Source organism: Aythya fuligula, chromosome 4, assembly GCF_009819795.1.
Source record: "Aythya fuligula isolate bAytFul2 chromosome 4, bAytFul2.pri, whole genome shotgun sequence".
In the NCBI taxonomy this organism is placed as follows: domain Eukaryota; kingdom Metazoa; phylum Chordata; class Aves; order Anseriformes; family Anatidae; genus Aythya; species Aythya fuligula.
The window spans coordinates 2,651,881-2,712,828 of NC_045562.1; the positions used below are offsets into that span (position 1 = coordinate 2,651,881).

At 40.7% G+C, this 60,948-nt stretch overlaps 1 protein-coding gene across 1 annotated transcript; it reads left to right on the top strand.

Moving 5' to 3' along the window:
• The first annotated feature begins 21,474 nt into the window (after positions 1–21,474).
• On the top strand, positions 21,475–60,589 carry ARSJ (arylsulfatase family member J). The gene is made up of 2 exons (XM_032185928.1): positions 21,475–21,851; positions 57,993–60,589. The coding sequence occupies exons 1-2, from the start codon at positions 21,475–21,477 to the stop codon at positions 59,392–59,394; spliced, it is 1,779 nt and encodes a 592-aa protein (XP_032041819.1). The 3' UTR covers positions 59,395–60,589.
• The last annotated feature ends 359 nt before the right edge of the window (positions 60,590–60,948 follow it).

A 60,948-nucleotide genomic window follows, 5' to 3' on the forward strand; every position in this document is an offset into this window, starting at 1 on the left:
CAATGAACAAGGAGCTCTCAGGAGCAGGAGTAGATTTGTGATCTCTCTCCTACAGAGAAAAAGGGGTTGTTGATGCTACCTAGGAGGAGAGACTTTTTGAAAGCTTGGTGATGGAGCTGTTCAGTATGAAGGCCTTTGCAGAGTGAAGTAAGAAGGAAATTTGAAGTCTATGGGAAGAAATTATGTCAGGAGGGCTAACCCTACAAAGTACATGGGAGTTATTGCAGTTGAAAGGAGAATTTGCTGTTTCTGGATGGTGCCCAATGAACCTTCCAGCTTCCCTCTCTACTTGTTTCTGGAGATCTCATCGCTCCTGTTCTAATTGAGGCTCCCTTTCCAGCAGTTACCTCGGTCCCCTTCCTTATGTGTGCTTTGAAGCTTTAACTTGGGCCCAATCATGGTTTTAAATGTACAGAACTGGCAGGACTGTACAGAACTCAGCCTTTTTTCCAAAAAGATCTGATTGCTGGTACGTTTGTTAAAAGCAAAGGGCAATTGGGTCTTAAGTGCCCGAGACCCCCTTTCCCAAATGGAAGAGGGTTTCCAAACCCACAGCTCCGGACGTATCTTGCCAGCTCAGAGCGATACAAGGACTTTATGGTTGTTCCAGAGCAGTATGGCAACCCTAATAAAATTAAAAAAGGAATGAGCCTTCTTCAAAAAAATCTCTTGCAGGTCAGTGATTCCCATAGCGTAGCCCACCCATGACAAATTGCAAGTTTGTAAGGCTCATTGGAACCCGCTGGGTCTCATGCAGTGTATTAAATATCCATAAAAGAGTGACACGGTGGGGGGAATGCCTGACATATATGAATTCAGTCTATTCCACTTGCTTTTGCTTCCCCTTGAAAATGGAAAGCAATTACTTGCGTTTCTAGCAGAATCCCCAAACAGTTTTTAACAAATGTCAGTACCAGCCAGTACCACTAATTCTCCTCTGGAGGCCCAGAAAACTTTGCAATTCTGTATTCATTTACTAATTCATCTGGCAAAGTAAAAAGCTCTCATTGTTTCCATAAAATGAACTGTATCAGCTCAGAAATTCCTTTCCTTTATAATTGATCTGCTTTTTCTCCCTACATAGCCATTAAGCCTGTTTTTTACCTTTGCCTTAGTACTTCCTTAGCATCTGAGCATTCTTATGGTTCTTTTCTCTCATTAGCCATAAATTTTCCATAAATTCTGTCTGGGTCCCAAGCTATTCTCTTAGTCTATGAATATAACTTCCCACTAGAGAAACTTTGCCATTTTTTTCTTCTTCTTTTTGGTTTGCACACCTGTTCTTCTCTCATGTTTGAGCATCAGGATGTGTGCCAAGTTGGCTCTTTTTTCACGATGCTGCCAATTACTTCCAATCATTATTTCAGTCTTAAAATATTTAGAGACTGGGAAACACCTAGGATTGCTCCCACATGTGGTTGGGTTTTGTTTTGATTTGATTTGATTTTTTTTTTTATGGTATCTGTGATGAACAAAATGGTTCACTCAGGCTAATAGCAACACTTCCTAGCTCGTACAGTTTTAATATCTCATGGCTCACCACCGAACAAGAAGTCTGTATCAGAGCTCAGAAGCAAGCTCCTAAATCCCAACCCAGTCCTTCAGTTGCATCCTCTCTTACAGTAGCATTGGCTGGAGAAATTGTAAAAGGAGAAGAGAAAGAGGGAAAAACAGGACTGCTTTTTAAAGGACATTACTCCCTTTTCCTTTTTTTTTTTTTTTTTTTTTTTTTTTTTTTTACATTCCTTTCTTTCTCACCTTTGCCAAATATGGTCTCCAAGCCCTTGTTTGGGAAAGCAGAAAGAGATCATGCTGAAATGATCTAGGCCTGCCAGAAAAGAATGAAGCCAGCGACTATCCGGTATTTACTTCTGACTGTGTTATACAACTTAACATCTGTAACAAAGCAGAGGAAAGTATGATGTGATCTGTTTTAATTAGGCAGCACCGGCTGGACCTTTTCTCCTATTAGTTGTTTTCCTTTTTATTTATTTATTTATTTATTTTTTTCTGAGAGATCTTTGTTGCTTAATGAGAGCATTGTGGCTGGCATTTATTTTTGTGATTCAGATGTGGATTCTGCAATTCTCTTTTACCTCATCCTCTTCTATATTGTAAAATGTCCAAGGACTCGACCCATTTCTAACCCATCAGCAATTAGGTGGGAACCCTAAGATTCATGGTCTTTGCTTCTGCCAACAGCTGCATGCATCTTTTACCTGCTTCACACAAGTGGTGGGACTCTTTATGGTAGCGATTTTGAGCACATGTGTACACCTTCATAGGACATGGGGAACAGTTGGTGTAGGACAAAGGAAATCACACAGAACATAGGCTCCATTTCATGATGCTCCCAGCTCCCATTAGGAGCCAGCAGGGAGAGAGTGCTCCCACATGCCTTGCGGCAGCTCTTGTACACTGTGAAAATCCTTACCATGCCAACAGACTTATCCTAGGGTTACTGATGTACCGAATTACATGACCTTGCTAGCTTCCTGAAAATCAGAAACATGTTTTCTGATTACATCAGTATTTCTGCATTCCCACTCTTTGTAAAAGGGGCACTGAAGAGGTTGCATTTGTGTATTATATTGCATGTAAGTTGTAACAGGTTTCTTCTGTACCTGCAAGAATTTCCACAGAATTGCATGTATAGCATTCACAGCCTATGTTAATGATGATTATAAAGTTATTCTTCATTGGATTAGACATATCCATAGTACCTTTGCCAGTTCAAATATGCTGAAACAGTAAAGCCAATTCTCCTGACATTACTCGCTGCAGTAATTCCCAAATAATCAGTTTGCCATACTAACTAATGGATCTGCGATGTATCTCAGTCATAAACCACATAATGCATCATAAGAACATAAAACACTGTTGCTTGAGAAATGCAAAAGCACAAATCAAACTGTCCAAGTTCAGCAAGGAGTCAGCTGCAAATGTATCTTTTTTTTCATATCATGCTATCAAGTTTTAATTCAATTTTCTAGGAAAATCTAGTTCTTAAAAGCTTTAATTGGTAATCTAGATGGACTCTCTTTAGTGCAGCCTCATTATTTAGCCATATAGAATTCAGCTAAAAAATATATATATATTAGCAAAATCATGATGTTTTGTATATAATCGTACTTATCATAGAGTTTTTGCTTCTCCAGAGATATCATTAAAAAAAAGCTACCTGGCTGTTGTTAACTACATTGTTTTGCCAACAGATTTCTATCAGACCTTGCTTAAGTAAATTTCCTAGTTTTTCATTTCAAAGTGCTTATTTGTTTCTAATAAGCAGTTATTTATATGCATACTTGTTTTATTTTCCTCTCTTTACAAAAAGGAATATCTATGCTTAAAAGCAGGAACGTGGGTGGTTTTTTTCCCCCAGTTTTACCTTTTGGCTGACTTTCTTCTATCCTGGCATAAAAAAACTTCCCAGGGTGTCGTTCAGCCTGTATGGGGTTGTACATAGTGCTCACAGTGTTCAGTGAGTCTTACGTGCATAGGAAATTAACTGTTGGAAAATAAATCATCCTGAACTGATTCCAAAAGCATTTAGCAAGTGTGTATGTGTGTGTGTTTGTGCTTGTTATTTGCCTATGTGAATTTAGTTTTCATATCCACAAACTGGTGCTCAATTACCATAGAAACAGCAATGTTCGTACGTATACTAAAATCACTTCAGTACATGATATTAGAGCAATTTGCATCAGTGTTCAATTACATTTTCTTTTTGAAGAATTGCTATAACAAAAGAAATACATCCTTAAGCAAATCTCTGATCAGTGCAATAACAAAAAAGCAGACAGATTGCTAGAAGCACAATGTGTCATGCAGTAATTTCCAAAGAGCTAACCATATTAACAGAGAAAATACTGGTACCAGTTTTACTTTAACTAGTGAAGTTTTACTGAGTTCTACTGTCCCTTCCTGCTGCCCTTAACTTCATCTGATTACAGAACCGTCTACAGTTTGAAACTGGGTTTATGGGTCACCCTTCTTACAGGTGAACAGCTGGCATAAACAAACAAAAAACCACTACATTTAAAGTGCAAAATATGGGGAAAATATCATAAATATAAAACATATTTGGCAGAGTCCTCACGGGACTCTCCAAAAGGCAAAATAATGTGGATCTGTGAGACTACCTTAACAGTTCTGAAGGCAAGCAGAGTAACATCAGTCTCGGTCAAATCCCACTGGGAAAGTCATCTTCCTAGCTGATTGGCTAGAGCCAATGATAAGCTGGGCTGTGGTGATGGTAGTAGGCATTTTTCCCCAAACTTAGGAATTCCTACAGCTGTTTCTGTGCATCAGGAAGACAGACTGTTCATAAAATTGTCCAAAATGCTGTTGCCTGACAAAACCTTCATCAAATCCATCACTCTGTATCCATAATACACAGCTTTACACATCACAGCTATTTTAGATTTGTTCTTCTTAATTGTATTGGGCAAATTACAGGTTCCCAGGAGCCTAATTAGTGATTAATGGCTCTCTACAAAGCGTAAAAGTGACTCAAAGAGAATTTGTGGCATGAAATCTTCGAGGTCCCATCACGTCTAATTTCCAAACCTATCTAGGATTGTTTTCTTGCTAAACTAGTCCAACTCGCCATGTCGGCACAACCTGTTTGATGTAAACTGACTACGTAGGAGAAAAAGCAGAGATGATGTCTCTACTGCAGACAATTAGAAATGGGTTACACCAGGGTATCTTGGCAGTTTTCAGATGTCAGTATACATCTAAACAGTCTTGGAACAATCTTAATCAAATTAAGGTCATTTTAACTTGGCCTACAAGTGACCTCACAGGGAATTTAGCTAATCTCTTTTAACATTCCCACTGCAACGACCTCTTATTGAATTTTCTCGTGTATCCCTAAGCAGGCAGCCCTCTGTGTGATATATTGGAATTCCACAGTTCAATGATCTGTGGAAACCATTGGCAACAAGCAGGTGAATAGAAAGCCTTGTAGTTCAGAAATCATTGGACTTACACATGCAAACCTTCAGCAACTCAATGTTAAGTGATATAAGAGTCTCCACTGACCGTGCATTACATGTTACCATGAGTTAGACCCAACGTTGCACACTTAAATGTTTTTACCCACAATATTTTACCCAAGGGAGTCTTTTTCTGAGTATTATGTTGTACATTGGAAACAGGAGACTTGGTTCAAGGCTCCAGATCAAAGTTTGATCAGTACAATACCTTCCACTTGAAAATTAATATGTCCACAGCATTAGTCATACAATATGGAAAGTAACTCAAATTTCCTATTTCATGCCACTGAGCATATTCAAGTTACGGTTTCCAAGGAATTAAGGCCTGCAATGAAGGGTTATTTGTTTGGTGTATTTGAAATGAGCCATCTAAGAATAGAAGTGAGGGTTTAGTACATATTGTTAATAAGTCTGAGGGGTCTGCTCTAACCAAGAGATTAGTCTGGTTCTTTGTAAACCAAGACATTGAAATGAATGTCTCCAGCAGGATGGTTGAAACTAGACAAGAGAGCGATAGGACAATGGCACTAGTTGCAAGACATACTGTTCTGGAAGAGACCTAGGTTTTCAGATCCAGGTTTCTGCTATAACAAGCAATTGCATTTTCTAGTCACATTTATGCAGTTGCCAAGTCAATCTTAAATCTGTAGCAGTCAGCACAGTATGCAAATGCAGGGCTCTTTGCTTTTCAGTAAGCAAGTTGTGTGTTTTGCCTAAGTACAGACCGTGATTTTAACAGATGACTTTGAATATCCAAATAAATATTTTTAAGTTGTAATTTAAAACAGGTTTTGATCTATGCATTCTGCTAGTAAAATCAAAATATATTTTGGGGCAAGTATATATTCAATTATCGACGTTTATGCATTACCTTGTTTAGCTCAGTGACAGGTCACCTGGCAAATCATACAGCATTTCTTCTGTTTATTCCTTGATTTTTCCAAACCTAAGATCTTGCTTCTGTGTAAAAGAGATGTTTTTATCTGTTTTTATCATTAATACTGGCTTTGGATCCAATTCTTTGGATTTTGCTTCTGATAAGCATTTCTATTAAGAAAACTCCACAGACGGGAATGCAAACAGAAGGTGAAATACAGCTAAATGCTGTGCTCCTAGCTCTTACAATTTTATCACAAGCTGAAAACTTGCTTATGGACTCAAAGCCAATTGTGAGAGAAGGAAAAATGAATAGAGGTTATTCATGGTAAAATAATATTTTTTTTCTAAAAAATAAAAAATTTAAAAAATGCATTTAAAAAATAACTCAAAAATCAGACAGCAGATAGGACCCAAAACACATTAGATAAATATCTTTTAAAATTCTATTGAAATTAGATGTCTGACCCATGATCTGAAGGCAAAGAGCTTTGGTGATATTATAAATGTCCATGAATACATATATTATTGTTTACATTGGAGATAATATTAGATGGAATTTCCCATAGCCTTGGAGAGCTTGTAGATTACTATCTCTTTCTCTAAAACCAAGAGGGATACAGTTTTAATGTGATTATAAGTGTACATTTCTACTTGTGAGACAAAAAGGCTCCATGTTCCTTCCCGATTCTTGATATTTCTTGATATTTCACACAATTCTATTGCCCAAAATACAATTTATGTTTTTAATTTGTGAAGGTTCTGTAGTGGAAGCTTAGCCAGCACCTGCCATTCCTATGTCCACACATCTCAGTTTTTGTGGTAGTATGAGTTACTGGTCTTACAGAGTAGACGAAAGAACCTGTGGAATAATAAGCATCAAAAATCAGTGGAAGCCACTGTTGTTATCTGTATCTTTTTGTATATATTCATGTGTGAATACATATAGCGTGTCTATTGTGTGTGTACCTACATAAACATTGACCTACCATCAGCTGGAATATATTTAAGGCTTAAGAATAAATTTTAACAAAAATATGTAGTTAAGGCATATTCCCAGGGAAGAAATGTAACTTGCGGATGAAATAGCTTATGACTTTTTTTGGTTGATACTGAAACTGCTGATCCTGAGGAAATGACAGTTCCTCAGGTCTTTTCCTCTGTTGCATGCGGTGATGGTTTCCATTTCACAGCATTTATGAGGCCTGTCACTGGGGAACTGAGAAAATAAACAAAAAGGCAAAATTCACTGCAAGTTGCGGCAGTGGTTTTAACAACTTCAGGATCACGACACTACGGTGGTTTGTGTTATTCCGAGGGCTTTATCCACAGCTCACCAGAGAGGGGACCATTTCCACAGACCTCAGTGGGTTCTGCTTCAGACTTTTTCTAGACTAGGCTAACCAACCATTCCTTAGCCCAAAGATGTTCCTAGTATCTGTAGGATCGTGTAACAGTGTCTTCAGTTGCACACTGCAAAGAAAACAATTACATCTGGGAAGCTACCTGCAGCTGTCCGTGTGCCTGCATCTGCTCACACAAAGATGTTGGCACAAAATTTCAACTCATCTCCAATCTGTGGCACAAAGCCAAATATTTGTTGTGAACTCTAAGGGAATGGCAAGGCAATAAGAGATATCTGTTCTATCTTGTGAGGATTTCTACAGAGCAACCATTTCTTTTTCTGTTAGAAACATACACAGACTTCTAACAACAACGTGTGCTTTGAATGCTCTGCCCATTACTTTTCTGCACAGGATAGATATTTGCTACCCTACATAACATGCAGCACCGCAAAACTCATTAGGTAGCATAAAAGTATTACTGTTCAGTGTATGAAAAGATTTGTCCCTGGTGGAGCTAAGCTTAATGACACTGTCAGTAGCACAGAGCTGGCAATGAAGTATCTGCATGGGTAATTCATCCCAAATGGGAAGGCAAGGAGACATGAGGTTTTCATTTCAATTACTCCCTATCTGTGGTGGAGGAAATGCTAACCCACCTGGGAGAGCAACTTGATTTTATTGCAGGACTGTGTCTATCTAAAGTCCTCTCCCAGGAGCCGGCCTGTGTATAAATGAGTCTTGTGCAGTGCTGCTTGCTCGGAGGATGAAGGAAGGAGCGGTTAACGGGGGCAGATAAGAGCTGATCTGTGATGAGGTTACAGGGCAAGGTAACAGACCCTATTGACAAATCTTAACTCTGTTTTTATAGTAAAGGAAATCTTTCTTTCAGCGTGATCTTCCTGAAACAGGATTTAAGCTTCCTCTTTCCCCTCCCAGTGTTTGCTCACTTGTGGAGACATTTCCAAATGCTTGAGTGTAATTGGAAAGACAGCCTGGTGGGGCTCATTGCACATGCTTGGCAGGAATTGGGAGTGGGGGAGCTGCCTGGAAGAGAGAACCTATGAGAGTGGTTTCATCCATGAGCATGGGACAATGCTGGGTTTAGACATCCAAGCAGCGCTGTGTGTACTATTACCAGTGCTGAATACTGAAGAAGTGTTCTTAGGAAGTTCTTAGGTTATGACATATCCAGTTTGGGAAAGCAGAGGATGGCAGGGTGGTATGTTTTCATCAATTCTGGCAATCATCCAGGCCCAGCTGAAATCCTGTTTAATATCTGGAGCTGATGGTAACTTTCAGAATGCCCGTGAATTCCCAGAGGATGTTATAGAAACCCCCGACCTGCGAAATTTAAGCTTATTGTTATTACTTGCACTGTAATAGTGCCTTGAGACTCTAATTTGCATGACATGCTCCTATACAGCATTTAGGTTGGAACTTATTGCCCTCTGTAGAATCTACAAGGTCACATTTTATGCTTTTTAATTATGAGTGGATCTTAATCAGCGATTTTTAATTGTCCTAGTGTTGAGAACACCGCTTCCTCCAGACCTTACCTTTCTGCGTGATCTTAGAGTGAATTTTCTAAATATGAACAGGTTTAAAATATAATATGATTAATGAATTCTTTTTCTGTGTTATCTTTTGGTTCCTAAGCAACACTTATTTCTACCAAATTAGTTATTTCTTGATGTTCTGTGACATAAAATATACAGGAGTTCTGCTGAATGCCTTAGTCAATTTGTAGTGTTGTATACTGGTTTTGAGAATTCCAGACTTGGATCTAAATCAATCCAAAAGTGGTTAGATGTCACTTACATGTACAGCTGCTGTAATTAATGTTGGAGTATTGGTGGTTTCATCCTAACTCCTGGCGGAAAAGGTGCCTGCATAAAAAAGGGCTCACACAACCATTATTCACAACAAGTGATTTACTCAGCAACACCAGGCCAGATAAAAGAGTAATTTTGGAAATGACTTTTCTGCACAGCTAGGCATCATTTCCCACCAGGCAATATATTAGGGTCTCACAAGGCCTCATATCTGCACTGCAACTTTAATGAAGTTTATCCATGGCATATGTATCTCCAGTTATACTAACGTATGTGTCCTACACAGTCGGTTGAATAATCGTAAGAAAGATAGGTAGCAGTGTCTCACCCTAGTGGAAGAACTGGCCAGAAAAGAAAACCCTTTATGTACACTGTATGTAAACCAGTTCAAATGCTGCAAGCAGTGACCAGGTCAAACAAGCATACCAGGTTGTAGGTTTGGTGCAGATCAGATTGTGAAGGCACATTCTCCAGTTCAGGTCTTATACACGTTACTTCGGTGGTATTACAGAAGAGGTTTCAAGTGGCATTGCTGTTGTCCCAGCTACAGCATTTCCATGGATAGATGAAGAGGTTGTGCCTACTACAGAGCACTCCTGCTGCTTTCTAAGGAGTGACAGAACCCACTTTATAAAAATGTGAATAACAATCTGAAGAAATTCACACCACAAAACAGCATACATTTTCAAATCCACAATAACTAACATTTCCCTTGACATGTACTATGCTAGCCTGTGCTTAGATAATTTACCAAATTTTCACAGAATGTTATTTTATTTAAATATTGAAGAGAGATCTGTAGCACATTTCCCCTTAAAAGCCATGATATTTTTTCTTCTGTCATGTTCTGTCTCTTACGGTGTTTTTTGCATATACATGTATAAGCAGACAGTGAATACAAATAGTTGATTCATGGGTGGGGCAGCATCAAATTCAGAAAAGCAATAACATAGAGAAGTGTATGAGTGACACTGATTGACAACTGGAATAGTGCACCAGGCTTGTAATGGATACTCTAGTTTTTAAATTAAGTCTGAGCCCCTTTCTAAAGCATGCACTCAGATGGTTGTAAGGGCATAAAGTCAGGAAAGTTCTATAGTCTGTTACATGAGCTCCTACACAGAAGATCATGGTGGGGTCTTCTAGCTTTAGAGTCTACAAATAACTTTGTTAAGTCAAACTGTGTGCTTTGAAAATCCCACTGCTTAAACTCACGGTAAGCAAATATGAAAATTCTTACGGTATGTACTTGGATATAGTCAAGGAGTATCACTAGAATGTACTATATCTCTTTTGCTATCAAATAAACAGTATTTGCATCTCAGCAATATAACAAGGGGATGTGTTCAGAAAAAAAAAAAAAGATTAACTTTTTTTTTTTTTTTTTTTTTTTATTAGCAGACTGTTTAATAGAACTTAGAATATGGAATGATTTCGGTATGAGGAGAGACTAAATAAACTTGGACTTTTCAATAGTCTCCTCTTCAAGACTGGAAAAGTATCATTGTTTATTTATATAATCCTGAATCTTGTGGGAAAGATGTACACTGAACTGTCATTCATTCTTTCAAGCAATATAAGAAAAAGGGATGCCTTGCAGTCCAGCAGGTGGTGGTTTTAAAGTAAATAATAGAAGGGGATATTTCTCACAGCACATTAACCAAACCATGACATGGATGCCAAGAGTGGCTGTAAGACCAAGTCTATGAGCAGGTTTGATTCCAAACTATGTTATTTCCAATTTGGTCATTGGTTGTGATGCAACTTCTAGCTCAGGAAATCCCCAAACTGCTGGTTGCTAGAACAAACCCACTTCCTAGGCAAGAGGCATTTCGTACTGACTCTGGGTAGAGGAGGAATATGAAAAGAATATGAAGAAAGGAATATGAAGAAAATTCCTTGTTTTGTATTATACTTTTTATGTATTTTGTATATATTATATTTTGTATATATTTTGTATATTTTAGCTTCATTGTTTTTTCCAGCACATACAGAAGGAATGCAGTTAGCAGTTTTCTGATAGGACCGGTTAGTTCTGCTTTCAAATTTAGCCCTATTGTTTGCTGTGTGAATAGCTCCAATTGCTGAAATATGTAGGTGACATTTATGATTTATTTCCTAACACTTTCCAACAGTACTGACATTCTAGCAGCTAATAATTCTGAACTAGAAACCAGATGAACTAAGTGGCCTGCTTAAAGCCACAGCAGTAAGGTGTTGGGGTATCTGTTTTCTGCAGTTGTTGGGTTTTCTATCCTTTTTTTTTTTCCCCTAAAAAATATTAACAACCCAAAAGCATTTTCCTGTAAAATCTATGATCTTCTTATGATTTCTGTATTGACTTTGCTCCCTAAATTTATAGTTAGAGATGTCAGTATAATCATGTTGAAATAAGCAAGCAAAATCCCAGAAAAAATGCATCAATTGCCCATTTATCTTAATTTCATTCAGTGGCTTAATGTAGGCCCCCACAACCCTGCTGAGACACAACTCATTGGCAAGAATGTGGCGAGCTGATTGCTCTACCTACAGCTGATGAAAAGCGATAAGAAGTGACAAGAAAGTTAAGCATTGCACACAACTTCCTTGCTTTTTCTTATCCATTACCAGTAATTTAATTATATCAAACAGAAGTGTCAATACTGAGCCAAAACCAAAACAAACAAATAGACCAAAAAAAACAAAACAAACAAACAGAAAAAACCCTGCAGCTTAGGGAAAAAATATGAAAAATCTGAATGAGAAGTATATTGTTGGTTTTAGCTCTCTACGTTTGTACACTCAACTCATGGTCAAAATTCCGGATAGATGTTTTCATTTGAGAAATCGTTGTGGACCATGATCAATCTTGTGTATCCCAAAGATGATACTCTGAAGGACTGCAGGACCTAGTGAGTTTAGATAACATCGTCCTGATGATCCATATGAATCCTAAGCTGGGACACTGCTGCCAGGAGTGAAAGAGGTGTCTGTTTGCTTGCTTGCTTTTTCTCCACTTGTAATAACTCTACTAAAAGAACTGAGAATTGGATGAAAGGAAGCACTTGGTTAAGTATTGCTCATGCAAATAGTACGTTGTAAGAGCAGGAGCCCAGAAACCGTTCTATCATGCTTTGGTAGCATACTGAAGTTTTTTTTTTCTTAATCTTCCATGCCATGTACATAAAATAAAAATACTTCAATAATATTGTTTAGAAGACATTCTCCCCATGTATACTCACCCTACTATAAGTATGGAAACAGGTGTACTGATTTAAAAAAAAATAATAAAAAAAAATATATATATATATATATGCCAAATTGACTCTAAATTTTTTAGATTTGCATGGGAAACAACCAGTCTACTGATCTGCAGAGCAATTTGGCAGACCAAAAACCCCATAAGAGCAACTGGAGTGTCAGTATTATGAAATAGGAAGGCAGGTGATTTCGGACTGGTGTGAAGCTGTTATGAGAATGCAAGCCTAAAGAAAAGAAGAGTTATTATTGCTTTAAGCTTTTCAAAGTGGCATACTTTACATTCCAGGCAGGTATTACTGGTTGACAATATATTCTGTTAGCATAAAATGAATGTAAACAGAGGCAACTGCTTATGCTTTGGTCTGCTGTTTAATTTTGTTTTGTCAGTCAATTCATTTTCCAGTCTTATCCTCCTAGAATCAAGGAATTCAGCATGAATCAACCCAACTACTTTGGGCTTTTTTTTTTTTTTTTTTTTTTCCCAGTACAAAATGAGGCCCAGCACAACCCTGATAGTTCCAACAGGATCTTTAAAATCTAGTCTTCCACATTATTTTGTCGCAGTTAGGGAGTGTGCAGGGGGGAACACACCAAAAATTAAATGAATGAAATACAAACTTTCAAGCACACATATATGTAATACCAGTATCTCAGTTCCTTGCTCTGTTGTATGGAGCTTCAGGATCTCCCAAGACATCTGCATAACTGTCACTAGACCTTGTCAGGACACTAAGTAATCCTCAGCCATGTCTATTAATGACGACTGTCTTGGACACATTCATGACAATTTAGTGCATGTTACCTTTCTTATGGTATTTTGAGAAGACTGCCCATTTCTCGGTATAAAATTGCACTCTGCAATCCCTTCCGGTAAAGTGCCCTTCTCATGAAATATTTATTTGCAGATCCTGAACCTCCAGCCATCCCTAGCTTTTTTATTTGACCTTGTGATTAGTTTTTAAGCATCTACACTTCTTCAGTGACACCAGAATAAGTTTCTAACAGTGTATGTTTCAGTTCAGGTCCAATTGTTTTAATTTTCCACTGAATAAGATGTCAGTGCTGGGCAATTTGTGTTGCACTGGGGCTTTTGTGAGATACAGCGCTATTATATTCAATCAGATTTTTATTAGAAATGCTCTTTTGGGGTTTAGTAAGGCGTAAGAAGGATAATTATGTAGGGGTAGTGGGAGTGGTAAAGGCATAAGAGAAATAAAACTTAAATATGTGCATGTTTTGTTCTAAGCCAACTTTTCCAGTAGGTGATCTGTAACCAGGAGCCATCTATAAGTTTATGAGCTTTGCTTGAATATTAGAATTCAATTGACCAACCCCATCATTCTGCATCACTTATGAAACTTTAAAAGCATTTTCTGTGAAATATGGTTTTCACTGCCATTTCCCTGTTCTAGTTGTGCTAAAAAATTACAGCCTCTGGCTTCGCACATTCTGACCACGGTGCACCTTCCTGGGCTTCAGCAATACAAAGCACAATGTGTTCCTTTCCTCCGATAACATTCCTTTTGTGAATGCCCCTCCTGTGACTTGTTTGACTGGTTCATCAATTTGAGCTAACTGGGAAAGAGGGAAAGAACACCCTAGTTCTGTGAGTTTGGGGGGCACCCAGGTACAGGAAGGAAGGAAAGTGGGGAGAGCCATTCCCACAGCAGCAGCTGGTGGATAAGCGATACTTGCACGCTGGTGTGTCAATCGGTGTGCACAAAATTCCAGGCTCACCACAGTAAATGCTGCCCCGTGGGCATATCAAAGACTGCAGAGATGAAGCTGGAGAAGAAAGAGAAAGGAAAAAGAAGAAACCAAAGACGCAAGGTTATACCAGCACTGTGCAAACAAAATGATCCAGTTGGTTCAATAAGCGTCACTCTGCCTAGTATGAAAGAACAGCAGAAGAAAACATACTGCAATAGCATGCACTTGTAAATCAGAAATTGCGACGAATATTGGCCAAATTGGATACTGTTTCAGTGACAGACTTATCTTTGATCTTTTTTTACCTTTATCTTTGATAAATCTTCCATTTTCCCTCCAGGTGAGAACAGGCTATAGGAACCACTCAACATGTGTATGCACATATATTTGTTAAAACTCTGTTGTAACCTCCCTTGTGGTTACAACAAGGGAGTTTAACAAAGGAGACACAGCTGGTCGAACTATGGGACCTGAAAATTTATATGACCTCAAGCTTGTATTTTATATAGTAGTGAGTCATCCAAATGCAATTTCTAGTATCTAACAACTATTTAAAACATCCCGAGCCTTACAAGCACTTCATTAGCATTCTTCCTTCTGCACCCCATGCACAGTTCCAAGTTAAAAGCATCCCTCCCCCTTAAAGCTCGCCATAGAAAGGGACAGCTTTTTTGCAGCTGTGCACCCATAACCTTGAAATCAGATACTTCACGCGAGGCCAAAAGCAATACTTAGAATTATGTTTTGCTACAGTTGTACGCTTCTGACCTACCTGTATTTTTAGCTTTACTGTTCTCTGGAAACAAAAAAAGAAGAAAAAAAAAAAAAAAAAAGACTGTTTTGTGAATGGCAGGCAGTTGGTAAAGTAGTTGCAGCAGGTTATCCCATTACTCCCCATAAACTATAAAATATTTAATTTACAAAGAGGAAGATTTCCACTTCAAAACTGTAGTTATTCTGAAATGATCCTCCTATTTGAATTGTCTAGATTTATGTTGCCTAGTCCCAGTTCTCTTGTTCTGGCCTTTTTAATTGCTCAAATATTAAGACAAGTTTTAAACAAGACAGGTGACCTTGTGTATAAAAACGCGTGCTCTGGGAACAAATGAGACTGCTCCTGCTGTAGTATTTGTGGCAAGGAAACCATACTGAAGACTACAGCTGCTCTCTGAGAAAGAGATTTTAACAATAGCGGGCCAAAGCTTCAAAGCAGTAACATACTGATGGCTATGGCAGCCTTGTAATGTGCACCGTGACCTATTCAAATCATTTGCTCTTCAGAAACTCGCTAAACCCAGAAAAATGTCCACGCCCCTCACTCGCTAACATCCAGACTAGCATTTAAAAATAATCAAAATTATTAAAAGAGAGTTTAAGTCCACATTTGTATCTGAGACTAAGGGGGGGGGGGGGGGACAGGGACACCTTAACTGAGGACTGGCACTGTTGCAGCAGAAGCCCCTCAACATCACTTGCACCCAGTGGTAAACTGAAGCCTTTCCCTGTCCAAGGACACTTCCCATGGACTTCAGCATGATGATGACAGTATGCAAGGCCAAAGCAGCGAGATGCCAGATTAATCTTTCAAATATAGTCTCAGGAAGTCTGAAGGAAGCCCCATGGCAGGTAACAGGCATTACCGCAAAGCTCCGGAGGTGACAAAAGGCAAGTCGTGTTACTTAGGGCCATCGTGAAGAGAAAACAGGCCAAAAAGCTAGAACACGAGAGAAGGATGCAGTCTGCTGGGAAGGGGGTTGTGTCACAAGGAAAACCTCTGGATTTAAAGGTGCTAAAAGGCCTGGAGCTAGAATGTGATGATGTTTTGATGCAGCCAGGGCTCCAAGGCAGCTACAACTCTGCTGCCAAAGCCGGCCCCTTCCCTGCAGCCCCTCTGCAGATGAGAGAGAAGGGAAGGTGGATGTAGGGACAGCACAGTGACATGGCACCGGGGCATGTCACTCCCCCCCAAGGGGCCAGGATCTGTGAGGGCTCCCCAAGGGATCCAGCAGGGCAGGATCTTGCCACCATGCCCTGTTGCATCACCCCAGCCAGGGAACAGGGCAGGGCAGGGTCAACCTCGGGCCCAGGCGCTGCTGTGGGGATGGGGACAGGAGAGGGCAAGATGCTGGCCCGCAGGTGGAAGTCGGGAGCAGGTCCAGTGAGGGGAACTGGGGTCAGATATGGACCCAGAATGGCCAGACGGGCCAACAGCAGGGCCAGCAGATGAGATCAGGCCAGCATGTCTTCAGGCCCAGACCAGCAGGCTTCATGGCCACACACAGCTGTGACAGACCACCAAACTGGGTCCGTAAAGCTCACTTGCTTTTCAGTCCCTAGGGGTGCCTGGGGTGGGACTCGGAAAAACATGCTCCTCCACTGCCTGTCCTAAAATAAAGTATTTAGGGACAGAAAAACTACATTTTGCTCTTGCAACCAAGAAGCCCTTGCTGTGAAAGGATGGTGTAAATGCATAAATGCAACAAATGCTGCTCCTTTGCAGACCAGGCTTTGTAACTGGTAAGAAAATGTATGTACCAAGGAGTGGTGCATAGCCCCTTCCAGCTGAGAGGCCCTGCATCATCTCTAATGTCTTTGAGAACTGTGTGACACTTTTCCGTGAGGACTTTTCCTGGCATCTGCTATTAAACTATCCCTTTTCCTAAAGAAGTACTCTAGGCTATGTATCATCCGGTTGCTGTTTCCAGAAGCAGTTGTTTCAGTAGGACTGTAGGAATTTAAGGAGTTTGGTTCTGTTTCATTTGGTATAACAAGCCCTGCGTAACTAGGAAATAGGGATCTCCAGAAAGGCAACTACCAGCTCTCAAGTGTTGTTTCAGTCATTACGGGGACTGCTGTGAGAGATATATCTAAGGTCAGGTCCTAAATTTCCAGAGAAACTGCATTGGGATCAGCTGAGTAACTGCACATTTACATCACTGAAGGCAGCTGAGATCAGAATCTGGACCTCTGCCTATGAAATGCAGCAGGGAATTGAGGAAAATCTGTGTTAAATATAGACAAAGTTAACAGCAAAGATCTGGTTATGTCATCATAAACCAGGGAGTGAGCCATGGTGGAATCTGATAATTCACAAGTAGCACATCTGTGAATTAATTACCAGGTTCCACCAATGAAGGCAAAGGGGATGATCTAAGTGTCGTGACTCACCAGGTTTTTACTCATGTTTATAATATGCTGTTTCCAGCGATGAGCCCTGGAAAAATCACAGCATCCACCTGGGAAGCAGCACGCAGTGAAGTCCTGCTTTTCTCCTTTTATCTTAGCCAGGTATGCTGAGGATGTTGTGTACCAAAAAAAAAATGAATTATCAGGAAAAAACAGGGTAAAAGGAAATGCATGGTTACAGTTCCTGCTCTGGCAAATAGGAGGAATATTGTCTGCGCGTAGGCCAAAGTCTGCTTTGCTCTTACTATAGTTGTAGTTGTTAAGCTAAAAATAACAGTTCAGAAAGCTGTTCTTTAAACAGACAAAGTTTTCTGGCCTCAAGCATAACCAGGAAGAGCAGTGGAATGCACATCCTGAACTGCAGCCTGTCTTGTTACTGACAGCTTTGGCTGGAAGGTAAGAAGAAATACGTAGCCTCTGACGGGTAAGGATTGCTCTTCTAAGGTTGAACCAAGTGTTCAAAGAGCAGTTAGAACATTATCTAAATAGGAGCATCAGCACTTGGATCTATTTTTTCCTACAAACTGTCCACCCAAAACCTGATTTGCCATTATTCCTTCATCTCTCGAGATCTGAGCAAGATTCTCTCTGATGATGTGTTCGGGCCTGAGGACTGAGGGATGGCATCCTTCAGGCTCCGCATGATGCTCTCACTGGAGTTACGTGCCGGCTGCCTCCTGTACCAGCTGGCAGACAGGGCTAGGTATGGCAGGGAAAGAGAATACAACGTGGATTATCTTCTCTTCTGGAGAACATCTTTATCTGTGTTGTCCAAGGCATATCTCATTTTAAGATAGACTTTCTTCAAAAAACACTTAGGTGCCCTGTTCCCTGCACGTGACCTGGTCCTCCAGCAAGCAGCTCCGTAGCACGGAGAGAGAGGAGGGAAAGGGAGGGAGCTGTGACTCACAGATGTCCCTCTGAGTCACAGCCCCATGGGGACATTATGCAGAGCCCTCACCCGGACTAATCCTTTGCTGTCCCCACTAGTGCCACCTCCGCTCTCTGTTGTGATTGCCTTTGAAGGAAGAGTCTCCTTTAATTTTCAGCTGCAGTTAACTTTATAAAGCCGCTATCTTTTTTGGCTTATACTCGTGTGTCAAATATATATGGTTCGGAAAGGTTAGATGGCAGTCTGATCTGAAAGAAGCAGAAAAGGGCATGCTTAACAGCCCCGACCTTGACTGAAGATAATGGCAGACGAGCCTTCAGCTAAAGTCATCCTCCCTGTGCATGTTTAATTGACTTAATTTTATGGTCTCAATACACACAGAGACTGCATAACAAGTGCTAAAAATATATCATTTCCTAATGGTATAATAAATTCAGTTTTAACTGCTGTATATTTGGATTAATGTATTCACTGCACTCAAGTTTAAATATCTGTGAAGCTTCTGTATTTTTTCCCTAAGGGAAAAACACTTCCTACAGCTTTCACAACTCGCCTGTTCCTTTCACTGAGCATCCTGAATGGACTGTATAAACCGTGCTTGCAGCTCCTGAGTGTCTACAAACATTTTCTTAAGTGGAATATTAATAGCACGTTATCTTCCAAGGCTTCTTTACTTCAAGGTCAGCAGAGTATTTTGCTGGCATAACCCCGCTTTTGTTTTTGCAAAAAGAGGGGGTGAGTTGTCAGGCTGTTAAAGAAAAGAAGGCCAAGCTTAGGGATGTCTGACGGAGGCTGTCCTCGTGTGTTTTCATCTGCACTTGGGTGATGACTAACAGGGTTTGGTATGGCTAACAGGCACTTCCATAAGGCAGGACTGGAAAATTGAAGCTGTCTTCTCATACCCATGTCTTTAGGGAGATAAACTCTGTTGCATCTGCATAATGATTTTTTTTTCCCCTACCATAGAAACAATCTGAATTCCAAACTCTTTTATTTGCTTCTGTAGTTCTGCCCACTGATGCTAAGCTTCTCAGGAGTGGTCCTCCTTAGACAGCTGCCTGCCAATATTTTATTTTGGATGAGTCAGAAATGCTTGATTCTATGAGGAAATCGTGTATGGATAGTTACAAATAATTATATGGATGGCATAGTGTATGGATTATATAATATCTTGTTAATAACTGTGCTGCAATAATTTCAAAAACACAAAAATTAAAAATTAATGCAAAGTATCTTTAATTAAGAGAAAATATGAACACTTTTTATCAGACATGTAGTGTGATGCTCATACATCTATCATCATCCATGGTGCTATTATGGCTTTTATAAAGAGGACGTTGTATTTTGTTTGCCATTTGGCAGTGGACCGGTTAAAGTCAAAACAACATTGCTAATCCAATTTGTGTTTTACCATTTATAGTTTTAGGTTTCTATATGCATTCTTTTGGTCTTGCATATGTGGGGAAAAGCAGGAGTTTAAAAAAAAAAAAAAAGAGAATTCTTTTAAAGGGAATTTCCTTGGAGTATAATGAAGGTTTTAAGCTTTCTTCAGTTTAAGGTTTTGGGGGCTATTTTTTTGGAGCTTGAGTTAACATGCTGTAAAGTTATTTTGATTTCAGAAGAAAGCATTTCACCTCAGGACTTACACTTAGTAAGCTTTACAATGCAGATGTAGATTTATCAATACCCCTTCCCAGTGTAGACAAGACCTTGAACAGCACATTAAGATCACCACTTTTACTTCCACGTTCTCCCTGCTGCAGAGTTGTTGAGTGCAGCAGGATGCTCAGCTCCTTCTGAATAACTCTTTTGCACCAGGAATGTTAGAGTGGGGACATTTCTGCTCACATTAGGTTGCACAAAACCGGTTAGATTCACCCCCAATTAGAGTTCCTTAAGACAGACTTCTTTTTCCTCTCCAGAACAAGGGCAACAAGTACAGTTACGAACTGCACTTCATTTGTGGAGACATCTAGGCAGGCAAAATCCAGACACTTGCATTAGACGATGTTATTAAAGGTAATTAAAGAATATACATCAACGTTCGACACCTCATTACAATGTCATGCTGCCCCTTAGGATATGGTAATGCTGATTTAGGTATTCTTCATTTGAGAAGCTATTTCAGCTGTTGCCCAAGTAAGCACTGCACTCATATTCCAAAATACGAGTTTTGGGATGCTCCTTCGCTCTGCAGGACTGTTTGAGGAGACATTGCTTTGAGCTGCGGGAAGCAGTAAACTTTTAAGGGCATACCAAACTTTCCCTGCCAGAATCTGTCGGTTTTGAGAAATGAAAGGTGGAAGCGTTTCTCTGGGAGGAAGAGCAGCCAGCTTGTGTGCCAGCGGGGACGAGCCAGAGCTCCTCAGGTGTGGCAGTGACGGGCTTTGGTCTAAGCGGCTGCTAAAGAGTTAAAGCTTCATAAAATCCAGTTTGAGTAAAAGTTGTTCCTGTCACGATGACTCATGTTAGACAGGTCAGACCTGCACATTTACTTCAGTTTAGCGTAATCATGCATGAATGTAGTTTCTGCTTGCTTCAGTGTCTTTCGGGACTAGGGTGAAGTTGTATTTTGCAACTGCAGCACATTCATACTTCAACCCAAATTAAAAAAAAAAAAAAAAAAAAAAAAAGAAAGAAAAAGAAAAAAGAAAAGATAGGACTTCGAGAAGGCACATTCCTCGCATTTGCCACAGCCTCACCAGAACTGGAGGGCTTGGGATTTGGGACCGGTTTGCGGCTGAAAACAAACCCGGTACCTTCATACCTTCCAGATGTTTGTGGCGATTGCAGAAACGCTTTAAACAATTTTTTTATTTTATTTTTTTTCCTTTGGGGGTGGGGGGCAAAGCGGCAGCTTTGGGAAGCAGCAGGGGGCTGGGGGGCGATGGCGGCGGCGGGGAGAGGGGAGAAGGGAGGAGGGGAGGCAGGACGAAGCCGCCGAGGGGGCCGGCCGGGGGAAGGCCGGGCAGGCGATGGGGTTTGCGGGGGGGACCAGGGGAGAGGCGGGCAGGGGAGGGAGCGGCCCGGCAGCGCCGGAGGGGGCGGGCGGAGGGCGCCGGGAGGCCGCGGGGCCCGGCCCGGCCCGGCCCGGCTCGGCTCGGCCCGACATGGGCACCGGGACGGGGCCGGAGGCGGGCCGAGGGTGCTGTGACCCCCGGCGCGGCCCTGCCCACCCGGCCGCCGCCGGCAGCGGGCAGGGCGGCCGCACTTGGCGAAGTTGGCGACGGCCGCGCTGAGCCCGGCTCCCCTCCGCTGCCCCGCCTCGGAGAGAGGCTGCTGGGTTTTCTTTTCTTTTCTTTTTTTTTTTTCTTTTTTTTTTGGATTTTTTTTTTTTAATTATTATTATTATTTTTCGCTTCCGTCCCTCGCTCTTGCTTCAGCCAAGGTGAATGGCCCGCGGTGGGCGCGGCGGTGCCGGGCGGCTGTGCAGGGGGAAGATGCTGGCCGTGGGGGTGCTGGCCGGGCTGTCGGTGCTCAGCCTGCTCACCTACGGCTACCTGGCCTGGGACAGCCTCGGACTCGGCCCCGGAGGGACGGAGGCGGCGGGGAGCCGGCCGGGAGAGGAGCCGGGGGCCGGAGCCCCCAGCTCGCAGCCCCACATCGTCTTCATCCTGGCTGACGATCAGGGCTTCAGAGACGTAGGGTACCACGGATCCGAGATCAGGACGCCCACTCTGGACAAGCTAGCTGCCGAAGGGGTTAAGCTGGAGAACTATTATGTTCAGCCTATGTGCACACCATCCAGAAGCCAATTTATCACTGGAAAGTAAGTTTACTACTTCGTCGTTCAGCTCACCGGCTCAGCTGCCGACCCTCGTGAGCAGAGCGTTGGGGTCGCACCCGGTCAGGTACTCCTCTGCTCTACCCCGTGGGCAGAAAGGTGCCTTCCCGATTCACTTAAAAACCTCCAGCAAAGCGGACTTTCTGATGTGTTTGAAGTAGCGAAATAGAAACTGGCACTCTGAGAGCCAATAAGAGTTCAGCGCTGTGAGCTACCCCTGCAGAGTGTTACAGGACATTTACATTTACTGCATTGCTAACATACGTGCTCGTGGTCAAGTAATGTTGCTCTTACCGGGAAGCGATCATCTTGGGCTTTTCTGTGCGATTGCAGCGTGACTTACAGGAGGGGTCCGTGTTAGGGAAGGCGTTATGCTTTCTCCTGCACATCGCAGCCTGCACGCTGGGTCACTGGGCATGCTGAACCTTGCCTTAACACAAGTTCCCTCTGGGGGCTTTATTGAATTCATGGCACGGTTCCTTATCCCCTCAGGTGTGGATGAGGGCAAGGAATCCAAATTCTTCCTTGGGATCCTCTGAGCTGCCCTGTCACTCTTGTCATGATGCGGTTGCTGCTCTGCAGACAATTAGAAACTTTTCTCTTAAGCCACTGAATTAGATGCCTCACCAAAGTGGTAAAGGCAGCGGGTGGGTATTGTGTGGTTTGCTTTCTCAGGTAAATTGTGTGTTACTGTGGTCTGTTAAGCAGACAACCAGTTGTTACCTAACCTAAGGGACTTTTTACATGTGGATGTTAATCAGAATTAAGGAGGGGGGACAATAACACGTGTTTGAGCTGTAGGAATGGTTCCCAAATAACTCCAAATGTGGACACGTTTGCTCTGGAAGAAGAATGCCTTGTTTCTGTTTAGCTTAACTCACTTTGACAGGAACAGGGAACTCTTAAAAGAACAAAAACAAAATGAGAGGAAAAAAGTTATTTAGTTTATTTTCTCATTTCTTTAAATATAAACAGGAACAAAGCAATGTTAATACTGCTGGTAAAAGAAACACATGTTTAAATAAAACAAGCAACTGGCCTGGTGTCTTGCATCTCCATATGGTAGAGTTGGAGATAATTCCTGGTCTCGGTCTAGTTCCCAGACTTGCTGAACCAGGGAGATTTGCACTGAGGGCTGACACGTTATCTAGAGAAAGACTTCCCATGCTTGTTTTTTTTTTTACCACCATTATGTGGACCGTACCTTAGAAGAGACATTGTTCTGAGACACCTATTCGCTCATTCACAAGAACATACTTACCCTGCAGCAACTAAAATAACATCTTACGGGGGAAATTAATGTCAGGATACTGTTTAATGCATCTTGGTTGTCTTTAAAGCCATGCAGCAGTTGGGAGCGAGGACCAGCGCCAGCAGCATGTAGTCAGCCAGTTTTCTGAGGACCGCGGTTTGGGAACCAGTGCGTTAGGAAGGGAATGTCATGCTGCACAGCAGTGACTCACTCGGCGGTCGGAGGAATGGGACGATCGGGTTCCAGGGCAGCCAGGGTACTGTGTTGGCTCTTAGAGGCTGCAGAGGTTGTCTAAGGGCTACAAAGAATAAAAGCAGAGTATGGAATAACAGTAATTCAGTATAATTATTTTAATCCTTCATTAAATAGAATTTAGTGTGTAAATATATGTTAACAGTCGGTAGGAACCCGTCTCTTTTCATCAGCTCGTCAGGCGGAAATAATTCTGAAAATCTGCCTGCTTTGGTTTTGGAACCTTTTATAGGAAAAAAGAAATTTGCTTATACTTCATTTTTATTTTCTTCGTCTGCTGATCTGAAACCCTGAGAACATTTTTTTTTCATCTTGTTCTACTTTGGGGAAAAAGGAGCAGCAGAGAGAAAGGACAGCCTTGCACGACTGAGAAATAAGGGAGGAAATGGTGAGGGGTTAATAGGTTTGGGCAGAGCAGTAAAAAGGCAGGTCCAGGAGGATGCTGTTATCTCTTCTTGCTGAAGATAAATGCTGGCGATAGCAACTCTGAATGCTTTCTTAGTAGAGGTACCTTAATTAAAATGCCAGGACCCAGAAATTTGTAATCCAGGAGAAGTAGTGTTATTTCTTAAATTCCAGAATGTGTTAGTTCAAGGCTGAAGTCCACTGGAGGCCCACCTGGATGCTGCAGGCCTCCCAATACACATACCGTGCCTGGCGTGTTCCAAACGTTACCCGACTGATCTGTAAAAAACAGAGGGACTTGTGTAAACCGGAGCCATTGGGGAGCACTGACGCACCTTGCCAAGTGGAAGTTAGGCTTCAGGCAAAGAGACTTGAGTGCTCCAAATTCTTAGTAGGTCTCCAGCAGTCCCTCTAAGGCTTTTGCTAGTAAAGAGACCCTTCTTCTGGTAGCTTTCCTAAGCTAGTGAGCGAGCATGGGAAGAAGGTTAAAGAAGCAGAGTTAGCTCTTTATTTTTTCCTTTCGTGCCACAGCACAGCACCGCAGCTTGAGAGTCTGTCTTGCTGCCCATTTCTGCTTCTCTCTGTTTCCTCACATGCAGGGCTTGAGGCCTTGGCCTACTTTAATGTCTTGCTTCCCACCACCCCCATCAAAAGCTTTTAGGCTATCAGCAGGACTAACTCACACAGCTTTTTATTTTGGGCCGTATGTAGGGGCATGGGGAGGGGGTTGCAGCTGAGCCGTGTCTTGGGAGCAGAGCAGAAAGGCGCGAGCCAGCGGGCCGAGTGCCACGTGTGATGTGCGCTCCCAGCAGGCTGCGCCGGGGCCAAGGCAGGGAGGTGAGGGAGGGAGGCTCTCGGGAAGCAGCTCAGCCCTTGCTCAGCAGCTGCAGCATGACCTGGGCGAGAGGCTGCTCCAGCGTGTGCCACTCCTTGTCCCTGAGCCCTGCTGCTGGCTCGAGAATTTGGTGGCCAGCGTGTCCTGAGCACTTCTCGCTGTTGTCGCTCAGTGCTGGTGTGCGCACGGCAGTGGGCTGCGAATGCTCCAGAGGTTACAGACCAGCTGATAAACCGAAGGCAAGGCTGGCTGTGTTTTCCTCTCAAGGCTGTGAGCGAACGTAAGTCCTCCAGACCAGTTCAGTTACATGATACATTGTTCTTTTTCATTTCCTCCTCAGAAGTAATAGACATGGCTCAGTAGAGACAGTGATTCCAGCAGGATCTCTCAGGATGCCTAGCTTTAAACAAGTGCTGAGATGCACTGAGTGCGCTGAGTTAGGCGTGAAGAAATCTGTGTGTGTGTGCATACATCAGCTCTGATGGAGTGTCAATATGATCCACAGGGACAGGAGTCAGGTACAGAAGACAGCTAAACTAAAAGACTTATTTTTAACTCATCCTTGTCTTTCAAAAGAAATGAAGAAGAAATGCATGTCCATTAACATTATTTATTGGAATTTACATAGAAGAACACAAAAGGTAATGACTCAGACTTCAAGTCTACCAAGCTCAGTTCTGGTTCACAAGTGGCCACAGTCGGATGGGAGGAAAAAGGTGCAAGCATGCACAAGGATATTTGGTCTGTGCCCAGCAGGCTGCTGGTGAAGCACATCTTGAGTTAGCTGCTGTGTCTCTGTGCTTAATGGCCTTGGAGACTTTTCACTGCTGTAGTCTGTGTTTAGCCGTAGAGTTTAAGATGATCTTGATTTATTGAGCACTAAAGGATTATATAACATAGAAAGAAAATTTAAGATCACGAGTGAAGTTTTTTGTATGCATGTGTGACAGGGAGTTGACTGAGATGGGATAGAAAGCATAAGATCAATCTCTTGCGATCAGATGTGGTATTGCTTATTTAGATAATTTGTTAAGTTATATTATCACAAACAGTCATCTCCTTTTTAAATGAAAGATTACGAAAACATAGTCAGTGTGGACAGTTTCTCAGAGCTTTTAAAGAAATTTTGAAAGATTATAACCAAAAGGAGAAGTTCTCTTTTGAGTATGTGAGACAGAAAGACCATAAGCTTAAGTGAACATCTGTTGAGGTAGCTGACCCAGTTCTATGGAGGGTATTATACAATGTAGTTGTATGCATGGAATGCTACTTAATTTAGCAAAGGAATTTGAAAAACAAGACATGAGAAAAGAAGGAATCTAGTCATAATATGCCATACGTTATTTTTTTTTAGCATTATATAGGCAGCAGACAACTACTTTGTCTTCCAGGTTCCTGGTTTTCTGGTGACCATCAGGCTTGTAATCTTAGGACCATTGTATGCACTGGAATCCTTTTGGGCCAAAGGAAGGCTCCTGAGATACCCAAGAGTGTTGTTAGAAACTGATGCACAGCCAGGGTTACAGATCACTAAGGAATCTTAACTCCCTTTTACTCCCTTCCATGAGTATTTATGAATCATGGAAGCCCTACGCTGGTTTCAAGAATGAGCTCGGCAGGATGGATGGAATGTGGGGATGGAAGATGTTGAGATCTGTGGAAGGCCTGGAGAAATAAATCCTTTTTCCCCTTGGGATAAAGTGAAATATTGAGAATTTGCACATCCAAAGCCAACACAAATAGATTGCAATAATTTTATGTGAGTTAGAGAACTATATAAATATTACACATTTATATATAGTTTGTTAGTGTGCATACTCTTGTAGGCATGCCTGTGTAGCTATACGTAGTTCACCATTGAAAAAGACGATGTCTCTGCAAACTAAGTTATTTTGACAAACAGAAATAGAATAGAGGAAAGTTTAAAACATTTTGACTCAAAAGCAGTACAGCTGTCTTGCAGCAGACAGAAATACTGTGTCCTGAAGGTTCAGTTTCTGGTAAGCCTTCTCTTCCCTTGCCTCCTGGGTGCACAGGGGTCTTCTCAGCTGTTTGGTTGCTCTGAGAAGGATCCCGTACAATGATGGGTGACTGGGAAGTTCTCTTCTGTGCTCTGGGGTGAAATGGAAGGTCTCAGAGACCTGCGTTCTGACCCCTTTGGCGGGGTAAACCCTAAACCAGCAGGGCATTGCTGACTTGTCAAGCAGAGGAAGGACCAGGTACTTTCATCCTTGGGCCCATGGCCGTGGCACGGTGGCGTGGTCCCACCACAGAGTTCCTGGTGGTTTCTACCTCCTGTGTTTACGAGGGAGAGCCTGGCAGCAGCCCACTGGGGAGGTTGGTCCCTCTGGTGGTCCACCACCTCTCCTCCAGAGAAGGCCAAGGCCTCTTGTGGTGGGGAAGAAGGGTTCTTGCAGGCCACCTTCCCTCCACCTCCCAACACATGCATTTAGCTGACAGTCTGGTTGTGCAGAGAGAAATCTGATGTTATAAGCACATTCAGAAGAAGTTTGTTGTTCTAGAGGAAAAAATACTGGGAGTAGCACTCCATTATGTTTGTAGCTAACAAGGTATGAAGGATTGCAGTCCTTAGGACCAGTCCTAAGCATCAAGAGACGGCCTGATACTGAGTCTTCTCTGAAGTAAGGAGATTTGGCAGTCTTTGGTCCTCAGTTTAATTATGATTAGTGTTTTCATTAGAAATCTAGATGATAAAATAAAATGTGCTGATTAAATACGTGGCTAAGAAGGAAATGCCAACATTAAGAGACTGCAATAATACTGAAAATCATCTTGACAAATGAGAGAAATAATCTGAAAAAAAAAAAAAAGTGGAATTCAGGAGTGATAAATGTAAGATGCTGTGTTGGAGCAGGAGTAATAACTTCAAAAGCAGAGGATGGTCAACAACTGTGCTGATAGCGGTACTTTAGAAGAGTGGTTGGGATTATGGGGAATTATGCAATGAATATGAAGTCAGAAATGCTGTGCGGTTACAAAAAAGGCAGGCATCATATCAGTTTGTATAAACAGGGGAGTCTGGTGGATCTGTGAAGCAGCCCTTCTGCTCCATAGCTCGTGCCCAAACTTGGGCATTGCTCTCCTAGAGCAGCGTGTGTAGTTGGATCGAGGCCATGGACGTGTGATCAGATACATCAAAAAGATAACTGTGGAGAAGAGATCAGAAGTGGAGTTGTTTAGTCTAAAGAAGGGAAGAATGAGAAGGGGTGGGATAAGTCTTCAGTGATTTAAGATCAAGACTTGAAGGCAAAGAGAAAGGAGATAATGTGTTTTCAGTGTCATGGTGGATGGTAAAAAAAATAAGGGGCTTTCCTGAGGAAGAACAAAATTTCAGGTTAGATAATAAAGGAAACTTTCAAATGGTAATTATCGTGAAACCCTGAATAGCTTGCTTTGGGAAATTGCTGAGTTTCTTCATTGGCAGTCATTAAGAACAGACAAGACAAATATGTCAGGAATGACATAATGTAGTTGTATTTGTCTTGAGGAAAGGGTTGAACTGGAAGGCTTCTCTTCCAGCTCATATTCTTCTGTGGCTCCTTTGAAGAACATATTAACTGCAGAAGGCGTTCTGAAGGAAAGTGTTCATAAAATACTTTTAAGCATTTACACTACAAATTATTTCAGTGTCTGTTCAAAGAGAAAGTAGTCTTTGTGAAAGTTTTGGTTCATTTTTCTCCCAGAAATTCCTTTTTTCCCTATTCTCTTTTTCTCCAAAAAAAATTCAAGACTTTTTCCCCCTAGACCTTCATAACTCTCTCGGTATGCAGTTATTTATTTCTGTTAACTTCTTATAGGACCATTTGTGGGACTGCTGCCAAAGATGTTGAGGTATCTTTTTCCATGTTCTTGTTTTACATCTTGTGCTTAGGATGACATTGTCCATATATATGCAGCATACACAGAGACTGAATAAATAATTAAATGTGAGGACTTCCTTTTCTTGTTTCATTCTGCCTCTGTGCTCTCCTGAGATATTTCTGCAGAAAATTAGATCCAGTTTGTGAAATGCTCTGTAGTCTGAAACTGTAAGTTAAACTATAAGCTTGTTCATATCAGTTTAATTACTAATGTACTATAAAAAGGAACAGTTGGAGGAAAGAGTTGGAAAGGAAACTGCTTACAAACAGTAAAGATAAAAAAAAAAAGAAAAAAAAAACATGGAGGGAGTAACAAAGTTTAGTACAGGTTGTGGTAACTTCACCTTGCATCACTTTCTGGCAACATCTCTTACATTTCTTTTCAGAGTAATGCTTGCTAGTTTTGTTCTGCTGTGTATAAGACAAACGTAGCGTTCATTATCTGACATGCATCATTAACTAGATAATGGCAATAGAGCAACGTTTTTCATTGTCCAATATATGCATAGTGCAGCAAGTTAAAGAAACATAGTTGGAAATAAATCTACAAAACCTTTGATTGTCAGTTAACAGAACTCTGAGGAGGTTGAATTGAAGTTTTAACCTTTTTTTTTTTTTTTTTTTTTTTTTTTTTTTTTTTTTTTTTACTGGAAAAGGGAGATAGTTAAAGGAAAATTTAGGCTTACAATAATTAGGGATTTTTGCTCATTCAGCATTGTTCCTGATAGTTTGTTTTGTAATTGATGGTGCATATTGTTGCCATTAATAATAAGTTGATTGAATGTCAGTGGTGGACTGCTGTTATATCAGCTCTCACTTCTGAATGTTACATTTCCTTTATGAGACCGGTTAAATAAATCAATATGGGAAACTGAGCTGGATTTCTTGGAATAAAGCTGCGTCATAAAAAAATGGGTTTACTTTTGTGTTAAAGGTTTAGACTTCATCGTAATACCCAAATAATATTTCCAAGATTACCACTACCAGGTGGGACTGAAAATTTCAACAAATTAAATTCCAATTTTTAATTAAAATGCTTTCTGTTTGATAGAAAGCTTTGTCAGATTTATGAGCTAAAGAAGAGAAATATCTGCCTACTTTTAGACTTTGTGACACCTTCCTAGTGGTAATGTCAGACCCAGAGGGTTGCTTTTGTAATTGTGTGTATCTTAGCTCTGTTTTTTAGTTTTTCCGCACTTCTGGATTTTAATCAATTTTCTATTTCGTTTGTTGTATCAGGGCCTCTGAACACATTAAAACAATATTGTTTTAAGGTAGTGGAGATATTTAATCTTATAAACTGTTTGATCATTTTTGACTCTGTTTCAAATGTGCCTCTAATTTTTGTTCTCATGATATGTCTAGCAAAGCAGTCCTCATAAAACCGAGCACATTCTTGTAGCAATATCTCATATCCTTAGAGTAATATTTCATTAATATGTGCACAAGCACATAAAATACATACAGAAATGCGATCAATGAAAAATACAAACATTTGTTTTGTGTTACCACATGTCAAGAAAGATGAGTAGTTGAAAACTAAGCCATCAGATTTATGGAACTTGTGGTTACCTTTTGAGTTCTTTTTTTTTCCATTTGACAAATTAATATAGTAATCTAGTTCATACCTTGGGGAGTTGATTTTTTTTTTCATGTGCTGTAGCAATTGGTGTGAATTCATTTTTGTATGAGAAGTTTATAATTTGTTGTGGAATCAGGTAATTTCCAGAAGAAGCTAAAATATGGTGTTTCATAGTGGATACAGCTTGACCCAAGCAATTGGCTCGTAATTGCATGATACATCTCACGGCTTTTTTCATCTTTTACTCCAGACTAGTACAGTTTCTTGTGGTGTGGGTAGGTAGCACTTCTCATTAACCCCTCATTGTAATTCTGTGAGACTTGCCAATGCTCCCCTGTAGTTTTTGCCTCAATTTGTATTGCTCCACAGTCAGGTTTTCTGCCATGGGGTGAGTTTGCTTAGTTTTAGAATGCATGTTTAAGAATGAATGAGGTTATTTGACCAACCTTACATTATTAGGTTAATATAAATAGTACAAGATAAACATTGTGTCTGTAGGAGATCCTGTGTGGGATGTGTTTGTTTTCTCTGTCAGTAGTCTTTTTATAATGGCTACCTAATTCATTAGTTTTCATACTGGAAACCCAGAAGATCTATTTGGTGACCTCAGCTTGTCTCTGTAAATCTAAATTGGTAGACTGAAATGCAATTTGAACAGTTAAGAAAGAAATCAAGATAACGCTAATGGTTAACAAAGTTGAGATATTAATATAGAAGATGTTTAAACCATTGAGGTTTGACTAAAATGGCTTTTGACTTTTTGTGGTCTGTGATGAAGTAGAAAAGTTTTAAATAGGGAACTTTATTGTACCTGCTGGTGCGTAATAGGAAAGAAGTGAAATATGTTTCATGATTCTAGTTCAACTGCACTTGTAACACGTTAATGAACTGTGTCAGCTATCACCTGCGCATTGATTCAGGCTGTTGTCACCACGCTATCAAGCACTAGGTTTTGGGGGGTGTGTGAAAAAAGCACTGCTAGAGTTAGTAAACAAATCTGGCATAATTAAATGCTTTTTAATATGAGATTGTGTTCCCAAATGCATACATGAAGAGACTATATTAGATAATAAGCATGAACGTAGACGTTATTAGTATCAACAGTGTGCTGTAGCCAAACCTATGTCTAATTTTTCTTACACTTGAACACCTGATTAAATAAGACTTCCTTCCGTGCATGGCATCATTCTCACTGTTGTGGCATGTGAAATTTGTGGTGGTTGCTCATGATCCTCAGATCAAGTGCATCTCACACCTGCATAGGGGTGTCAAAGGAAGGGGGGAGGCTGCTGAGCTGATGGCACCAGCAAGTGTGGCCTGGGGGATCCTCGCCTGCAGAGGAGGGGGAAATGGGAAAAAGTGATCAGAGTTCATCACAGTTGTCATCTGAGGCACCAAAAGTGCATTCCCACCCCATGTAGTGGAGGAAAAAGCAACGCAGTACCTGGTTTAAAAGGCATATAGTAAGAAAGAGAAATGTATTTGGTTGTTAAGGTTTACAAGGTAAATATAGAAGTGTTCGTTCCAATATTTGGAAGCTTTGAAAGACATTAAAAGCAGTACAAAAGAAGGTCCCACAAATCTTGACTTGTTTAAAGTCACAAACCTCCGCAGATACCAGAGAATCAGAGCCGAACTCCCTTCTGCCTCAGTTTACTTACGGCACTATGTGAAAGACAGTCTTTGCAATGCATCTTGTTAGGTTATGAGTTTCCAGCTTCTTTTGTATGCTTTGCATCTTTGGATTATCATTTTGTACAGAGATGAAGATGGTAAGGTACTTCAAAATGTGATTAATTAATGCCATCAGGTTCTGTTCCTCAAGCATGAGTTGCATTATGGCACAGCGTGATGGCATGTGGGCAGTTTTCATGCTGTTTAGTGGAAAATAGAAATTTTTCGTTTTCAAACATACAAATATTGAAAATAATACTTCTTCTAATATTTAAAAATAGTGAATGTTTCATACTAAAGTTTGGGTGGAGCAAATGACCTCCACAAGTTACTTCGAATCTAAAGGATTTTGTGGCTCTGATGTACCACAGCAAACATCCCCTGGGGGTAGTGTGGAGGGAGAGAAAGAAAAAGGACCTACTTCAGTGTTACTTCTACCTTTAAGTGCTCCTGGTGAAAAAAAAAAATTGTCTGGAGTGTTTGGTCTGTGGCTCTCATAACCAGCCTGAGCCCTCTCTGTCCTGAGTCAGCACTATCACAGCCCTGTTAAAGTTTTGTTTAAGAACGCAGCATACTGGTAAGAATATAATAGCACTAAATTTAGCATTATGTTTGAAAGTCTGAACAGTTGCCCGTACTTTTACCAGACCTATGCAGGAAGTATATACATTACAAAACCCAGAGGCTTGCATGTGTCAGGTATATGCTTCATTGGAGCTGCTTCACGATTTGTGAGATTTATTTCTGTCATCTTTCTTCTTAACCCCGTTGTTGCTGTTACAATATGGAATGCATTTCAAAGGGAACACGAAGGGAACATTTTGTTCGTTCTTAATTTTGCAACTGAACAGTTGTGGGCCTTTTACATTGCAGAACATACAAGGCCTTGTTTGAGATGAAAAAGAACGGGCCTCTGTGATAAACTTGTGACTATTTGGCCATCTTGGTCATACGATGTGTATATGCTGTAAATGATGCGGTCTGATGGAAAGATTAAGAGCTTAGGTAATACAGTTTGGCACTGTTATAGCCTTGTTGAGTCTTTACTGTGTCACAAATTACATTTTACAACCTTTGGCAGTGATATGTTTCCGACAGTGAAACGCCTTGTAGCATCTCTCAGGGTTTTAAGGTTCGCAGTTGTTTTCAATATTTTGTATGTTTTTGCCATCTGAGACAATTACCTGGCTCATGTTTGGGGTTTCCATTGTCAGCAGCCTCTGTTTCGTTGTTCTCTGTCTCAGTTTGAAGTGTGGGCACTGCTTTATCTGGTGGTGGTGAGGCTGTGTGGGGCCAAGCTGGTCGCAGGCCCAGCAGCGGCTCTTCAGCCTCCACATGGAGGAGTCCCGTCTTGCCATAGATGCTCGCAGTAGAAATGCTTCCACTGACTTTGGACTCAGATCTTTCTGCACAGTACGTTGTATTTCTAACATGCAAAACGTTGGCTGTTTTCAGCCCAGAAAATGTAGCTCAAGTAGCGTGTTAATGGCTTCTGTACTAACCCCAAGGCTCTTATCCGCGTTGTCAGTAGAAGGCAAGTGGCTTCCTTTAGCATCCTTTTGATGCTCTGCCTGCTGCTGTTAAATGTGACCTTGAAGTGTACCAGAGCTTAAATGGTCTGAATTCATGCCAACTGTTGTCTCCTGCACTGCTTTTGTTAACTAGGCATAATCTTTGGCAATAAGTTGATTTAAAGGTTTTGTTTGTTGAGATGTGGCTTTTCTGTGCAAGTCCTTATAGTGCTTTTGACTCTGAAAAGCTGTCATATGAAGATGGCACTTTATTATTCAACAAGTATTCTCTGTGTAACTGAGTCACATCTACTCACTTCAGTAGCAGAAATACATGGTTTGCTACCATTAACCATGGTGAGTCAGTGTAGCTAAGGCAAAATTAAGTTTGTGGGTTATTTTGTTTTGTTTTTCTTTACGTCCAAGTCTGAGGCATCTTAAAAACAAACAAACAAACAAAAACACAAAAACAAACAAACAAAAAAAACAGAGTAGGGCATTTCTGTGTGAAATAATTCCACATCATAGGGTGTTTTATTATTATTATGGCATTGTGGGTTCTTAGAAAGCTATTGATCTTCATAATGAATGTATTTAGGGTCAGAACCGGATACAGGAGGAAAAGACATAAGCCATTTGTCAGGATGAGTCTTACTTGGTGGCTTTGGGTCTGTTGCCTGCGTTTGTGTGTTGGGAAGCCCTCCCTGTGAGGTGAGGGTGTCGCTCATGTAAGGGGAAAAAAAAAGTGCACAGTTCCTCTTGCAGCCCTGCTAACTAGGAGAAAGCTGCTAACTGGTTTGTGTTTTTCTCAGGGTGTGTGTGTGTTTAAGCAAATAAGGTGAGAGTAGCATAGGCATGATGGTAGGGATGCTTGTGGGTGAAGGGATATTTTTTCTGATTAACAGTGAATGTAGCTAGGTTCATGGCAATTGTAAATTAAGAACAAGTATCTGCATTGGAATCATCGATTTAAACCATTATATGGTACATACAAGTGGGGAAAAATAAAAAAGAAAAAAAAAACATTTTGAATGTTTTCAAATTCAGGTTTTCATGCCAAGCATTAATTTTTGTATTCATAATGCACAGCTTAGTGTGAGAAAAACAGTGATAGTTGAAGATAATACGGCTGCCACTATGAAAAGCATTTTTTTTTTGTTCAAGTTCACCCCACAGGGAGTAATCAAGCCATTGCAAATACTTTGGGCATCTTACATGTAAATAAAAACACCGAAGTTGGGATGCTGTGTAGCCCGATATATCTGTATAGTCAGTGGAGTTAAATGGACATCTCTGAGGAGGTGATTAAAAACACCTTAGTTAAATACTTAAAGTATATGACTGCTCCCCCAGTGTGTAGACGTGCTGAATTAATTCTCTGAGCTTTGCCATGCACGCTTTCTGATAGCTAGAGAAAGAAGTAACAAATGAAAAGCCGTATTACAAAGTTAGGCTGGATAAAATGCTTTCAAGAAGGGCAATAGCAAGTTTATTTACTGGGGCTAGAGGAGAAGTTGAATAGTGGTTAGAGCATACTATAAGGATTACCACATCTGTTCTGGTCTAAATCTTCTCTTGAATTGCCTTTTTGCCAACAAGCAGACAGCACAACTTGTCCAAACTTCAATTTGCACATCTGCATCAGTGAACCTTCCTAGGACATTGCTGTTACAGGTTTGGAGTGGGGGAGATTTCTAAAATTTAGTCAACTTTTGTTAACTTGGCCCAGTTGCCAGTTCCTGCTGCAATATGCCGTTTTTCTAGGGGAAAAGCACATCCGTAGTAGTACTGGCTCCCTGCAACATTTTCCTCCCATCCTCCAGGATGCCTCTTTGACCTTTTTCACACTATCCCCTCAAAATATTTGAAAAGGAAGAAAAACCCACAACTATAACACCAAAACTTGAGCCCTTCAGGTTGTCTCAGAATCAGCTTTCAACCTCTGCAGCCTCCCAAACATCTTCCAGACTTTCCTGGACAAGGGCCCACCAGGTTGTGCTTTTGGAGTCTTCTGTCTGCTTCCAAGGCCAATCAATTCAGCTGCCCAGACTTAATCCATTTTCTTCATTTCCCCCTTATCCTGCCTCCGGCACCAGGCTAAAGGGAAGCCAAACCACCTCTACAAAAGCATACAGCTTTTGTATCTGTAGGGCAAGAATATTTATATTTGCCTTATCAGAGTATTTTGAGGTTGAATTTATTCTCGTTGATGACAGGAGTAAATATGCATTAAGGAGTAGCATAGATAATAGTCCTTGCACAGTTCTGAAAATATTTTTGAAACAATTTAAAAGCCTTCTGTCAAAGGAGATTTTCTACTAAATTATTGATATTTAGCCTGTGTACCCTTCTTTCAGTGTGGTATTTTAAAACTGGAAGAAAAATGGTGATCCTAACAGGGAGGAGAGGGAACTTCACAAAGGTTGTGCTAATCCTACAAATGTCTTAAAAAGAAAACAAACCTAAGGCACTTGGAAACAGTTCAGGGGTTTCTAGTTAGATATGACACGATATCATGTGTGATATGAAATATAGGCAAGTTTATTCACCTTTTAAGTTCACCCTTCTGTTTTCAAACCAAATGTGCCTCACTGATCTCCAGCAAGCCCTGGAATTTAGTTCTGTGCTACTGCCTGCTGTTCGTCTTAGCAGCGTAGGGGACTGTGTCACACTTTGGTTTGCAATCTGATACGAGAACAAGGTGTTTCCAGCAACGCAGAAGTTGAGTGTACATCTGCAGCGTCCCGGATTGAGCCCCTCTTGGCGACGGCTGGCTTTGCTGGACCGGGATGCTGGAGGTGCTGCCAGTGTTCCAGCAGCGGGGAGGAACCTGCCCTCTTTGCGCTAAAGGAACAGATGAAGCATCGTGCTGCGCAGACTGTTTTTCTCAGCTGTGCTCAGTGGATCCGGTTGCTTTTGGTGCACAGCAAAGCGAACTGACTCTGAGAGAGTCTCAGCTGGACTGGCTGGCGTAGGCACAGCTCTTGGTACTTCTGTACGGCTCCTGAGCTGAAGCAGGATTGCTTCTAGCCAGCTGGGAATGGAGAGAGCAAACTGGCTTTTGCTTCTTCTTATCCATACAGATACCACTAGAAAAACAGGGATTTAAAAAATGTTAATAAATTGCCTAGCCCGTCCTCCTTTAGGAAAATGTAACAAAGATGTTACTGAAATGCCTGGAAGTATCTTGTCCCTAAAAACCTTCAACAAAGTGTTTCATAGTTTCCCCAGGCAGACTTAACGGTGATTTTGGTTATATAGTTTTGCTGTTGCCTTGCTTCTGTCTTGCTGCAGTTTAAGCCTGTGATTTCTTGCTGATCCCTGGGTGAAGAACATCCTTTGCTACAAAAAGGTGATGAATCTCTTGGTATGTCCAAAGTCTGTCTCATATTTCTGCTCAGTCCTTCTCTAGCCTGAGTAAAATCAGTTCTTGCCATCTTTTGGCATAGATCTTGGTTTCTATACTGCCGAAGACTCTTGGTGTTCTCTTCTGAACTCTTTATCTTTGAGCCCATTATTCATCAAAAGTGACACCCAGACCAGGACACGGTGTTCCAGTTGAAGTTTGACCAGCACTGTCTCTGGTCAGAATATTTTGTTCTAAATCCCAAAGTTTCTAAAATATTTTCACCGTTGAGTAATTGGAGGCAGTACATCAGCTCCTTTACTGGCATGAGTTTACCTCATCAGAAAACCTGGCCAAAGCATCTGTGTATCAAAGAGCATATGACTCTTCTTCCACTGCTGATGGGTAGAAAATGTCACAAGAACAACAGATTCTGTGCTATTTCTACCAGTTCAGCTGTGATCTGTGAATTGAAAGATGATGATTATCCCCATGGGTTTGTTCCCAGAACACCCACACCCTGGTATAGTGCTGAGCACAGTGCTCTCAAGCCACCCCAATCCATAAGAGGAAAACAGCCAGGTTTGAGGCATATCCCCTTTCTTCTGGCCCGAATGTTTGGATATGAAGCAAGTTAATTTCCTTTTCCTCTAGCAGACCCGAAAAACCTTTGTCAGCTGTCGTGTTTTCTTACTTTGAACAGGGTGTCATGTTTTACTTCACCAGTCACTTTTATGCATCCTAATAAGAGGATGCTTTTTTTTTTCTTTTTTCTACAACATCAGATCTTTGCTGACTCATCTTCAGATTGGGTTATCAGTAAGCCCGAGATCTTTTTTTGCAAGAAGAAATGTTCTTCTGTTTGTGCAGTTGGTTATTTCTATATAAAAGCACGCTTTGCAGTTGTCTTTGAATTGCCATCAGTTTTAGTTCAGGCTATTCCTCCGATTCACATTCATTTTGAATTTTGACTCTCTGCAAAGGGCAATGCGGCAGCTCTCCTGGCACATATTAGCAGTCTGCATGGCTAATGAAATTTACTATGTATAAATTTCACCTTAAAAAGGTATTCATAGCCCACATGAAAATAAACAATGTACAAGTAACAAACTTAATTTTTTTTTGCTTACTCCTCAAGGATATAGTTTAAGAATGAAAAAACCTGTAGCATAAACATATTTATTCCAAATTTTTCATCTTAGAACTTGAAACTAAATTTCTTAAATATATTTTTAGGATTAGTTAAGGACATCGTATTGGCATTTTAGATGACAATCTTTTCAGCCACAGGTTTTTCAACTCTTGTGTGTTTGTTTTAGATTTGATTCTTTTTTTTTTTTTTTTTTTTCCTGTTCTCCCTTCCTCCTCTTTCTGGTTCATAACAAACCCAATGATTTTGGCCGGACAGTGTCGGAAGAACCATGTAAATGTATCCTGATATACTAGGGTACTAGTAGATGTAATTGTTCGTATTGCAGATCAGGGTGATCATAAATCATACTCAAGGCCACAGAGCTAATACGCAGACACAGCTCCTGACAATATCCAACAAGACAAGTACACTTGTACTCTTTAATATTCTCATTACTTCAGTTGCTCTGCTGTGGAAAGAACAATTTCATGAATTAATGGAAAGAGGAGTTTCTCCTCATTGCCATATGATAGCACTTTCTTAAAAGACCTCCAGAAACTTTCAGTTCTTTTGAAGTAGACATGTGGTGTTTAACAGCAAGGATTTTTTTTTCCCTACAAAATGACTGCTGGGGCCTCATTAGGTATTAAAAGATCAGAGGTGGCCAACCAGGCCTGCTCCAGGTGTTTCCTCTGCTATGGCTAGTACCTGCTTTTGTTAGCATATGACCTTTATTTTCATTTGAATCACGTTCAGCAAAATGAAATTGTCACCTATTATCAGGGAATTGGATTTTCGCTTCAGGATTTTCACTTTCAACCATGCATCTTCCTAATTGTCCTCTTCCTCCCAAGAACATGAATTATGATGAAGAAGGCAAGAAAAGTGATGCCTTACTAGGTTGGAACCATCAAGATTAATTCATTAAAATTGAAATTGGCAGTTTCTTCATTTAAACTCTCATTTCTGGAAGAGGGCTACAACTGTTGCTCAGACAGTATTTCCTGGTTTTTGCATATCAGTGTTTCTCTTTGTCTTTTTCTCATTAGTAACAAACAGCCTTGTGAATCGACCAGATTCTGTGCACAGTGCTGCTTTTTTTTCTTTTACTGCTTCAGTAAAATTCAGTATTACTTATTTTTCTCAGAAGAGAGTACTGAAGATTTTAAAACTTCAGTATTAAAAACAAGTACTATAAAAGTACATAGACTTTTAAGAAGGCTTCCTAGAAGAAAATGCACTATGCTAAAAAATATATTACTCTTAAGAAGAAATACTGTCATTTTCCTCCAGTGATGTTAGAGCAGTCTGTAGAGTAGATGTCTCTTGGCATTCCTAATGTATTGCCTGACCTAATTTTTGTGAAGTGCTACTACTGTATTAGGAATCATCATCCAAATGAAAATGATGGCAGAAGAGTTCTAGTTTTAAAATGATTTGTATCAAATGATTGTGTATGTAATTGGAAGTAGTTTTTAAAAGAGCTATCTTGTGTCCAATTTAAAAAGGAAAATAATGGCATACTGAAAGCCAAGTAAAGTTTTGGTATCTAGAAAAAGATTAGCAAGGGAGACATAGAAGTTTGCACTTTTCTCTGCCACCATTCTTACATGGAAAACAAATTTGCTGTCTCACTTGAACTTTCAATCTGCTGGCATCAAAGGTAAATGGCCACAGTAAAAAAATAAAAAAAAAAGTACCAAAAAAACGCACCCTTGTCTAGCCTAATTCCCTTGGCTTTCACGTGGGAAATTTTGAATTTAGCAAATGGAACAAGTGTGTCCTGAATCTGCTCTGTTTGGTAGCAGTTGATAACTGGTGTCAAAACAGTCCTGCATACTTGGAATTAAATTCAGCATGTTTCTGAAGGAAACACTTGCAAATATTACCATGCCACAACAGCATCTGAAACAGTTGGTGCTGATACAACTCTGGCCAGGCAGGCATGGAATTAAAATATTTCCCCTCAGCCGTCTGCTCTAGGCTTATCAGCTGCTGGTGTCATACAGAAAACTGGGTCTGCCTATAGTGTGCTGATCCAAACTAAAAATATATTCCTGTATAAACAGTTTCCTTCTCAAAGAAACCTTTTACCAGTTTGAATTATGGTCAACTTGTCTCACCCCAAAACTTCCAATGCATCCAAATCTCCTGCCCTTTGAAATTAGTAATTTAGCGTCAGTTGCCTTGACAGGAATGGAAATACTCTGGGTTTACAACAGCCCAGTGTATAGAGTAGCTGGTGACTTCATATTGGGAAGTATTCAGACTTTGAGTCTAAATGAACTAGACACAGAGCGTAAATTTAACTACACATCCGTTAAAAACATGCTAAAATATTTTATGCAAGTGGCCCAAACACTGCAGACTTATAATTTTCAGTTATCATAAGATAACTGAACGATCATAATTTTCATAAGATCATAAGATCATAATTTTCAGTTATTTTAGGAACCATTACCAAAGGAAAGAGATCACATGCAAATGAACTCCAGAGAAGTTTACCATAAATATAAGTCAGTGTAAACAAGGACTTATTTTAGTGGTTCTTGCAATTCTTAAACGTAATATTAAAAAAAATAAATAAATATGTATCTGATTCTCAGCCAAAAACAACCAATGACTGTAGTTCATCCCCCCAGCCTGTGTTGGGTGTATGGGTCACACTGTGTTGATGCTTGTCCATCAAATAGGAACATGAGCTTCGTGTTTTCCTCTATGTTCTCGTTCTGTGGAGGTGATGCTTAGCCAGTGTCAGGGACTAGGAATGCAACATGCTCAGCCTGTGCTGCCTCCTCTCATGGCAACGTCCTCTCCATGCAAGTAGAAGGATAAAAAGGCAATTAAAGACATTTAGGAGGCAATTACATTTTCCACACTCATCATAATTCCTCAGATGCTCATGACAGACTTAAAAAGCTGGTAAAGAGCCAGTGATACAGTGCAATATGTTGATAATGTCAAGTGTGGGTCCATCTCTTGCATGGCACACGCAGGAAACAAAGAATGCAAATGACCTTAGCCAGAGGTAAAACTTCATCCGTCTCCAGAGGTGAAATCCTGATGCTCTGATCTGCTAATTTTCTGAATGGTTGGTAGCTGTGCTCTTCTTACTAATCAGGGTGCAATTCGGAAATGTCATCTACCAGTTAGTGTATTGTTAATTAATTTGGCTCTGTTTTGTTAGATAGATGAACCTAAATCAAAAGTTTAATACAGACATGTGATTTTGCTGTGGTTAATTAAGAAGGTGTGACTTGGTAAAATGGAAATACTTCATTCAAAATGTCACTCTATGAAAGCCATAATTTGATACACCATTTGGCAAAAACAGTGTGGATTTCCTTAAATTAGCTGTTTAGGTACGGGAATCTAAATAAACCCAGACAGCCCACTGAAGTGAGTGGTAGGTGCTTGAAGGCAGGGAATAGGCAAAAACCAGAGAAAGGGGCGCAGTTGTGGAAGGTGAATGTGGCTTCGCTGTGTGTGCCTGCCCGACTTGTGTCCCTTGTTGGGACTGAAGGACCTGCTGAAAAAGCAGAGTGTTATGGGTTCGTGTAGTTGGTGTGCCAGAAAACATGACAGAGAGAGAACAGATTGCTTTCCTTCACCGAAACAGATGATTTAACCTATTTGCTATGTATGACATGCTCCATTACGGCTTGAGAAAGAAACGCTCACAGGCTGTGTGTGTCCGCTGATACCACTTGCTTCAGAGTTTGCACCTCATCAAGGCATTATTGAGGGAAGTGAGGGAGGAAAGAAACCACGTCCTAATCCACGTTGGTGGATGACGATGTAGGAGCCAGCAAAGCCAGAGCAAAGCACCTCTGACAGCTGGGCACCCGGTGGGCAGCATGATGCTGCCTGCGGCCTGCGCAGGCCAAAGGCACTGGGGCCACCGGCAGGATGGCCAGTGGGACACCTGGATAAGACACTTTGGTCTTGCTGAAGTTTTTGTCCCTTCTCTGAAGTCAGAGGTCACTGCACCAGTGCTAGAGGGAGCAAAAGGGAGCCTAATTTTTGTCTTTGCAAGATAAGACCGCGGCCTGGGCTTTTCGCTTAAGCCGTCATCGAAAGAGGTTTCTGCTAGGACCAAGGCAAATTTTCTCTGAGGTGGCAATCTCTGAGAGGGCAGCCTCTCGGAGTAACATCTCAAGAGGACACCGCTGTTTGTTAAACGGTCGGAGTCCTGTGTACAAAGTCCTACAGAGTGCCAACATGAACTTCGTAGGAAGTTTGAGACGGATCAGTAGACTCCATTTTCCCCAAATCCATATTTTGCTTCTTTAGCTGCCGGTTTGCTTGATGATGGAAAAGTGCCATGTGCAGACATAGTGCTACATTTTTATGTTTCTTCTCTAGAAAATAAACTATCTGCAGGTAATAAAAGGCCATCAAATGCAATTTAAACAAGCAGCTGAAAACATGGCCATAATTGGGAAGAATTTTGAAGTAGGAGTTATTGAGTCAGGGGAAGTGGAATTCTGTAAGCACATTCCTGAGGGAGTGAGTGGGAGAAATCATTTTTTCTGGTGAGAGGGTGAAAGACCGTATATGCATTTTGGGGTTTTATTAAAAGGTACAGTATGCTTCGCATGTTTCCACTTGTTCAGCAAGCTCATTTAAATTTTACTTTTCCATTCCTAAGATAACCAAGAGCTCCTTAACAGTCATGCACATGGAATTTTTAATGTTGCTAAATTGTTGTTTTATTTTTCCTGCTTCAGTAACACACCTTGGAAATTACAGATTCAAGGGAGAATTAGAATTTTCATTTATTTTTTCATCCCAAGGGGATACAGAAAAAAAAAAAAAAAAGTCAACAAGAAAAGCAAAAGAAAAACGAGTAGCAAAATGCAGTATTTTTTGCTTTGTTATTTTCAGGATTCTGACTACTAGAATATCTGCATCTATATTAGAGATTGCATGAGTGTCTCAACTGTGCCTTAGTTAGTCAAACTCCTATTTTGCCATTTCTGTTTATGTCCTTCTGTTGTAGTTTAGCTGAAGGTATTTTTCTCGTCTTTTTTCTCTGAGATTTCAAAAGTGTCCCATCTCACACTGATGCATGAAACCAAGAGAAAAACAAGTTTCAGGTGATGGTGTTTTCTCCTTTTTTTCTTCCTCCCCCCCCCCTTTTTTTTTTCTTTTCTTTTTTCCTTAAGGCAAAAGGCATAACAAACCCTTAACTTCCAATGATAAAGGACCTAGTTTTGAGACCGTGCTCAGAATCAGGAGCTTGAATGCAGGAACATCACTGTGTCTGTCTGATGTCCCTTGTAAGTCCTGCAGCTGTCGGAATAATGACACCTGTGAAGGATGCACTGAATTCCTGAAACCTGGCAAGAGAGCTAAATAGGTGAACTCAGGCAAAGCAGTGACATCTATGCAGGAAAAAAAAAAAAAAAAAAAAAAAAAAAAAAAAAAAAGCATAAGCCAGAGCTGAAGGCAATTAGCAAAACTTCTTGTAGGTGAATCTCTGAAGCCCGTATTATTTGGGGCCCAGGGAGCCAGCAAAGCTTTGATTCCAATATTTCTAAATGTAGCTGATGCAAAGGATATGTATATGCTCAGCAGGAATACTGATGAGAGATTTTCTGGAGCAAATGAAATAAAAAATTGGTTTCATCATAACAAAGTGCTTTAAATTGCAGTGAAGCTACAGTCTTAATTTTGAGTCCAACTGCAAAACAGTTTCAACTGTACAATTTAAGATCTCATACAAGGAATGCAGGTAATCTCAAAAGAAAAGTAGATATTTCCTTGTCAAACCAATCACAGTAGCTTAGATTCTAGAATTGCAATTGACTGTAATTTCAAGCATAGGCATTTTTGTTCATCTAATGGGAATAAGAATGGAGACAGATGTGAAAAAGCAGAGGAAAAATACCTATTTTTTCTGAATCTGAAAAGTTTGAGTTATTCTAGAAAGTGTAGTTAATGCAGACTTACCTAACTAAGTTGAACTGAGGTACTTTGATAGACTGTATAAAATGCCCTGCATTAGATTTTTATTTCTCATCATGCTACAAAACCTTTTGCACTTTGTGAAACACTGGATTTTAGCCTGGAATAGCCTCAGAGCAGCCTGTGTATCACTGGCACCAATAATTCCAGGTGTGCAATAAGATGCGTGGACATATACAGCCATGTTCTTATTTGTATGGTGGAAATCAGGATTTATGTTAATCCACACTGGAAGAGAAGATATCCTTCCCTTACTCCTTTATTATTTGTATCTTTGGGAGTGGCTAACTTAAGGTATACAAAGAATGAGTTCAATTTATGCAACTTCTTTTTATTAAGTGAAAATGTATTGTCCTTCCAGTTAACCTGTAGCATTGGCAGCAAAGAGAATGAGTTGTTTTTTGTTTGTTTGATAAACAAGGGTAATGAATTTCTCATAGCACTTGTGATACTTGTCAAAGAGACAAATGAGAATCAGTCAGTGGGTCAGGGAAACACAGTTCAAAGACCATTAGTGCATAAAATATTTAGATACTGCTATGAAAATAAAGGGGGAAAGGGAGCCAAATACATACCAAAGAACTGAAGAGCCAGCATAAAACTTTCTTTGACAGTACATAACCAAACCTAACTTAAATAGTTCAAGTGAAAGTGGCTATTCTGCAACCATCCCAGGTCCACTCTGATTCTAATGTAGTTTCCATGGATTTCTCATCTCTACATTTTTTCTGTCAACTCCTTTCCTCCCCTTGTGGTGCAGCAGTTGTTGTTCTAACAACCAACGGTGGTACCATGTGGAGCCCTCAGATGAGCATCAGTGTTGCTGCTCTGTGTTGCATCAGAAAGATTGGAGAAACTTTGTTTTCCCAGAGTTACTGTCAAAATATGTGTTTAGCCCACACACTTCAGTAAGTTAGGAGTGAGCTAAAGCTTTCCAGACCGTTTGTTGGTATCCCTTTTTGTTGCTTCTGACTCTTTAGCCACATCTCTTGCATTTTGATTTCAAGCTTGCATAAATGAATGTGGTTTTGAAAAGCAGTTTTTTGGTTTTAACACCAATACTAGCTAAGAAGTTGGTCCTGCAATTTATAGAGCACTGCTCAAGAAAAGCCAGGCATAAAATGAACTGTTCAGGAATTTTACATCAGATTGCCAGCATTTGAAATATATTATGTGCTGAATATTGAACAAGTCAACTGGGACAGCTAATGAAGAGCTGGTGCTTTTAGGCAGCATGGTTAAGTGGCAGGGGCAGATTCACAGAACAAATTGAAAATGTGTTTAATAGTAAGCACCCACTCCTGTGAGAAACCTAGCTCAGTGCTCCTCAGTAATCTTTACTATTTGCAAAGTTGGCAATGATATATTGATGTACACAAACAGAACTGAACAGATGTGCTCTTCTCTTATTACGCTGCTTTACCAATATCTTCACGCTCTTGTAAAGCAAAGATAGCTCTGCAACATTGCCACAACTCTGTGTGGTATTACACACTCGTAATGCAGACAATGCTATACACTGACAGCAAGTCACTGTGCTCACTTTCTCCTCCTTTAATATCCTTGGCTTCAAAAGAAAAAATAAATGTTTTGTCTTCTTTTACATGGCAGATACGAAGGAGAGCTTGTTTCTCTTTCTTCTCTTCCCTTTCCAATTCCCATACTCCTTTCCCTACAGGGAGGTGAATGTTAAGACTCTAAGTGATGATGCTTCATGTTTGGCATTGCAGTATTTTGTTAATTTTGACGTTATTGTCATGACTGTTAGCCAGAGGAACCCATGGCTTCACAAGTTTGACAGGATGTCAGTGACAAGTTATTGCCACTGGCTGCATAACATTCCACTAATATTGCTAATGAAACAGGTGCTAGTATCACCATGGAAAGAGTGTTTTCATGTGGGGGGAAGAAAGCTCCTTGGAAGGCAGGCATACAACACGAACAGCATCAATACCTGGCTTCCATGAGCGTACTAGGATTTGATTGTTTAATGTATTGAAAGCATACTGCCAAAACTTTGTACACATCCCATTTCCACCTCGTCTGTACTCCTGTCACTCCATTACACGAGTCATTCTTGAAGTAATTTTGTCTGGGATCAAAATCACCTACTAACATCTTAAATAAGGCATGGTTTCATAAAAATATTAATGTTGCATAGCAAATATTTTATGCCTGCTTTGCCTGTTTTTAGGCACAGTTGCTCTTGGTGTAGAGATGTGGTTTCTCATCGCTGTTGGGCTAGCACGGCGTGGGTGCCGGCTTCCACTCCCGCCCAGTCCAATGCTCCACTTATTTCCTGGCCTAGCAGATGCAGCCTCGGTTTCTGTTAGGCTGTTGGGCACTTGCACAGCACAAAAAGAAAAGCAGGATGTTACGGAGGAGGCACCTAAGTGAGAAGTTGCTGACTGTTAGGAAAGACGAGAGAGTGCAGCAGTGACATTCAAGACAGCGCTACTTGTTTCACTCGGCGAGTACAGGAGGGAAAGAAAGAGGCATTTGTCTGCAGCACTTCATTAAGCAGTGGCAGGGAGGCTTACCCCACAGCTATGCTGTTAACCTCAGCCCCCTGTTAACTGCAGCTTGTTCTGTCCCATGGTGTAGCAGGATGATGGGAGAGAATTTCATGGCACCCCATGCCCTGGCACCTTGCAGCCGGCACGTGTGTAGGCTGCCAGCAGTCCCTGGTTTCACTGCAGCTCCTGCTCTGCCTTACATTTTCCTAGCCTTTGACAAAGCTGGGCAGAAGTGCAAAGATAGAAACTGGAATCTGCTGGGTACAGAAGCAGAAAACAGCCCGATGAAGTGCCAAGCTCCAGGCTTTACACTGTCTTGTCATGATCTGAGGCAGCTGTGCGAGCTGACTCTTGGGGATGTTCTTATATTTCCTTCTGTTGTAAGGGTTGTGTTGCTGTGAGCTGGATGGTACCTGCTGAAGTTGTGCTGCTCCTTCAGTCCCAACAGAGCTGTTCAGAGGTCTGTTTTGGAGCTCTAAAGAGAGAAAGAAACTGGTGACCATATTTAAGAATATGTGGAGGAAGAGTTCAGTCTGCCTTCACGCTTCCATTGCTTCCCAGAAATCTGAAAATCCCTTAAGTAAGACACTGTGTTTTGAATACAGACATTTGACTTTGCTTTATATGCCATGTTATACAGTATGAAATATCTGTTAGTTAAAAATTGTCATGTAAATGACTGACAGCGCTGTAACACTGCTCCCCACTCCTTCCTTCTTGTTACAGAAGCACACCTACATCTACATCCATTCGTTCAGATAATGGCAGCAGAAGCATTTGATTTCCATGTTCTGTCTCCCCTGTGAATAAACAAAGATGTTTCATTTCCCAGTGTTGTCAATCAGGAGCTTTTCATCTGGGACCCAGGTTGATAAAATACTTCATTATCTTAACACATTATTTCTTAGGGAACTGCACATGCTTCCTTCAATACCAGCCATTGTCTTAAGCAAAAATGGACTTGCATGTTGTGGTCAGCTCTAAAAAATGGATTTTAATGCAATATTTCTCAAGTGAATCAGAAAGTAGGAAAGAAAATCCAGTAGCAGTGACAAGAGTCTGAATTGCATGAGGAGGTAGGATCTGGTTCAGTAGCCAGTGATACATGGCAGTGTGTGCAGGTAACTACCAGTAATCATTTTAAATAAATAGATGCTTGTAAGTGCTGTGTTTTAACAAATCCCGTTAATTTTAGCATCAGGGTGATGCTCCTTTGCATCCTTCCATCGAATCTCAGAGTGGCTTGGGTTGGAAGTGACCTAAAGGATCATCTAGTTCCAGTCCCACTGCCATAGGCACACTTTCCATTGAAGACTAAAAAGCCCATTTTGAATGTCAGTGAGTGCCCTGCTGCTGCATTGTGCAAGGTGCAGGGTACCATCCATGCTTAAAGAGATGGGAAACACAAAAGGCTAAGAAACTAACCTGAGAGTGTCAGGAGGACAGAAGAATTAGAATTCATTTGCAATGCTCAGGCTAAAAACCAGGCAGAACCCAGAAGAAGGCATGTGTCTCTTGGCTCCCGGCCCTCTCTTGCAAGTCAAGGTTATTCCTTTTGCTAATGATTCAGTGCCCCTGCTGTTGCCAGTGAATGTCACCACAGCAAACTATCTCTGTTGTTGAAAAGTCAAAATGCATTTTTGTTCAGTATAGATAAAACTGTACTTCATGCAGTCAGGGCTGTAGCTTTTCTTGGGAAACGAGTTCAGTTCTAGCAGAAGTTCTGGCATGGCATGAAATGATTGCTGGCAAGCATCTGTCCCAGGATACCTGCAGAGACAACATCAGATGGCATCTCTATCTTGCTGACAAGAATGTGGCTGGTGTTAAAGATCTTGAATGGGAGGTGTCTGGGTGGGCATTGCAGGCTGTGTAAAGCTTGATGTTGCTTAAGTGGAATAAGTGGATTGCACGCTCCCTTTTTTTTTTAATTTTTAATGTCCAGTTTTGGATAACTGTTTATCATTTCCTGATGTATTCAGCAGTATTAATTGCAAGTGTTTAGAAATGTGTAGTTAAGCCTTAGATATACATGCTCAGCTCTATCACATTGCTCCAGGTGGATATCCTGCTATGTTGAATGCTGTGATACGTGAGAGGTGAAGGAAAAGATTACTGTTTTCTTTTGATGCAAACATACATGTTTTGTCATAACGTTATATGATAGGCTACATTAGGTGGAACACAAGATAGTAAAGTTGAGATGACACAAGCAATCATCTAAGAGTATTTCTTAATCAGCATTCACAATGAATCTGCAATAGAAAAGGGGTTTCATTCATTAATTCAGGGACTCATTTTGATATCTTGATGACACTGAGCAAAAAAAAAAATCAATTGAAATTAATGAAACTGATCTTTCTGTTTAAGTAGCTACATATTGATACAGGGGGCTAGAATCTGATCTTTATTTCCCATAATAGGTGCCTTGAGACATTTCACAGAGCAGGATAGGAATATTCTAAATACTAAAAAGAGATTATGGCATTATGGCTTGATTAGCATACTCTCAATAATCATTCATCTCTAATTTAAAGTCTTAAAGACTAATCTAAGGTTTTGAAAGAAACTTAATGGCCTGTGTTGTACTTAAGCTCAATAAAGCAATGAAACTGTGACATTCTCCAATGTCACGCTCAGAAATGGCAAGTTTATGTAGTTATTCAATGGTTAATAGAAGCGATATTTCCACGCAGATTGGATATAGTTTGAAGGTATGTAAAGTACTTGAGATGTCTCTGAATCTTCGAAAATAATCCTGATTTTTGCAGTGTCATAATGTCCTTTAATTATAGAGCAATTATTTCTCTCAAATGCTATCATATAAAAATGATATGGTCACTATTAACCTCCATTTTATATCTTGTCATTTTGTTCTCAGTCATCCTTTCTATCAATTCAAGGTCATTTTAAAGCACTTAGATTGATATAGACTCTAAGGGATATATGAATAATACATAAGGACAATATTAGTTCAGAAATAGTAATAAATGGTCTAAATGTGTACTTTAATTATGTTTAAGAAAATAACTGGCTGCTACCTTAAGGAATGTTATCAATATGCCATTTTTATCAAACAGTAGTTCTTACGAAAGGCGAGTTTATAATGGATACCTTTCATGTTCCTTAGGTGCATTCACCGAATAAATTCTTCTTATAAAAAGATGAACTAATTTTCCTGAACTGTCACAGAATTGTAAGTTTCAATCTTGACATTTTTAGCTTAAAAATATTTCACACGGGTACGTGGCAATTATTTTTGTTCTAGTTGTGGAAAGAGGCCTATGATATTATCAATTAATGTATTCTTTTAGGCAGAATGCTCCAAGGAGACACTGAAATGCTGAAAATTACCCTACCTGCAGGAATGACTAGCACGGGATATCAACAGTATCCACGATGGCATTGTCTCAGAAGCACATGCAGGTTAAAATGAAGGTCACTTCACATGTTCAGGAGATGGGGGCTGTAGCCCAGACCAGCTTTTTCCAGCTGCTGTGCGCCATGTCCCTGTTCTGACATGCTGGTCTTGCTCCAGCCTTGTGCAGTGCTTGCAACAGGCTCTGGAGACCATTTTATTTAAGTACCTGAGGAGGGGATTCTTCTGCCCTCCAGTTCATGGCTTTTAGACTCCATTTATGTCATATTCTTCTGCTTTCCCTCCTGGAAAAATGACTGGAGCAAGTCTGAGGATTTTGTCTTAGACTATTGAATTGGTTTTCCCTTCATACTTGCTTGCCTTAACTTCAGAGAAATACGTGGTGACAACCTGTTTGTGTGAATTTCTGTTCTCGTTCGAGCAGGTCCAGCATGCTCCAGGACTCAAAGCATTGTGTTTCTTTCCCATATAACGTGCTGATTAGCTGTAAAATCCAAAAGCGTCTATTTTTGCTAGGAGCCCGGAATTTGGTGGAAATGTCTGGATTTGTGGCTGGCATGCAAAGCATTTAGTCAGGTTGTTTTCTTTTCATGTCACTTACATGTAGACATGAAACCAAGAGCGTTGAGTTTGCGATCACACATTTTTTCCTTTTCTCTAAATGAATAATGTTCAGTGATAAAGTTGGAAACGTTGTGCTCTGTTTCCACAGCTGCAGCAGACGCCGAGCAAAGAAAACAATAGCTGCACACACACATATGCATTCCAGCTGCTTCTTACTCCCACATTCTCCTTTATCCTTTTTGTCCTCCCATTCGCACAGATAAATTGTCTCAATGACAGGAAAGGTTAGTAGCGGATGTGCTGCGAGTTTAATAATGTTTTGTAAAAAATAGGAATTAGTATATGAAAATACTAATTACACAGGGTGATTTCAAGTTGAAGCTTCTGCTTTAGTTTCATTACACCCTTTTTATTTTTTCCCTGCACAAAATGTCCCTTCCAACCAGGGAGAGTAACCCCAAGGAAATGCAGAAAGGTCTCTGTTCCTTTTCTCTCCCGGCTTAGTTCTATAGTCAGCTGTTTTTCCCCTAGCATCCCTGGAGACAACAGTTTCTCTCCTGCTGTTCCCAAGCTCTGCCTCCCTCCTGGGGTGACAGTTTCGTCAGCAGGATCTGGGGCAGATGAAGGAGCCGGTGCACAATTGGTTGGAGCAGAGAGCCACAAAGAGCACCACTTTTGGGCTTGCTTCCTCAGCTTTCGAGCAGCAGGATCAGCTGCTGCCCTGGGGCCACAAGGAGCTCACTCCGGGCCCCTCTGATTCTTGCTCTCGATAAATGTTTATTTTTGTTAATGTAGCTCTGGGTGGCATTTCTAGGTGCCGGATGATAAAAATATGTTCACAGTGTAAGCAGTATAGTTGTGTAAGGACATTATTCAGATGACCAAATGCCAGGGCTTGCATGAGCTCAGAGTTTCCAGATGATGCTGAGGTGGAGTTCAGGCATCAGGTTCCAAATGCCATTTGGTTAAACAACCTGTAGGTCCCTGAAAAAAGGTAACTGGAGGGAGCAAAAACTGTATAATCATTAGTCCATGAATAAATCAATACTTTTATTTTTCTTTTTTTCTATATTTGATGGAAAAGCCCTGGCTGTTTTTTGTTTTGTTTTGTTTTTTTAAAAAAAGCTTGAAAGTAGAGCAAGATTCAGAATCTTTCAAGTGAAATAGTTGCAGTAACCCTGCCAGAGTGATAAAACAGTAAATAATTTCAGTTAGACTCTTTATATAAACACTTGGTTTAGAAGTGGATATTTTTCTGCTATGATTTATAAGCACAAAAATTCAAGGAATACAGCTGAATATGAAATGAACTTGAGCATATGTCTGCGTGTGAAAACTTCGGTTTGTATTCTGTGGGCCAATACAGTGGAAGTCTGCAGGTGTCTAGAGTTTGCATTTACATCTCTGATCCCTCTACATTCATAGCCCTCTACCCCCAGAGAAATTCTAAAAATCTTGAAGCTATAAGCTAGAGGATAAAAATGATTAAATGGCGGGTAGATGCATTTAAGCAGATGTTTACTTTGGAAAATGGACGGTCTTTGCCTCCCTCAAATTTCTAGGAAATTAAACAGCACTGGCAGGCTGTGGGCACAGTACTCAGCATGTAGCTTGCTGCCACAGAGCTCCTCTGAATCCTCCAACCATAACTCATCATCCTAGTGAAGAACTGTCTCCATACTCTAGAAGTAAGTCTTTGTTCCTTCTTCTGCCATAAAGTCACACACCTGCCATCTCAGAGCAGTAACCCTTTAGATATCCTACCATTTCTCTGTATCAATACAAGTAATTAATAGCAAATTAAAGCTCCTGGGAAGATACTGTAGATATGCAGAATGTCTTGGCCACGCTTGTAAGCAGATAGAAAAATAGGCAACATAAGCCACCACATCCTTTCTATCCTTAATTTGCATTGTTCATCACAAGGGTACGTTTTATGACAGATCATGTTCTCAGATATAAGGCAGTTCCTTCACTCCTTAGTGTTGTGTTGTTCACATTTTAAGCAGGACAAAATGCTGCATGGCTAATTTGTGGGTTATTTCCATACCTATAGCATCACTCATGTTAGTGCCACAAATTTTGATTGCTTACTTTGGTCCTGTTTCAGCCAACTACCTGACTGAAATCACATTCAGATTTAAACTCTACGTTGAACTGAAGCCTTAGCTGTAGCTTTACTTTGGAAGCAAGTATCCAGGACCTATTGCAGAAAAAACCCTCACTTTTTCCTGCACTGCTGCAGTAGCTGCTGTTATTGAAAGACAAACTAACTTCTATAGTACAGGCTCAAGGGTCCTCAAGATTGTTTCTGAGAAGACCGTGTTGCATGAAAACCAAAGCTTTTATGCTAGCATTTACAAAAGGTATAACACGTGGTCCATCAATACTGAAGAGAGGGAGGATGTGACTGAGAGATTTTAGTTAACCTGATTTCATCTAACACAGATATTCAAACTTGCTACCATGAAAAATGCTGAGATGCCTGCTGCCTGCTTTTTCTCTCACGAGAGCATGATAAGTGGAAATCAGCAAAGGCAAGACTTGTTGCCCATCTCCAGGTTAGGAAAAGACTGGAAATAGAAATCATGAAAATTTAGAAACCATTTTGTTTATAACTAATTATACTTAATACCAAATGAGAAAGAAGCACTGTGGCTACAGGCGAAGGCTTTCATCTTTGTCAGTCTGAAGGCTTTGCAGCAATTTGTGGCAGGCTGTCATAGGTCTATTTGCATCTCATTTAAATCAGCTTAGCTCTTTCTCCCTGCCCCAGTATCTCCTGTATCAACCTGCCCCTTTTCCAACTTTGCCCTCCTCTTTAACTCGCAAAAACCTGAGCGGATTCAACATAAAACATTTTGTTTTTATGACAAATATTTCTGATGCAAAGTCATATTTTTGTGTGGTTCTTTCATGTTGGTTTGTGTCTGGTCAGGTACTTTGCACATCTCTGCCGTGCAAGGAAATGCGTAAAGATCAATAATTAATTAATGAACATAGCATGCATACCTCAGGACTACCCCTCTCCCTTTAATATATATATATATTTTTTTTTCTAAATCCTAGCCTAGAATTTCGTATTTTAAAAATTGAGAAAATTTGTTCAACATTTCCTGAGATATGCAAGTGTACTAAAAATAAATTTCCCACATGCTGTAACTAGAATTGTGCTAGCAAAAGTTCCTGAAATTAGGAACTTCACACTGTGGTTTGTCAATCTTCAGTGAGCCTTAAAAGAGTCTCGGTTTGAAGACAATTAATCCAGTATTTTAAAATTATGAAAGCTTCAGATTAATGGTTTTGTGCATGCACATTACAAAATTAGAAACATCTGAGCTTCTTTCTCAGAGGAGAACCCACCCTGAAGTTAAGGGGAAAGTATTGAATAGAAAACTCCTTAGGGAGATGTCTTTAAGGAAAACTGCTTTGGCTTACGCATGTTTAAGACTGCATAAGCGCCATGGGGATGAGGCATGCCAGGAGAATCTTTTTCCTGTACAGACTTTAGGTCTTGCTTGCTGCTTCGGGGAGTAGTAGTGAAAATGTGCAAAGATCGGTGTCATTGATCCGCTTCTTTGGTTTGCTCTTCAGATGAGAACTGGGAAAGCAATTTAGCTTTACGAAGGACATCAGAAGTGGGAAATTAGGTCTCCAAACGTTAACACGTTCCTCAAGCTCAGGTCAAATTGACTTTAGTGTCCCTGTGGTGATTTGCATCCACAAAGATTCCGGCACCCAAATGCCCAGTTGACTTTTAACAACTTCATGGACAGTGCATCTTGAGACTGGGGGTAGGAGTAATGTCAAAGCCTCTGGCCGAGCTTTGTGTCCTTGTAGGCTGAAACAGGAAGGGAAATCATGTTGAAAAACAGCACTGAACTGAGAATGGAGGATTTATTTGTTTATTTATTTATTTTAAGAAACCTCCAAAATATTTCTCTCGGCATCCAAGAGCCAGAAGGACCCATGAAGTCACCGTAACACTCTCTCTGGGAATCCGTTGCTTTAAAGTTTCCACTACAAACAAGTAAACAGAGCGGTGTAACATTCAGCTAGCAAAAAGCAGCTGCCTTAGCTGGAACAGTTAAAACAGTGTTTTTCCTGTAAACAGCTTCCACACTAATAAAATAGAAACGAGAGGACAAAATGTGCATTGAAGAGCCATCTAACAGAGACAGCCAGGATCTAGATCCTGGAGGGGTAAGGAGAAAGGAAGAACAGTATATGTGCATCAGGTATTCACAAGCCCTGAACACCTATGCTTTATACAGAATACTCGCATCCTTTTGCCTATAAAGGTCTGTGGACAGTGAATACTGTCCATGAAGGTCAACGTCTGAAAAGCTAAACAATTGGATTCCTTGGTCTGTCAGCATTTGTTTATAGTGACCTGCTTACTAATGTTGTAATTACAGTGATGAGGTCCAGACAATTCATTATCAGAATTTGCTTTCTGCATTTGGGATTAAATCCGTGTTCTGAAGAATTAGCTGGTGAGGGGTGGAAAGCCACGGAATCTCTAAAACATATTTCACAGCAATTTGGTGGCAGTTGGTGAGCTCATACTTTCATCTTCCAAGAGAACTCCCCCCAAATCAGCATCTGCCTCTTATTTCCTTTATGTTTTGCTGTGATCATTTTTTTTCTCTTACATGGTCTAAATACAGTTTCAAAGCAGTAATGTTGAGAGACTTTTCCTATTGCTATTAATGCCATTTACTTCCATATAATCACAGTCTTTTGCTCAGATTGCTTTGTTTTCCCACGAAACATCTGAAAGTCCTTTGAAAATAAAATACTTTCACTGAAAAAAAGTAATATCAGCACATAATGGATCAATTACGAAGGCATGTGGCACAGAAAAGTGAGCAAATCCTGGCCATTTTTGTGATAGGGAAGAATATCCTGATACTTACAGGTTGCTATTTCTTTGAAGCATTTTTGCAGTTGGAATATTTTGGCTTAAAATTGGTTATTTTGCAGACCCCTTTTTACATGTGTGGAAATACATATACAATCTATATGTATGAGTGCGTGTATGTATATTCAGGAGCTATGCCATAAATAGCAGCCACATACATGTGGAAAACATACCAAGGGCACACGAAATCAGACAGAAAAGAATTTGAGCAGGGCTGTGTTTGTGTGTTTTAGCCAGCATATTGAGTGACTTACTGAAGGGACTGCTGCAACAAGATGCACTGCTGTATTTCAGGTATTATACTGAGAAGAATATGTATAAACTGAGGCTAATCCATGGTATTTTTTGGTTCAGTATTGGTCAGATTGCCAGTGTAGGAATTTCATGCTTGGATACACAATTGTATCCAGCCTTAGCTGGGGAATCCACGTGTGGGTTATGAATTCTTTACGAGAATTAACTTTGTATGAATACCCAATTTGCTGTGTAAGCTTTGTCAAAAGGCAGCTTAGTCTGCAACGTGTTGTTCTGTTGTCCATTCCCTCCAAGTCCAGCTTCTGTGTCAAGGAGGAGGATGGAGGGGTCTCCATTACCTCAGCGTCACTGCAGAGAAAATTCCGACTTCCAGCAAAATCAGCGCAGCTGGATAGAAACTGCCCTACAGGGCCTGGGTGCTGATCTCAAGACAGAAGAGGCTGTCAAGGTTCAGGAAGGCAGGAGCTATGCATGAGAACAGCAGGCTGCGACCAAGGACTTTTTCAGTCAGGTCAGATCAGAGGAATTTACTGAAGGAGTGTGACAAGGCAGGGGGAAAGACAAGGGGAAAGAAATTAAATGTCTTCTGAGCACAGTCCTCTGAAGACTCTCAAAGGAGTAAACTGAAGTATGGGGCACTGCCATTAGTCAGTGCGGTTTCCTTACGTAATTTACCTGTTCTGAAGAGTAATGTTATACTTGAATCATGGGAAAGATGTGGATATTTGTGTGTGTGTGACATTTCTTTTATGAAAGCAAAGAGTAGAGCTCAGAAACCCATAATTTTGGGAGTATGCTGTAACTCTCCTGTGTCAGCACCAGCCCTTGAGTTTTGGGACAATTGGATGGTAGGGCTTCAGATCCCCAAGCTGGCCACGGATAGAAACAATGCCCTGAAGAAGTGCCAGGGAGACAAAGGGAAGCAGTGCTGCAGTGTGCTGAGTACAGGCTAGCTTAAAGCAGGAGTGCAGCACCCAGAGCTTCTGCGATTAAGTAGTTAGACAGGAGCTTCTGGGTCTGTGAAAATGAAGTCCAAGAATAAAATGGAAGTTACACAATTATTACAGATTGGCAGGCATTAAAGACATCTATGTTGCCTACTAAGGTTTTGTCCAGGAAGACATCGTAGGAAAGCAGACTTTAAGTTATTTATGGACAGGCAGAGCCTAATGTTTTTAATTTTCTAAATAGCTCAGGAGGCCAGTCAGATTGGCAATACAAGCAAGATGTGTCAGGAAGTCCCAACTACAAAATAATAAAAAAGTATTTTTGAGGAAGATTCCCAGTAATGAGGCATCTAGCCGTTCAACTCAGGGCTGAGAATTCAGTCTGTTCCACACTCAGGGAGAAGCCTTCTTTGGTTTGCAATGTGCTGTTACATTTGATTTTTAGTGACAAAGTGGTATAAACTGATTGGTGCTTGATTTTTGATACTTGCTACTGCCCATGCTGAATTCATTTTCTAATCATATGGATGCCATATGTGTTCTTCACACATAGACTGTACTGCAGGATTTATTATCCTATCCTTTAAATATGCTGCTGTTGCATGTTCAAAGTCCAGTATATTTACATGCTGCGGATATGTTTACCACTAGCAAATTAGGAGGTATTGTAAAAATTGTATATATCCACATAATTTCCTATAATCATTGTGAAATGGTGACATGAGAAAGCTTTTTGTGGGGAAAAATGGTACCTCAAAAAAAACGGTACCTCAAAATATATCCTGTTTATATAGATATTTTGACTAATTCAGTTCAGGAAGGGGAACATTGCGAAGACATGTTAGTTAGGCAAAGACAGAAAATGAGTTCTGAGTAAAATTATGCTTTCAAGTGCTCATGAACACCTTTCAATACACCTGCACCCTTAGTTTTGGCTAGAGTGCTTGCCCTACACACGTACTTAGGCCTCTCACTCAGGAGATAAATGCCCACACGTGGGACTGTTGGACACCCCATGGGAGCAGAGCCAGGCCCCATAACATACATGCTGACGGCTGGCTCCACTGTTATATTAGTAACATCTCTGCTAAGTCATAGCCCATGTGCGTTTTGCATGATGGATGATCAGAAATCAGATCATCAGGGTCTCAGTGCTGCGCATGCTGTGAGAGCTGGTCCCAAGTCAGGGCTGTGCTACTTGTTCATGCCCAGAAAAAGTCACGCAATCATTCTGCCTTCTCGGTTTTGTATTATGCATAAGGAATACTGCCGGTGAGTTTGACTGCTGGCTTTAAAATAGTAATGCCTCACTAATGGCTCGCAGGCAGCATCTGAGATCCCCTGACATTGCTCACGCTAGAAGGAAATTAAAGTGCTAAAAATGAGGCCAGAAGGGAGGGGAGTATGTGATGCTGCTGTGTCATGTTACTCCTTTGGTATTGTTGCCCAGTGGCCAGAAAAAGGGGGGAGCCCCTCTTTGTGAAGTAAAACAGATGCTGTTCTCCTGTTTCAGCAGATTTAACGGTAGAGCCTTGTGAGTTTTTGATAGATGCACTTTGAAATGTCTCAAATGAAAGTTGCTTCATATTCAGGATTTTTTTTTTTCTGTTAGTTACGTGCATGGGTGTCCATGGGTAAGAGCCTGAGAGCTTCCTTTTTCCCCCTGCCTGATGCATCTGTCTGTCTCCTGCCTGCCTGCAGGTACCAGATACACACCGGCCTCCAGCACTCCATCATCCGGCCAACGCAGCCCAACTGCTTGCCTCTGGATAACGTCACGCTACCTCAGAAGCTGAAGGAGGTTGGTTATTCAACGCACATGGTTGGCAAGTGGCACCTGGGATTTTACCGCAGAGAATGCATGCCCACACAGCGAGGGTTTGACACGTTCTTTGGCTCGCTCTTAGGCAGTGGTGACTATTACACTCACTTCAAATGTGACAGCCCTGGGATATGTGGCTATGACCTGTACGAGAATGATAATGCAGCTTGGGATCATGACAATGGCATCTACTCGACGCAGATGTACACGCAAAAAGTACAACAAATCCTGGCCTCTCATAATCCCAGGAAACCTATATTCTTATATATTGCTTACCAAGCCGTTCATTCACCTCTTCAGGCACCAGGCAAGTATTTTGAGCATTATCGATCAATAAATAACATAAACAGGAGAAGATACGCTGCGATGCTAGCTTGTTTGGATGAAGCCATAAACAATGTAACTCTTGCTTTAAAGAAGTATGGTTACTATGACAATAGCATTATCATATATTCCTCAGATAATGGTGGGCAGCCAATGGCAGGAGGAAGTAACTGGCCTCTGCGAGGGAGCAAAGGGACCTACTGGGAAGGAGGCATCCGTGCTGTTGGCTTTGTCCATAGCCCCCTTCTGAAAAACAAAGGGTCTGTGTGTAAGGAGCTGGTGCACATCACAGACTGGTTCCCCACTTTGATCACACTGGCAGAAGGACAGATCGATGAAGACATCCAGCTGGATGGCTATGATATATGGGAAACCATTAGCGAAGGCAGACGTTCTCCACGGGTAGACATCTTGCACAACATCGACCCAATTTACACCAAAGCCAAAAATGGGTCCTGGGCAGCTGGCTACGGGATCTGGAACACCGCGATTCAGTCTGCCATCCGAGTGAATCACTGGAAACTACTGACAGGAAATCCTGGATATAGCGACTGGGTGCCTCCACAGGCCTTCAGTAACGTGGGCCCCAACCGCTGGCACAACGAACGCGTCTCTTGGTCAGCTGGCAAAACCGTGTGGCTTTTCAACATAACCGCTGATCCATATGAACGGGTGGACCTCTCTGCACGGTATCCAGATGTAGTGAAGCAGTTGTTGCGGAGGCTTTCACAGTTCAATAAGACTGCAGTTCCTGTTCGATACCCACCTAAGGACCCTCGGAGTAACCCAAAGCTGAACGGAGGAGTCTGGGGTCCGTGGTTTAAGGAGGACGAAAAGAAAAAGAAGTCAGATAAAAGTAAAGGTGCAAATAAGCAGAAGAAGAATAAGAACAAGAAAAAAGCAAATCGGAAAAAAGGGCAATCATTACATTGCCGTTCACGTCTTGCTGGTGGATAGACTCAAGCACATGGTCTTTTGCCAAGTCTAAGTCAGCTTGGCCTGATTTTATTGAACTTCTCACAGAGTATACCAGAAATGCCAGCTCTGCACTACGGATGGAAGCTGTCATCTTTTTATTTGTTCTCAAATATCACCAGCACAAGATACCTTGACACTGTGCCTTGAGGATTCATGAACATCCACACGACAAACTTTCTCCTTTACAGGAAGAATGGTGCTCACCCATTACAGCTACATTCCAGATAACAACACAGATAACTTCAGAAATCCCATTTTTGATGGACAAATGGTGGTTCCTTGCATAAATTAGTCGGAACTTTTGGAGACTATGGAGAGGTTAAAATGGCAGATGATTTCAAACTGACCGATGATTCATAGGGAGAAAGGAAAAAAAAACCTTGAGAACCTCTGTATGTCAGAGAGTGTTAGTCACCAACCTATGAGATTTTTTGGTACAGCACAGCAAAAGCATGAAGCCATCCGAATAACTTCAGGGGGGAGGGGGGTTCGGGAGAGGAGCCTGATGGGAAGAAAGCTGCTTTAAATTAGACTGTGTCTGTCATAGATAAACCAGAAATACTTTTTAAATTCCCTAAATGTGCTAAGCTCACCCCATTTGTAGTAAAACCAGAAGGCTGTTATTCAGCACACATGAGCAGCTAGCACATGCCATGTATAATTTATTATAGGCATAGGCAAAAGCACCAAAAAATCACCAAAGTGAATGTAATATTTAAACACTTTAAGATAGCTATACTACAGTACATAAAAGACATAATTTATTTTACAGCACAATACTTTTTTGTCTTCCATTGCAACTCTAATTAGTGGGTGATGCAAGGTGCCCCTCTGGGTGCTAGGGTTGTTTGTTTGTTTGTTTGTTTCCTTTGATTTTTAATTTTATTTTCACTCTATCATTCAGAGTTTTATTTAACAGATCCACATCCTCAGAGTACTGTAAAGCAAGAAAATATTGTAGACACTGCTAGGATGAGAAAGGAGAATGATTCAGGTACATCATTTCATTATGTATTTGCCTCCAATTACTTTGAATGTAACAAAGTGATTATTTGATTAAGTAGTCACGTGAATATTGTTCAGTTTCTGTACAGAAGCTAGGTCATCTTTATGTTTTTGGGGAGAATTCTACTTTAAACTTCTTATTTATGTATCTATTAAAATAGTTTATTTTTATGGCATTCAGAAAAGTAGTCTGTTTTGTTTTTTGTTTTTTGCATTGAAGATAGCAATTCTGTTCTTGTTTATTTTAAGTTAACTCAATAAGCTTTTTTATTATTTTTGTTGCTGCAGGGCTGATTTTGTGACATTTCCCCTCTGAAACAGCATTTCTCCTTCCACTACATATATAATTAGAGGCCTTGTTCACCTGTGTGGATGGTTAATGGATGTACCAATTTCATATTCTTGATAATCTGCGATAATTGATACAATACATAAAATTCAAGGTTCAAGATGAATTACATTAAACAAATTTGATGGTTCATTTGCTAACTAGCTAGAACATAGTTTGGTAAATTTAAAATAAGCGTG

Coding starts and splice junctions, on each gene's coding strand:
- ARSJ (XM_032185928.1), top strand. CDS start 21,475: ATGGCCCGCGGTGGGCGCGGCGGTGCCGGGCGGCTGTGCAGGGGGAAG. Junction 21,852..57,992: donor AGCCAATTTATCACTGGAAA/GTAAGTTTACTA, acceptor GCCTGCCTGCAG/GTACCAGATACACACCGGCC.